We start from the raw sequence: 72089 nt of genomic DNA, 5'->3' as shown, positions 1-72089 counted from the left end.
GATGAGCACACACATACCACAGAAGTGAGAGCAATCCTTATATCCTTATTCCCAGTCTCAAGGCTCTCCTAGCAGACTTTCATTGGTAGAAGTCAGCAGAGGTCACAGACTTCCTGAAACATCCACCATGTTATTCTTGGTATGTTTCACCCTCCTTCTTCATACATAAAATGGTGTCTTAACTCTGCCCATGAGCCTATTAGACTTTGTCCTACTTCCAGCCTCTTTAATCAAACCACCAGTTTCATGCAGTTTTAGCTGGTTCTTGAAGCTCTTGACCCAGAGCTACTTTTCTCTCAATTTCCTTATATGGGAATATAATAATTTCTTACTTCTCATACTCTTGGTCCAGACATTCAAACTCCAGTCACCCCAGACTACTTGGCCACTCCTAGTCTTTCTGTGTATAAGATCCATCTTATATCAATCTGGACAGCTTGCTTTAGAGATATGAATGCTTATGTCGAGGACTGGATGTTAGGGGTGCTGTCACCCGAAAATATCAAGAGCAAGAGACATGGGTCCTGCCGAAAGAATTCACCCCAAGTATTCTTTCAGTCAGGGATGAGGTTTATTAAAGATCTGCCATATTGGCCAGACCCTTAAGGAATCTGAACATTTGTGAGCTATTGGCTAGATTGTAAAAATTTGAGCCCTTGGCTAGGTTCTTAAAGAATCTGAGCACCTTAATGGAGATGTAGTCTATATACAAAAAGACTGTGGGAGGGATCTAGGAAGGATCTTGATGGGAGTGACTGGGAAATCAGAGAATGGGGTCTAGATAGGGTCAAGGGTGGGAAGTAGCCAAAGGCCAAGGGGAAGTAATAGAAAATGGAGGTCTGGGCTAAGTTAAGGATAACAGAATTGGGAGATTGGGTTTAGGCAATAATGAAAGGCCAATTGATAGGATTATAGCCTTAGGGGAACTCCAGATACTTACTTGATTAAGTGGGAGAATCAAAGGAGAATTCTGCAGACAAATGGGACACAAATTCTTTTTGGGGTGAGAGGCAAAGGTGTAGGCTTGGGCCCATACCCCCTCACTTAGATTCATTAAGAGTCTGGCCAATATGGTAGATCTTAAATTAACCTTGTCTTTGGCTGAAAGAAGGCTTGTGTTGAGTTGATTTGAGCAGGACTCTCAGGTCCTTATTTGGGTTCTAGCACCTCCGAATCACAATAGCTATGATGATTATCATATCATTATTACAGACAAATTCTACTCTCAATATATGGGAGATGATTCCTCATGCTTTAGATTTTTCTTACTGTTGTTTTCTGAGCTCTGTGGGCCTAATCTCTACTCCTGAGTCATGACTAGGGCCCCAAACCATTTTGTCACTGCAAAGTCTCTGGCTCCCTGCTCCCTTTGGTGGCTGCAAACTTCAGCTCATAACAAAACCAGGGAGTCCACACTCCTGCGAGTGCTCACAGTAAGAAGTTTCTTTACCTCTCTGCTCCAGCTCTCACTGGGCATGTGCCCACTCTCCCTTGCCCACAGCCATTGCTCAGGACCCCATCTGGTCAGTACAATTAGGCCTGATGTGTGACAGGGAAGGATCTTTCAATTTTCCACTGGGTAGGAGTCAACCCCTACATTGCCTCTGAGGTAAAAGCTTCTGAAGACAGGCCACCTCACTCAGCTGCCACCAGGGTGTACTTTTTATTGAGTCAGCAGATTTTGGCTAAACCTTTGTCCTGGGAGGTCACTGTGAGAAATGAAAGAGTTAAGTTTCCACATAAGTAGATAAGAAATCTGCACAGACTGGCTAACTTCTCCTTAGGGGGAGGTGATAACACAATTCTAGGCATATAATGTATGCTAGGGGTAGGGCATATGGGGAAGATTATAATGCAGAAAGATTAGGGCCAATCCTGATCCAGAAGGGAGGAGTTAGGCAATCACTAACTATAAAGCTTGCTTTAGCTTCTTTTACTAGCAGTTCTCCCCTTCCAAGGAAGTGTGCCCACTTCTGGAGAGAATGGAAAGGATGAACTTCAACCTCTTTAATAAAAAGTCTTTGAGACACCAGTCTTTGGAACTGAGTCTGGAGTCATCTTTATAACAGTCACTTCTTTTTTAAGGTCCTCCTAAGTGGTCTTAGATGGACAATTGCTTTTCTAAGACTTTAAATTATTTCTGTCCTCAATGTTCATTTTGTGGCAATAGTTTATTTGTGGGAGGATTTTGGAGTCTGGTATTATCTGTCTTACTCCACCATCTTTTCTATTTTTTTTAAAATAACTCTTTAAAATAAGGGGAAAAATAGCCCAGAATTGAGCTTCACTTACCTCTTTGTTGCTCCCCTGAGTTAGCCAAAGTTCTTTCCAATTAGGTTGGGCTAGTTAATTAGCATTTCTTAAGTTCTGCTGAGTATCTTAGTACACAAAAGGGAGCCTATTAAAAACCCAGGCATTTTCTTTTGTCTTTTTAATTTAATTGGCGGTAGGTAAGCAAGCAGAGAAAACAGACACAAAGACTTGGACGTTCTCCTGAAAAAAAAATTGTCTATATTTTGGTTTCCCTATTTTTGCATAACTGAGAAAATGAGCTTCTCTATCCTTTAATGGAAAGCAACTTTCTTTATTGTAATATTGAGAGCCCCCTAGAAGAAGAAATTTTTCAAGATTTAAGCACCCTCTTGGCCTCAGGCCAAGAGCCACCTCCAGAGGAAATGAAACCTCTAAGGTTTAAAAACTCCTTCTTGGCAAAAACAAGCAAACAAACCAGGAGCCCCTCAGAGGGCGTATAGAAAGGACAAAGGATATACCTTTTGAGGATGATAACAAGTTGACTTGTAACTTTAACTGAGGGAAAAGCTGATTTAATTATCCAATTTCTACAGAATATGATCAATTTAACAGACATAGTAGAAATGAGAGGTAATATTAATTTGATATTTTTACTAAAAAGTGTGAAAAATAATTCTCAGAGATTCCCTACCTTCCCCGCCAGTGCCCTTCTGAAAAGTTCTTCAGAAGGACGTCACTGATAGTAAGATTGTATTGAGTCTTATCCTGGTCAAAATCCCTCCAACTTCAACACGAATTGATTTAACCTGCTCAGGTTTGGGTGGAGACAGATTGTTCTGCCTAGCTAGGCCAAGACTGGTAGTGGTATTTCTTCTGCTCTGATGTCAGGGTGATATCAACCTCTGTTGACCAGGATTAAGTGACCTAAATCATATTCTCAAGACTTCATTTTAATACAGCCAATCTCCCAGTGTGTTGACAAATCAGAGTTGATACAAACTAAAGGCAAGTACTGGCTAATTTTATTTGTATTAAAATTGGAAACAACTAAATTATATTAAAAAAAGACAACAACAACAAAACCTTCTTATGCATTTAAAAAAAATCACAGAGAGCTGTAGGTAAATTTATAAAGTATGGATTCATTACTGTGGAACCCAGACTTGAACTACATTAAATATGCTCTTAAGTGTGATAATTTGGATACATTTGCATTAAAATCATTACCCAGAGTCTGTGTAATATCATTTGGAATATAGATCCAGGTAATTGAATTCATACTGGCTATATTTTAAGTGAAAGTTGCCTCTCCTAATTTGGTATTTAAGATAAGTCAGAATTTTTTATACTAATTGGCAGTAAGATAAGTTGGGAAAATGCATAGATCTGAAAATGAAATGCCTCAAAGATGAAGCTTTGACTTCTCCAATATGACAGAGAGGTGACTAGGCACTGAAGAGTTCTAGAGGTTTGGGGTTCTTGACCCCCAAGATCTTGACGGGCCCTGCCTGAATGAATTCAACTCAAATCTTCTTCCAGGCAGAGAAAAATTTTATTAGAGATAAACCATATAGGCCAGACTCTTAAGGAATCTGAAGATTAGTAATGCCCATAGGGACAAGTGGGCATGAGAAAGTCTCAGCCTTTTGGCATGAGAGAATCTCAGCATTTGAATGGGGGCCAGAGTGGATCTTATATACACTAAAGCAACTTTGGATGGCCAGAGGAGGGGGCTGGGAAAAAGGTCTAGGTGCAAATTCCAATTGGAAGGTCTGAGAGATTGAATAGACAATGGGAATAGATAATGAAGGGAGCTGGAAGGAAGAAGTTTGAAAGGATCAAAAGGTGGGGCTAGGGCTTTCAAATGGAGATGAGGGGAGTCAATAAGGAACCTAAAAGTTTAAAGGTTTTCTGGGACCTGTAGACAAATGAAAGCCAGATTCTTTTTAGTGCAAGGGGTGAAGGAGCATCTGAATAAGATCAAAAGTAGGGCTAAGGCTTTCAAAGGGAGATGAGGGGCTGGGGGCCTCTAGACAAATGGGAGTCAGATTCCCTTTGGTTAAAGGGGCTAAGATCTTGGCTTGGGCCCACACCCCATCAGCACCACTGGATCTTTTCCAGGATCCTACTCATATAGATGGGCAGGCTCAAAGCTCCTACTCTCTAAGAAGTTTTTAAGGAGTGTGTAGAGAGGTGAAGTTGACTTGAGCAAAGTTTCAAAAAACCCTCCACAATGCTCTTAGGATTGTCCACCCTGTAGTCCCAGCTCTGACCAGGCTACACTACAATAAAAAGTTATCATAGAATTTTTCATGGCAGTCAAGTGCCCAAATGTTTGGACCTCATCTCTACCTTGATTTGACGGTAGTTGGCAAAAAGTAGGCACAATGAAAATGTTTCTTTTAAAATACTTTTGTAATAGAGTCAAGATAGTGAAGAAAAGGCAGCAAATTGTTTGAGTTCTTCCCCAAAACTCCTCCAAATGCCTTCAAACCATGACATAAAAACAATTCCTGGAGCAGCAAAACCCACAAACAGATTGGGTGAAATAATTTTCCAGTCAAAGACAACTTAGAAGGTCAGCAGTAAAGGTCTGTCACACCTAGGTGTGAGGGGAGAACAGTTAAGCTCAGGCTGTACCATCATAGACCCAGCCCCAGGAAAACAGGAGCAGACCTTGGGAGCCACTGAAGCAGCAGCCCTTTTTGGAGCTCTCAGCCCACAGACAGTAAGGGCTTCAAAAAGTGGCCAGAAGAAGAGTACAGAGATCCCTTTGCTAGCACTGAGGTAGCACTTTGTCACTTTGCAGATATTCAGATCCAGGTGACAGTCATGGTGGCAGGACCAAGGTAAGGAGGAGCACTAGCACACCAGAGCTTGTGGCTACACTGGAATGGAGATTTTCCTTACAGTTCTAGGCCAGCAAATAGTGTTTGTGGTCACTCACAGACCAGAGAACAGGCCAGATGTGTAGTACACACATCTGTCCTTAGATCATACTGAACTGAGAACTTATAGGTCCTTAGAAGTATCTTTGAAAAAGCTATCCAAAACCCCTGACGCTTGAGACTGGGCACCCTTTAAACATAAGAAATAGGCTGGGAAAATGAGAAAACAAAATAGAAATATTCTGAGCATAGAAAGTTATTATAGTGGCAAGAAAGGTCAAAACACACTCAGAAAAAGATAACAAAGTCAAGGCTTCTATACCCAAAGCCTCCAAGAAAAATACAAATTTGTCTCAAGGCATGAAAGAGCTCAAAAAGGATTTTGAAAACCAAGTAAGAGGAAAAAATGGGAAGAGAATGAGAGCAATGCAAGAAAATCATGAAAAATGAGTCAACAGGTTGGTAAAGGAGACACAAAAAATACTGAAGAAAATAACACCTAAAAACAACAGACTAAAAGGTAAAAGAGATACAAAAAGCCAATGAAGAGAAGAATGCCTTAGAAATGTAGAATTGGACAAGGAAAAATGAGGTAAAAAGCTCACTGAAGAAAATAATTCCTTCCAAATAAAAATGGAGTAAATGGAAGTTAGTGACTTTATGAGAAATCAGCACAATAAAACAAAAGAAAAAGAATGAAAAAAATAGAAGATAATATGAAATGTGTAATTGAAAAAAAAACTGACTTGGAAAATAGGTTCAGGAAAGATAATTTTAAAAATGTATTGTACTACCTGAAATTTGTGATCAAAAGAAGAGCCCAGGCACCATTTTTAAGAAATTATTAAGGAAAACTGTCATATTCTAGAATCAAAGGAATAAATAGAAATTGAAAAAAAGAGGTGACTGATGTTTGACATGTACAGTTTGTGTCTTCAAGACCAGCTTATTACATCTCAATTGAGAAGTCAAGATGTATATAACTGTAGCAGAAGGGCAGAAAAAAAATCTCTCTCATCAGAATTGGCTCAAAGAGGGAATAACATACATACTGAATTGGGTATAGAATCCACCAATCTGCCTTCCTTTCTATAGCCTCCCCTTCTTCTCTCATCCCCTTCTCCTCATACTTTCCTATATGGTAAGATAGGTTCCTATAAATTTCATAAATTTGACTCAGTTCTCTATATGTATAAGAAATGAGGCTTTTATCAGTGAAATTTGCTTCAAACTGCACATGTCATAGATACTGGCTTCCACATTTGCCATGTTCCATAAGATGGCCTCCACTACTCCCTTCTCCTTCCTTCCTTCCTTCCTTCCTTCCTTCCTTCCTTCCTTCCTTCCTTCCTTCCTTCCTTTCTTCCTATTAATTTAATTTAATATTTTAACTCATGTAAAGCACACATAAACAGACATATCGCAGGGCCAGAGAAAAGACTGCTCATTCTCTCTTTTTTTAAAAAAAAATAAATCTGACAAAAATAATATTTTTTTTCTGAAGAGTTCCTCAAAAGGCAGAGGCAAGAAAAAAGATTACCTATTCCTGTTGTCTTTATCTATTTTTTTCTCTGTGTTTCTGCTTTAGTTACGCACATCTTGAATTCACCATTGAGGTGTCATAGATCATGGTATTGAAGAAAGCAACTGCAGGTGTCACAGATACTGGCTTCCATAGTTTCCTTCTGCTCACTTCTCCTTTTATCCCCCCTTTTTTCTCTGGAAAGATCCTAAATATCTACTGCTTTAGTAGAATATGAAGGGTATCTGCATCTCCATCTGAGGGCTTATCTAACAACAACAAGAACAAAAATTACAATAAAAATAATTAGAAATCATGTAGCATTTACTATTTGACAAGTGCTGTGCTAAGTGGTTTGGGAATGTGATCTCATTTGATCTGGTCTTTTCTTTATTTACTCCCAAAGTAGGAAGAAATTTGACTCTTATTGTCTGTATGGCCAAATGAAGGACTTGCCTGGGTTCTTACACAACAAAATGAGGCAATTTCTGTCCTCAAGGAACTGAGAAGGGATTTATGCATTTTTATAATAATCAATATGATACGTGCAATGAATAATAGATTAGTTTTTTTCACAGAGGCATCTCTGGCTTGGGAGTCAGACTTCACAATGGAGCTTGAGCTGATCAATAAAAACTTCAACAAGGCTCACTATCATTAATAACCTTGTGCCTGTGGACCTGAAGAAGTGAAGTGAATTGGAGATTGTAGAACCTGCTCCTGTCGCAGAATTCTGTTCTGTTTCTTGGGGGGATAGTCATGACCCCCAAAAAGTTGACTCAAGATTTGTGGAATTGTGGTTTGGTCATTGGAAACCCTCTAGAAATGATTGTTTTTAAACCACCTTCACCCCGCTCTTTCCATTGTAATTTAAGTATAAAATCTTTGTCTTTACTTCAGCAAGGTGGAATTCTGATAAGGAGAATTCCCAATTGTCGAATCTGTTCCTCATAATGAATCTAATTAATTAAATGGCTACGTGATTACTGGCACTTTGTCTCTGGCCTGAGAAGTCATCATTCTCAGGTTAGAAACTCCTGTTAACAGAACTTAAATTCAAATGGAGGAAGCCAAAACAGAAAAAGGCACTGGAAGTAGGAGGGAAGAGATGATGACCACTCTGGGCCAGACAGCTAGGGAGGAGCTGAAGAAGTCCTGAGAGTTCAGTGTGACAATGAAGAAACTGAGTACCACAAAGGTTAGGTGAATCACTGATGGTCACATTGGTCAGATATGTTAAACTGAGAATTTGAAACCAATTACTCTCACTCTTGTCACTACTCTTTCTACTCTCCTACTACCTTTTACTATGAGGTCAAATAACCCTCATTGGCCAATTTTACAAAGGACGAAAATGAGGGTCGGGTTGGTTTCCTCAGTCAGGACTGAAAAGCTATCAAATTTTAAAGCTGAAATTTGAACACAGGCCTGTCAATTGAGGATTTCTCAAAAAAAAAAAAGATTGTTTCTGTTGGAGTAGATCTTCTCACCCCATCTGTACCTACAATCCAAGCTTTTGTGCTGTTTCTGGTACTTTTGTGTCAGTCTGTAAAGGAGGTTAGAAAAACTGAACGATGTGTGTGTGATAATTTGTATGGGCTGATGAGGATCTGCAACATCTTTAATGATAATGGCCATATGCAGCAAGTCATGGCCAGTGACTGAAGTGGCAGAACAGGAACTGAAATGAATGGGAGGGCAGATTCTCAGCAGTGGAAGCTCAAGAAAGGATTGGAAATCCAGGCCAACCCAAGAAAAACTCTGAAGGTGATCTCACCTGAACTTCAGTGTAGCCCCCATCTCCACCCCTCAGTGACCTTGTTCCACTCTCCCTGGGAACCTGTAAAAGTTTCTTTCTCAAGACACTCCCAGCTGTATTTTTAAAATATTTTTTTGTCCATAGGTATTATTGCTGAGTTATTGTTGATAGGAGCATCATCATTAATCAACAAAAATAGTAAATGATGATTTGCATCAGGGACAAAGTTTCAACCTTCTGTGGCACCCATGAGATCCCATGAAGTTAATGTTCCTTGTCTAGCAGCTGACAAGATAATCCCATCTCTGGAGGCAGACAGATTCCTGAGTCTTTAACTAACTTCTGTCTGCCCCCTCCCATGTCTATCATCTGAGTGGCAGGTCCCAGTCCTATATGACAGCAGTAGAGACCAGCCTGGTGAGCATCTTCATACTTTTGATTCTTTTTTCAGGCACAAAAGAGTATCGTATCACCTCTTTTTCTGGAGATGAAAAGGGAGGCAAAGTGGCATCTAAATTCTCCATTTGCTGGCAATAACGAAGGCACTCTGAAGAAGGCTCAGGAATTTTCCCTCAGAATCCTAGTAAGGCATTGTGTTTGTGGAGGTGTCCTGTCTTTGTACCAGTCCCTATTGCAGCACATATGGACTACTGCTGTGCTCCTCGATGGTTGTCTTGCTTCTAGTTCCCCTTGTAGCCCCCTTGTAATATTCTGCCAAGTATATTTTTAATCCCAAACCCCACTTCCATCATATCTTTGCCATTTTATTTCATAGATGCATAGCTCATAGGGTCCTGTAGTAATGTTTCTTTCATTCTATTTGTAATCCTTATTGATTGGTAGCTATAGAGTGGGAAGTAATCTGAGAAGTAATTTACCCCAAGTCTTAGAAGGATAAAACAACAATACAGGTTTCCTTTTTCATTACAGAAAAATGAAATGCAAAATTCCTTCAAAATCACCATTCTCAAAGAGACTGCATCTGTTAGAGTCATCAAAGTTTCTAAAAGTTCATTTTCCATTTTCTGTCCTTGAACAAAGATTGTCTTGCTTCCCAGTGATATTTATTTTGCTTTCTGAATGGAAAATGTCTGGCCAAAGCCGTTCTTTAACACTCTCACTGGTTCTCGCTATTTGGGATAATATTATTCTTGGACCACAATCTCTATAGAACACTGCCTAAAGGCTATGTCACCTTTCCAGAAAGGGCTAGATATTGAGACAAAAGTTGTACTCAAGAAAAGCAAATTCTAAAAGGGGAGACAGAACCAAGATGGCAGTGTAAAAGCAGTGACTTGCTTGAGCTCTCTACCAAACTCCTGCAAATACCTGTAAAAAACAGCTCTAAACAAATTCTAAAGGAGCAGAACCCACAAAACGATGGAGTAAAACAATTTTTCAGCCCAAACAACGGTTGATTGGAAAGGTATATCGCACCAGGCTGGGAGAGGAACACATTTCAGCATGGGCATGTAGGCAAAACAAGCATCAGTGAACCTGGAGCAGGTCTCAGAGGACTGATTTATGGTCAGTTATGGTACTTTCCAGACTTCTTAAACCACAAATGCCAAAGACAACTTAGAAGGTCAGTAGGAAAAGTCTGTGACTGTGGTGAGAGAGAAGCTCAGTCCTAGCCCCAGTTCCTGCACATGGCCCCAAGGTGGCAGCTACTTCCAGAGCTTCTGGCCACAGACTGAAGGGGAATCCAGTGGCTGATCAGAGGGGGATTGCAGAGATCTCTTTGCCGGTGCAGGATTCTCTTGCTTTGCCCATACTTGGATATGGAGAACCATTCTGGGTGGCAGTCCTGGGGTGAGTAGTAGTCCTGGTGTGATGGAGTGTGTAGTAGTGGTGTAGAGAAAATCCTCCTCACAGTTCCAACATAGAAAAGAGTGCTTGTGGTCACTCATAGACCTGAGCACAGGCCAGGAAAGGAATAAACACCTTGCCTCTTATCATACCACCTTGGAAGAACTGAAAATTTACAGGTCCCTAGAAGTATCTCTGAAAACAGCCACATGAAACCCCCAAAGCATGGGACAGTAGATTCTCCACACAGGGAAACATACTCCTACATTCAAAAAGAGTTTATTGCTCAAATAATTGGCTGGGATCATGAGCAAACTGCACAAAAAAAGGTCAGACCATAGAATCTTACTTTGGTGATAAAGAAGATCAAAACATATAACCTGAAGAAGACAAAAAAATCAAAGCTCCTACAGCCAAAGCTTCCGAGAAGAATATAAATTGATCCCAGGCCATGGAAGAGCTCAAAAAAAGATTTTGAGAAGCAAGTAAGAGAAGTAGAGGAAAAATTGGGAAGAGAAATGAGAGTGACACAAGAAAATCATGAAAAACAAGTCAACAGCTTGCTAAAGGAGACCCCAAAAAATACTGAAGAAAATAATACCTTAAAAAATAGCGTAACCACAATAGCAAAAGAAGTCCAAAAAGCCAGTGAGGAGAAGAATATCTTAAAAAGCAATATTGGACAAATATAAAAGGAAGTCCAAAAACTTACTGAACAAAATAATCCGTTAAAAATTAGAATGGAAGGGGTAGCTAGGTGGCACAGTGGATAAAGCACTGGCCCTGAAGTCAGGAGGACCTGAGTTCAAATCTGACCTCAGACAAAACACTTGACACTTACTAGCTGTGTGACCCTGGGTAAGTCACTTAACCCCAATTGCCTAAAAAAAAATTAGAATGGAGCAATTGGAAGCTAGTGACTTTATGAGTAATCAAGACACAGTAAAACACATCCAAAAGAATGAAAAATTAGAAAACGATGTGAAATATCTCATTGGAAAAACAACTGACCTAGAAAATAGATCCAGGAGAGAGAATTTAAAAATTATTGGACTATCTGAAAGTCATGATCATAAAAAGAGCCTAGACATCATCTGTCAAGAAATTATTAAAGAAAACTGCCCTTATGTTTTAGAACCAGAGAGCAAAATAGAAATTGAAAGAATCCACCGATCTCCTCCTGGAAGTGATCCCCAAAGGAAAACTCCTAGGAATATTGTAGCCAAATTCCAGAACCAAATCCCAGAGCTCCAAGGAGAAAATATTACAAGCAGCCAGAAAGAAACAATTCAAGTATTGTACAAACACAATCAGGATAACACAAGATTTGGCAGCTTCTACTTTGAGGGATCACAGAGCTTGGAATATAATATTCTGGAGGGCAAAGGAGATAGGATTGCAACCAAGAATCACCTCCCAGCAAAACTGAGTATAATCCTTCAGGGGAAAAAGTGGTCATTCAGTGAAATAGAAGACTTTCAAGCATTCTTGTTGAAAAGACCAGAGCTGAATAGAAAATTTGACTTTCAAATACAAGACTGAAGTGGAACATGAAGAGGTAAACAGGAAAGAGAAATCATAAGAGACTTATTAAGGTTGAATTGTTTACATTCCTGCATGGAAAGATGATACTTATAACTGGTGAGACCTTTGTCAGTATTAGGGTAGTTGGAGGGAAAACAATTATAGGTATGTATGTATAGAGTTAGATACAGATAGATATAGAAAGATAGATAGATAGATAGATAGATAGATAGATAGATAGATAGATAGATAGAAAAATAGATAGATAGATAGATAGATAGATAGATAGATAGATAGAAGGTACAGGGTGAGTTGAAGATGAAGGGGTTATATCTAGAGACTAAAATTAAGGCGTGAGAGAATATTGTACTGGGAGAAGGAGAAAGGGAGAGGTAGAACAGGGTAAATTATCTCACAAAAAAAACAGAAAAGAAAATGATTTTACAGTGGAGGGGTAATGGGGGAAGGTGAGAGGGAATGAGTGAATCTTATTCTTTTAGGATTTGGCTTAAGGAGGGTATATCATACACACTCAGTTGGGTATGGAAATTTATCTTACCCTACAGGAAAATAAGGGGAGAATGGAACAAGAGAGCAGGGGGATGGTAGAGGGGAGGGCAGATTGGAAGAGGGAGTCATCACAAGCAAACACTTCTAAGGAGGGACAGGTCAAAAGAGAGAATAGAATAAATTTGGGGCAGGCTAGGATTAAGGGAAATACACTTAGCTTTTCACAACATGACTACTGTGGAAGTGTTTTGCATGACTACACATGTATAAGCTGTATTGAGTTGCTTGCCTTCTCCATGAGGGTGGGTGGGGAGGGAAGAAGGGAGAAAATTTGGAAACCAAAGTTTTAAAAACAAAATTTAAAAACAAATTATTTTCACATGAAACTTGGAAATAAGATATATGGGAAATGACATATAGAAATCTATCCTTCTCTACAGGAAAATTGAAGGGGAAGGGATAAGATAAGGGGGGAGAGATAGAAGGTAGGGCAGATTAGGGAAAGGGGTATTCAGAATGCATGCCATCTTGGGGTGGGGGGAAGGATGAGATGGTGATTTAATTTGGAACTCAAAATCTTGTGGAAGTGAATGTTGAAAACTACAAATAAATTAATTAATTAAAAAAATATTTAAAGGGCTGCTATGTGAAAGTGGAGGAGTAGACTTGTGAGAGTTATAAGAATGCCAATTCTGGTAAAATCAACAGAACTGTGATTCTATGGGAGTAGAGTGTGATCCCTTCTACCAGAGTGCATCACAGACCTTCTGCCACATGTTTTCTCAGGACAGCAATACCTGCTAAATACCCAGAAGATATTTCCCTTAAAAGACTTTCAGTTGCTCAGATTTTCAGGGCCATATGAATCTGGAAAAAGGGAGCTAGAATGTTGCTCACAAAACATTTCCTTAGAGATGCTACCTTTGTGGTATTTTGAAATGTCTACAACTGCCCAGAATTATATTGAATACAACAGTCTTTATTCCGTGGCTTCGATTGTCCATGAAATAGAACTAACTTGATCTGAAATGGGATCCACAGGAGGTAGAGACAAGCTACTCACTTTTCCCTGGAAAGTAACTTTTGAGAGGATAGTAAAAATTGTATGCACCAAACTGACTCCATTATGTGACTCAATTCAGAATGTCATTCAGGTTCTCTTCTATTCAAATATGGGTTTGGTCCCATTACTGTCTTGAGAGAAAACATTTTTTTTCTTTAGTGCTGAAAATTATGGAAATTGTGGCTAACATGTGATTGTACCAATAATTTTTTTAAATCTTTGCAATTTTTCTGTGTGCTCTGTCAAATCTGTATGACTACTCATATATTTTCTTATTGTTTCTATGTATTTTTTACTTTAACTCATTTATTATTAAGGAAATATGAATTATCCAAATATAGGATTCTATCTTTTATTTACCATTTTTATTGTTACATAGTATTTAAATATATTTGGACATATCTCTTTTTATATACATTCATAATTTTATCTGCCACAGCCTAAATGAAAATAAATTTGTGCCAGAATTTTTTCTTGTACATATTTTTTTCCCTGGTGATTCCTCCTACATCTTATTACTGGTTCAGTTAATATTTCTGTAATTGCCAAAAAAAAAATGAATTATAGGTCTTCATGTTATAAAGGAGAAAAATCATGTCACACAACCTTCCAAATAAATGGTTCTAAGGGTCTTTTTCATAAGACTGTCCTCATAGGTGCAGATGGATTACTCAATGTACCATGCCTGTGTGAAGTGAGGAGTAGATGAGAAGTAAAGAGAAGAAAGATTTCATTTTTTTTGGCTTCAAACTTGAAGAGAAAATCATGTTGTTTCAGAATCTCTTCAGACACTTGAAAGGAAAAAGTGACTAAGAGGAAACCAACATGAAAAAAGAGAAAACAATTGGATCATATCTGTGTTTTTTTGGGGAAAGCTTAAAAACTCTCTATCTTTCTCAGGTGAGCTAAGTTATCTTGCTCCCAATGAAACATCTTTTACTCTATTGTGTGACACATAGTCTCCTATGTAAACTTTTTTTTTCTGATTTCTGATTTAGTTGATTTTGATGAATTGGTTTATTCACTGTTTAATTTGCATATTCATTGTTCAACTGACATCAGGTGTAAGGGAGTTGAATTTGGATAAATAACTTTAGACAGTCCATTTTTTTTAAAGGATAATAATCAGAAAGGAAAATTCCATCTTCAAACTTTTACTATATTCCCGGATGAGGACCCCACTAGATTTTTATCAATTGTGACTGAAGGCTCAAGGACTTCTCCACAGGCCACATGAAACTGAAATTCATTTTCAGTTTGCACACTATTCAGATCACTCAATGGATTATCTAATTAATTTTTTTTAAGTTGGCCACATCAGTTGAATCACTGTGATAACTTCTCCTGAGGGGTTTGAACATCTTCACTGTAAGCAGGTCATCAAGTGATGGCTATGTTAACTGGCATAAATGAAAGGATCAGAATACAGATATACAAACATTTATTTTCTAATACCAGGACACAGATATGAAGGAAATTTCTTTAGCTGACCAATGTCTTTTGGTCAACTTTTTCCATTCTAGTTCTCATTCATCAGCCTCTGTTAAGAAATGGATGATTAAACCACCATCCTAGGTTTTTTTTTTTCCTTTTAGGCATAACTCATATCTGGAAGATTTTACTGGTATTACCTAATAGCCAGAAATACATGCAACAGGCTGAGAATCATCTTTCACTGTTCTCCTCAGATAAGGTTAGTAGACTAGAAAAGGATTTCTATATCTTGTGTACACAAATTGCTATGCTACTGAATGTCTTCATTAGACATCAATGTAGGAAATGGAGGGACGCCACTGCAGTTGTGCCTATAATAAATCCTCTTACCCAGATCCATCAACTTCACACAGTTTTTTATGACCTCCATAAATTCAGTTCTTTGACTGTTGAAGGCTCCCACAGTGAGATGCTGCCTCATGGGAATGGAGAGAATTACACCAGGTAAAAGATGATAGGGAGAGAGGCAGAACAGTGAGTAACTTTAAAGAATCCTAGTTTACTGGAAACATAAAACTCTACATACCCAAGAAGAATGAAGATGTGGATTCAGAATTTAAGTAAGAAAGAAGATGAACTAAAGCTAATAACTCCTTATGGGCTCTATTAGCTAGCATTGGGTATTAGGGGATGTTTATATAGGCACTGTCTGTGACAATAGGCTCCCCATGAAGTTGGGTTAAAAATGACCTGCTGATACTGAGAAGAAAATGGAACTTTATGATCCATAGGTTTACAAAAGATGTTAACTCTTCATAACCAGAGTGTGGAATGAAGCTTGTTAAATTGTAGGTTGCAACCACATATGGGGTCATGTAACTGAATGTGGGGGTCACAAAAATTTGGTAACAGTAAAAGATTTGTGAATGTGCAAGTACCAAAAATAAATTTAAAATTAAACAATGAATACAAGGAGTTTCTGACAATGCTCGCCTGTGTTGCATCATGCAAGTTCCCTGGAGTCTTGGTTCTGAACGCACAAAGAGAGCAATCTGTACTGGCCTTGTTGTCATACCATGCAAGAACAATGAATGTTGCCACAAACACCATGGCTCAGATTTGAGATTGTCGTATGTCGTAAATTGCAGTGTTTTTTATTATGCACACAAAATTATTAAATGAAATTTGGCTTGGGATTAGGACAGAATTTCTAACAATTTCTAAAACAGCTGTAAACATTCCTCTGTGAATTTTGTACTATGTATATATGCAAACAGGTATTCTCAACATTGATGATTATAAAATCAAAACATCAATCACCTCTGAAAAATATTGAAGAGGCCCTGCATCATTCAGTACCAAATATTCCACCAAAATTGAATTATTTTAGTAAAAATAGCACATCCATCACATTAGCATGAAAATTTGGTTTCATCTTTAATAAATGGTAAAATTATATGTATGCCAAAGTACTGTTTTAAAAATGAACTTCTTGAAAGGCAGAGCCAAGATGGCAGAGTGAAAGCAGTGACTTGCTGGGGCTCTCCCCCAAACCCCTCCAAATACCTATAAAAATAGCTCTAAACAAATTCTAAAGCAGTGGAACCCACAAAAAGATAGAGTGAAACAAATTTCCAGCCAAGACAGCCTGGATGGTTGATCAGAAAGATATATTGTGCCGGACTGGGAGCGGAGCCGAGTTCGGTGTGGACATGCAGGCTGCAATGAACCTGCAGCAGGCTTCAGAGGACTCAATTGCAGGCAGCTGTGGTGGTTACAGACTTCTCAACCCATGAATGCCAAAACAACTTAGAAGGCCAGTGGGAAAAGTCTGTTTCTTCAGTGAGAGAGAAGCTAGGTTTCAGCCCCCCAGGTCCTGAGCATGACCCGGGGTGGCTGCTGCATCCTGAGGTTACAGCCCGCAGACTGAGAGGGAATCAGGTGGCTGATCAGAGGGGGATTGCAGGGATCTCTTTGCCAGTGCTGAGGCAGGAATCTCTTGCTTTGCCCATGCTTGGATCTGGGTCACAGTTCTGAGGAGGGTCCTGGGGCAAGAAGGAGTGGTGGCATGGTGGAGCTTGTAGTGGATGCAGAGAGGGAACCTTCCTCATAGTTCCAAGACAGAAAAGAGTGCTTATGGTCACTCATAGACCAGAGCATAGGCCAGGGAAGGAGTAAACATCTCGCCCTTCATCATAGCCCCTTGGAAGGACTGAAAATTTACAGGTCCCTAGAATTATCTCTGAAAACAGCTGTATAAACCTCCAAAGCTTGGGACAGCACATTCTTCACATTGGAAGCAGACCTCTATCTTAATGAAGAGTTTATAACTCAAGTAATTGGCTGGGATCATGAGTAAACCTCGAAAGAAGTGTCAGACCATAGAATCTTTTTTTGGTAACACAGAAGATCAAAACGTACAACCAGAAGAAGACAACAAAGTCAAAGCTCCTACATCCAAAGCCTCCAAGAAAAATATGAATCAGTCCCGCGCCATGGAAAAGCTCAAAAAGAATTTTGAAGAGCAAGTAAGAGAAGTAGAGGAAAAATTGGGAAAAGAAATGAGAGTGATGCAAGAAAATCATGAAAAACAAGTGAACAGCTTGCTAAAGGAGACCCCAAAAATACTGAAGAATATAACACCATAAAAAATAGCCTAACCCAAATGGCAAAAGAGGTCCAAAAAGCCAGTGAGGAGAAGAATGCTCTAAAAAGAAAAATTGTCCAAATGGAAAAGGAAGTCCAAAAACTTACTGAAGAAAATACTTCCTTAAAAATTAGAATAGAGCAATTGGAAGCTAATGACTGAGAAATCAAGACACTGTAAAACAAATCCAAAAGAATGAAAAATTAGAAAACAATGTGAAATATCTCATTGGAAAAACAACTGACCTGGAACATAAATTCAGGAGAGAGAAATTAAAAATTATTGGACTATCTGAAAGCCATGATAAAAAAAAAAAAAGAGCCCAGACACCATCTTTCAAGAAATTATCAAGGAAAACTTCCCTGATATTTTAGAACCAGAGGGCAAAATAGAAATTGAAAGAATCCACCGATCTCCTCCTGGAAGTGATCCCCAAAGGAAAACTCCTAGGTATATTGTAGCCAAATTCGAGAGTTCCTAGGTCAAGCAGAAAATATTTCAAGGTCCCAGAAAGAAACAATTCAAGTACTGTGCAAAACAATCAGGATAACACAAGATTTAGCAGCTTGTACATTAAGGGACCACAGGTCTTGGAATATAATATTCTGGAGGGCAAAGGAGATAGGATTACAATCAACAATCACCTACCCAGAAAAACTGAGTATAATCATTCAGGGGGAAAAATGGTCATTTAGTGAAACAGAAGACTTTCAAGCATTCTTGCTGAAAAGACCAAAGCTGAATAGAAAATTTGATTTTCAAATACAAGACTCAATTTGGAGGGAAAACATTCTATGTATGTATGTGTGTGTGTATATACATACATACATACATACGTACATACATACATATATATATGGAGACAGAGAGAGCGTGAGAGTGAGAGATATAGATAGAGAGATAGAGAGATAGAGAGATAGTACAGGGTGAGTTGAAGATGAAGGGGTCATATCTAGAGAATAAAATTAAGGGGTGAGAGAAGATTATACTGGGAGAAGGAGAAAGGGAGAGGTAGAACAGGGTAAATTATCTCACAATGAAACAGAAAAGAAAAGGCTCTTATGCTGCAGGGGAAACAGGGGAAGCTGAGAGGGAATGAATGAATCTTATTCTCATAGGATTTGGCTTAAGGAGGGAATAACATACACACTTAATTGGATGTGGAAATCTGTCTTACCCCACAGGAAAACAGGGGAGAAGGGGACAAGAGAGGAAGGGAATGATAGAGAGGAGGGCAGATTGGGAAAAGGGGTAATCAGAAGCAAACCCTTCTGAGGAGGAACAGGGTTAAAAGAAAGAATGGAATAAAAGGGGGAGGGCAGGATAGGATTAAGGGATATAGAGTTAGTTTTTCAGGACATGAGTACTATGGAAGTGTTTTACATAACTATGCATGTATAACCTATATTGAGTTGCTTGCCTTTTCAATGAGGGTGGGTGGGGGTGGAGGAAGAGAGAAAATTTGAAACCTAAAGTTTTAAGAATACATGTTTAAAAAAAAGTTTTCACATGCAACTGGGAAATAAGGAATACAGGAAATGGGGTACAGAAATCTATCCTGCCCTACAGGAACATAAAAGGAGATGAGGATGAAAGAAGGGGGGAGGAGAGATAGAAGAGAGGGTAGACTAAGGGAAGGGATATTCAGAATGCATGCCATCTTTGGGTGGGGGAAGAGGCAACATGGGGTGAAAATTGGGAACTCAAAATCTTGTGGAGGTGAATGTTGAAAACTAAAAATAAATAAATTTTAAAAAAAGAAAAGAAAATTCCAGTGAAATCTTGACATTATGAAAGTGACCAGAGTCTTCACTTCATAAAAATGCCTTTACATAACCAGGTCCCTAAATCCATTTAGGGGGTGTTGGTTTATGGTTCCTATACTCTTTTCTGTAGATCTTGGGAGCGGAACAAGTATGCACAGAGAACCTTAAAAGCAAAGGGCAAGGAATCACAGTCCATTAGAAGTAATTTATAAATTAAATCAATAAATTAATGTAAAAATGGGATAAGATTGACAAAAGTAAAATGATTAGTGCTTGAAAAAACAAAAAGATAAATTTATTTATGATTTGTTACTAGTAAGTGTTGGATGTGTATACCTCTTTTATATACTTAATTAATTCCATAAACATTTCTAAGTTGTTCAAGTTAGGCAGGAACTGACCTAGGTACTCAATATATCAAGGTAGAAAAAAGACAAAAAATATTCCCTAGCCTCTAGGAGCACCCTTTAATCTGTCAGAGCAAATGGAATAGTGACAGAGAATCAAGGGAAAAGAGGGAAAAGATTGTCCCTATCAGTAACCTAGTATAAGTTGATGGAAGGCAGGATGTGAAAGATTGCTGAAGAAAAAGGTAGAATGACCAGTCCTTGTAGAAATAGTAGAATGAGGTTGTGTAGAAATACATTGTTTTTTAAATGGGTGATGAATATAGAAGTGACAGTCAAAAATAATTTAAAAATTCATACAGTTGTTGGCTCTGAGGTGGTAGTAACAATCGAAGTAAAAGAAGAGTAACAAAGGGCTTGTTCAGATGAATAGATTATAGATACTCATGTGTCAGATATAATTTGGGTAACTTTTAGGTATCTCATAACATTGCTAGGAGGCATGAGGGAATGCTTTAGAATGATACCTTACCCTGGCAAGGGATTTCTTATTTATCCATTCTTGAGTGTTCCATTGTGGCCTCAGAAGGATCACATAGCACTTGGGAATAAAGATGCAGCCCAGTAAGCCAGCACTAGAGCTCAAGATGGAGAAGACTTCCACAGCTACCATCATTTTCCCCTTGGTGCTCTGGTAAGTGGGGAGGAAAGAGATCCAGACACTGCAGAATACCAGCATGCTAAAGGTGATAAACTTGGCTTCATTGAAGGTGTCAGGCAGATTTCTAGCCAAAAAAGCCACAGTGAAGCTCCCCAAAGCCAGCAATCCCATCTAGCCCAGGACAAAGTAGAAGGCAATGAGAGAGCCCGCATTGCACTTCAGGATGATGTGTTTAGGTTCAGAGTATGAGTCTGTATCTGGGAATGGGGGAGAAACCAAGAGCCAGATACCACAGAGAATCACTTGGATGAGGCAGCAGATAAGAATTAAAGAAATTGGTGCTGTAGAGCCTACCCATTTTCTGCTCCTGCTCCCTAGTCTTGTGGCTTTGAAAGCTAGAACTACCGTGATCGTTTTAGCCAGAATGGAGGAGATGGCCGTTGTGAATGTGATTCCAAAGACTGTCTGTTGAAGGAGACAAGTGGCTGAGCTAGGCTTCCCAATGAAGAGCAAAGAAGATAGGAAGCATTGGCTTAGGGAGAGGAGCAAGAGGAAGCTCAGAGTTCAATTATTAGCTTTCACTACAGGGGTGTCCTGATACTTCAAAAAGATCCCAGTGATCATAACTGTCAGGAGAAAGAAGGTCAGAGCTGTACAGGTCAGAGTCATGCCAAGAGGTTCCTCATAGGCCAGAAATGTCACCATTTTCTGGAGGCAGCGAGCTCTCTCCTTGTTTGAATATTCATCTTCAGGACATATGATGCACTGGTCCATAACTACAGAGAATAAAAAAAACATTCTCAATATTTCAAATTTAGCCAAACTTCATGAGCCCTGGCACAGGGTAGTAGAATTCCTCAAAAGGGACTTCTTGACTATGAAGGGTCCCCTCATGATTCTCTCTAATTCTAAGGAATCTTACCACACTTTCACACATTGAATACCTCTATTCTAATTTCTAATATATTATCTAATATATTATCACCAATATTGTAGAAATTTGGGTCCTTCCAATTCTGAAAGAGCTCAGGTTTTTTTGTTTATGTTCTCACAGACTAATTATTTAATGGCTGTGAACACAGTGGTGTCTCTGGAAATAAGCACAGTGTGATGGCAGGTATTTTGCACTTACTTGGCAGGTACTGTGTTCTGTCCTAGGCCCACATGTACTAGCAAATGAATGATAGTTCTTCCCTTCAAGGTAAGACATTCCGGTGGGGAAGGAGAAGACACAAAGAGGGCTGAAAAGTAGAGGTTGGTATAGGGGCAAAATGAAAGGAAGAATGTACTCTTCTTGGTGCTGTGGTGCCAAATCACATTGAGTCAGAAACAAAACTGAGAGGCTAATAAAGTATGCAAAATTTGGACAGAAATGAAAGACCTGTAAGTAATTCACATGTGGGAATAGGAGATTAGCAAGGCAGAATGATTTTCCAAGGCAAAAACAAACAAGTAAACAAATAAAAAACAGATTGTGAGGGAAATTTTAGTGTTAGAATATTTCTTAGAAGAAATACAGATAAATTGTTATAGTGAGAATTTGCTACAAGTAAGGCTATCTTTCAAAATTGTTTCTATTGCCTTTCTCGTGATAATCACCAAATTAATGACGTATGTATCTTAAACATTATATTGGGCTATGGAATGCATCTGGGTCACATAACCATCAAGAGGAAGAAGTAGACATGGTGTCTGATCCACACAATCTTTAAAACTTCTTGAAAATAATAATTATGTACAAGATGTAAACTAATTTTCTCTATCTTGTTACTGTAAGACAGAGGGCTGAATGACCTGAAAAACTCCTAAATGAAACTTGAACAAGATTAAAAGTAACTGGAAAATGTTGAACAAATAAATCAAAATATACTACATCATAGATAACATTAATTTATTATTTTCTAGTCAATATGCAGTCTGAAGGATCTGTTTCTATTTCAAGTGGAAACCACTGGTCTAAGACACAGCAAACCTTAACAAAATTACAACCTGATGACTGAACAATAAAGAATGCTTCATTCTTAAAATGTTTGCTCACCAACTCCTTCCTGACTAGGCCTCACACTGTGGTAGGGATACAAAATTGGACACAAAGAAAATTGCTTTGGGATGCACCCAGCAATTGCTCAGTCACTTCAGATCCTTCACAGTTAAGCCCACTCCTATCTCTGACCTAGCTATATACTTTTAAAAATATTATCTAATGTTTAATTTATTCAACTTAATATTATTGTTTAATTTGTTAAGATTAATGTGTTTAAAATTAAACAATAAAATAATAAGAAACTAATATTTACTATTTATATTGTTATTTGATTTAATAATATTTATTCATTTTTAATGTTCTTTACTTTCAAAAATTCAATTCCAATTTTTCCCTCCCTTCCACTAGTTCTCCTGTTCACGTGGCAATAGTAACTAGGTCTCTTGTTTTCTTGTAGTGGGTAGTGCTTTTGTCTACCTTGGAAAGGTGTCCAAGGCCCCTAGCATTGCCAGTTAGTGCTAGCTGTATCCAGAGCTAGTAATAAATACCTTTTTCCTTCTGACCAGTTTTCTGATCCTCTTATTTCTGGGCTGAGATCTTCTGAAGCCACTGTTGATGCTATTGCTGCCACTACCTGCGTTCACTCTGGGCTCACTCACAATCCCTGTGCTATAGGACTTTTTCTGCAAAAATCTCAACCTTTCATTCCTTTTTTTTTTTTTTCAAATTTCAAAATACAGCTTTTATCCAGACAGGAATCTCTCAAACAGAACACACAGAATTTACATAGTGATTATTAAAATATGCTCTGACAAATGATAAATGTTTAGCAAAAACATTAATTTAAAGAAACAAGAAGCTAAAATAATGCTCAGAAAGTACCAAGTAACACAACACCTGCTGAAGAGTTTCCTCCCACCCTACCCTCCAAAAGGCATCCTGCCAGGGCCATGCCTTTTGTTTGCCTAAGTCATGTTTCCTGGAGATGCTGAGGCTAAATCATGGGTGAAAGATTTTGCTTCTGTTAGCTTTTAAAGTCAAGGAGTTCTCTCAATTCATACAGCAGTACAAGCGTTAGACTGAGTTTTTAAAGATCTTGTACTGTCACTTATCACATATCAGGGCAGTTTTCAACGTCTAAAACTATAACCAAAGGGGAAAAAGACAAAAGCAGAATGACATGTACCCCTGACATTTAAGAGTAATTTGAGTTAGAGCTGAAAAAATAAAAAAAAACAGGCAAGTGACAAAAATGAGTACAAAGACCATTTTTTTGGCTACAGGTCTGCGGAGTTAGCAGGGTTGGGATGGGTAACCACCAAAGGCACTCTTTGAAAAGTCTGATAAATTTTAGGTTGTAAGTGACCCCATTCATCAGAACTGGCATCATCATATCTTGTGGCAGAGGGAAGAATAATATTTCTAGGCTAATTTTGTAGTAGGTACCATTGCCTATCAGCCAGCATAATTTCCAGAGAAATATTGTTGCCAATTGCAACTAGAAGGAATTGGTATCCACTAAAACACTTATAGTTGAATTTGTCCTCTAAATAACCCAAATTCTCTGGTGAGCTTTATGCTAGTTGAGATTTACGATGACACTAGTCTTGAAAAAAGACCACAGGACCAGCGAACACTTGACTCAAATATATTGCGGTTAGTATAGGCCCTCTATGGCTTTTGCCTTCACGAAGCTGAGCCAAGGGGAGCAATTTTTTTTGAAAAATCCCCAACTAATACTCAAATAAAAGATGCTCATCAGATGATGCATGATTATAGTTACCTTGGGATTCTGTGGTGACTGGATATGATTAACAAGTTTAAACTCTCCCTTTGCAGCCCAGTTCTGGCACATGAATTACTCTGCTTAGAGAAAAATACAGTACAACAACAATAAAAGAGAAGCTCACCCACACCTCCTTTACTTAGATGTGGCAACAAACATCTGTCCAGGGGCGTAGCTTGTTTAAGACCTAACACCTTAATCTGATCACCTGAGTGCTTCTTCCTGGTTGCTTGACTAACCTTGCTTTTAAGCCATCAAGGAATAACAACTAGAAGAAAATGTAGTTCAGTAGGTCAAAAGAATTTGAGTGCCAAGATCTTGCTAATGCTGAGTGAGTCAGTGTTACATTTGGGCAGCTAGGTGCTGAAGGGGCCCCAGAACTTGGCCTGCAGTCATGCAGAAAAGTTGCTTTTAAGCACAAAGACATGTCGTGGCATAGTTGGCACACTTTTTCTGGTATAAATCAGCAAATGGCAGAACAGGAGTCTCAAAGACATTCTCCTATTAAGACTCACCAAAATGGGTAAGCCCCTAAGGCAGTCACATGGCCAGAAAGATAAGGGAACAAAGATCAACTTTCAGTGAAAAAAATCATTTGGAAAAGTGACTAAAGGATGCACAATTTTGGACCAGAATTGTGATATTCAAGATATGTCAAGTCACTGCAATGCTGTGAGGGGCTGCTTAAGATGTAATGCTGGTTGTTTCCCCCTACTCCCTACTGCCTAAGGATACTTACAGCTGCTTATCCTCAAATGAACCAGCTTTAATAAAGTGCCCTACTTTCTTTCCTTTGCTTGATTTCTAGATATGGCAGGTAGGATAATCACTGCTTGCTCACATCATTAAGTATATTTCAGCCCCTCTCACAGATCTCTCCACCTCCAAGTGTTTTTTAATATATTATTTTTTTTTCTTTTTAGGCAATTGGGGTTAAGTGACTTGCCTAGGGTCACACAGCTAGTGAGTGTCAATTGTTTGGCCTGAGGTCACATTTGAACTCAGTCCTCCTAACTTCAGGGCCAGTGCTCTATCTACTGTTCCACCTTGCTGCCCCTCTCCGCCTACAAATTTTAGAGAATAAATTGCCTGGGAGGGATTTGATGGGCCCCCTGATTTCTGCAAAACCCCATAGGAAATTCAGGATCAACTCTCTTCTTGATTCTGTTTGTTTTATTTGTTCTTTTCTTTTGTTTTTTAATTTTATTTCTTACATTCGTTATAATAACACTAGAAGTGAATACTATACAGCTAAAAAAAATGGGAATTTTGCCACCATGCAAGGCGTGGTAAAGGACCTTCTTAGCAGCTGATGAAAGTGAGTTCTGATGACCCAGATACACATGGATGGGGGTGCCCTTTCCTTCCCTTCCTTAGATCAATCATGAAGGTCTTTTTATTTTTGAATAGACTCCTTAGCATTTTTGTCCTCAGGGAAAGTGGGAAGCTTCTCAAAAGAGAAAAAAAAATGGAGCAATATAAGACCTTGACAAATCAGTGGAAGAGTTTTATAGTGAGAAACAAAGGCCATATCTCAAATAACCTGAAAGTGCTCTGAATGTTAAAAAGCTTTGTTTTCAGGACAGCTAGCTGGTGCAGTGGATAGAGCACCGGCCCTGAAGTCAGGAGGACCTGAGTTCAAATCCGGCCTCAGACTGAACACTTGACACTTACTAGCTGTGTGACCCTGGGCAAGTCACTTAACCCTAATTGCCTAAAAAAAAAAAACAAACAAAAAAGCTTTGTTTTCTAACTTGTATATGTGTTGTGACTTCTTCCAGTACTGCCTTGTAATGGGGCCCATGACCTGTCCTGACAAACTTGTCCATCAAGTTCTCCAAGTTTTCTTAGGAAAGAAAACATCTCATTTTAACCTCTTGTTGGCTCTGCCACTGTAACATTTGACTAGAAATGTTATTTGGAAGTTGTTCTGAGGAAAATGTTGAGACAGTTCATCTGGGTTGCTTCCTGTAATCTACCATTTTGGTTCTACCCCTAAATTCCTCACTCCACATTTGTGAAGTGGTAAGTCACAGAAGTCAACTCTGCCTTTTCAACTCCCAGTCATCACCCATGCACATACTCTGGGTAGAGGAAGGTGGGGTAGAAGAAAGTAAAGGTTTTCTGTGTCTGGGATGGTAGTATCCTTACTTTAGTGCAGCAATGCTCATCAAGGGTGGTAAAGAAAAGAGGAAACTCTGGTAGGGAAACAACCTCGATTTTTCAGCACATGTGAGGGCCTAAGGACTTGAAAGTTCTATCCATGGGCTTGAAGGAAAGGGAACTGACATTCAGCTGGGTTAAGTTCTGTTCTCCCCTTCCTAAAAGTCCCTTAGGGAAGAGATTAAAGCTGGTGAAAAATGAATTTCCTACTCTGAGAGGAGAGAATATGCTTTGAGTTCTAACCCTTAGGTGATTTACAACAAAATGGGAAAGAGTCAGAAACTGAGTGATGGGAGAACATAAGAAAAGTCTGAATCAACCAAAAATCTCAGGAAGAAGAGAACTCCATTAAAATTCTGGAGCATAAGCATATAAACCAACAGGAAAACATGAAAACTAAGGGAAGATGGTCTCCCTGTTAACCCAATGAGTTCAACATTACCAAATAAATATTGCAAAAAAAAAAATTGTATCAATGCATGTCTCACGAGCCAGAGGACAATGAATTTTTAAGAGAGCATTTAACACAACAACATGTTTCTAAATCAAGGAAGAAACAAGAATCACGAAAGTAGATTTAATTTTCTTAATGACTGAAATAATTGGCAGCATAGAAAACATGAGTTGCCAGTGCCATATTTTACCTAACCTCAAATAGATAAACTGATCAGAAATACAAATACAGAGAATTCAGGACCTTTCCAGGGCAAATGAAACAATGTGAACAGAAAACATGATCTCTATACAATTAAAAGATAATGATTTCAAATTCAGAATGTGGAGATGCGGCTTTTGGATGTCAGGTCTACCAGAAGAATATGACAGACCAAAAACTGAATAACATAACCAAGAAATCATGCAGTGTGTCAGAACCCAGAAGAAAAAATTGGAAATCAAAGGCATCCACAAATTTTGTTGAAGGAATATAAAAGCACATGCAAAAAGAAAACACATCTAATGAGTCAAGACAAATAGTGGTTAAATTTTAAAATTCTCATGACAATCAGCAAATTTGAGAATCAACGAGGAGAAAGGCCTTGAAATGTAAAGGAAAGGGGCTATACAAATATCAGATACTGAGCTGGAGAATGATATGAAAAACCACTTAAGTATTTTCTCCAAGAAAAGCACAAATGAGGTCATGAAGACTTGGAGACAACTAATCAACTAAACCACCACCACAGCAAATCATAAAAGAAAATAATATGAGAAACAAATGGATCAAAATATAAACATGAATTGTCATAACTATAGATTAAATAGTCTAATTTGCTATGTTACTTTACACTACATTATACTGTACTGTATTCAATTATGTTGTAGTGTATTAATACTGTGTTATATCACATCACATAACTTTACATTATATCATGGTAAATTATATCTTATTGCATAATTGTATATCATGTTTTACATTACCACATAACATCTCATAACATGACATCATATCATACAATTATCATACCAGGTTATATTATATTAAATCATACTATGTTATTTGATTCCCAAATCCCTACGCAAGATGCAACAAAAGGAGAGTGAGGTTTTTAAAGAATTTTCAATTCTTTAAGAAGTCTCATAGTCCCTAATTCATTAGGTCCAAAATCTTCCTCCCAATCCTGGACCCCTCCCCTAAGGTGTTAGCTACTTTGATACACTTGGGAGGGAACTAAATAGAATGAGGCAGGATAATTTCATAATCGGTTAACATCAAAAATGGGGAAAATTTTGTGATTGGTTGAGAGGCAGGTTCATTAATCATTATCACTTTATCAGTAAGCAAGTTTTTCCTAGTAAAGGCATTCCCCTTGCCACCTGCATGGGGTTTTCAGAAGGTCAAAAACCTGATGTTTTGGTCAGCAGGATCCTAGGAGTTAAGGAGTTGGTGGGCAAGAGGAAATGCCACCAGGTAGCCATTATACTGATTCATAGGGGTGAGGGATATTGTCACTGCTATAACTAGTTCCAAGGTTAATGAAATATGAGTCTCTTTGGCAGAAAATCATGTGTTTTTATCCAATAACCTAGAATGATATAACTAACACATAATATCAATATATCTATTATAAAAAGAAGTTATTTGTTCCTAACATATATAATTCTTATCCTGACATTGTTGGTATATATGAGTGACTTAAAATTTATCCTATTCTGCTTAATGCAGTAATACAATCCCTGATATCCAACAAATCACAATGAACTGAGTAAATGTTGATTAGAGTAGGGGATATCAAAATTATCATCCTAATTATAGCACATTGATGATCTTGATTCATTTGAGGTGTGTCTACATCTTTGTGGCCTCATTTGCTGCTGTTGTTATTGTTTTCCTCAAAGATACTAGCAGTTCCCCATTTCCTTCTCCAGCTCATTTTGCAAATGAGAAAATGATCAAACACTGTTAAGTGACTTGCCCAGGGTCACATAGGTAAGAAGTGTCTGAGGCCAGATTTGAACTCAGGTTTTCCTGACTCTAAAGATGGCACTGTATCCTTTGTGCCAGTTAGCTGCTTATTATAAAACAGTATATTACATTACATCATGTCACATCAGATCATATATCATATCCTATTAGATTACTGTTGAGGGCCGATCTTAAGAGTCTGATAAGGGTTTAAGATGCAAGGCAGAGTTTGACCTCTGCTCAGGCTTTCACCCCAAAGGGCTCAAAGGATTAAGTGGTATGGCTCCCCAAATTCCTTCCTGATAAAGAGGTCACTGAGATATCCCTTCTCTCTCTTTGAACCTTAGGTTTACATATTTACTCCTCTATGCAGATGGCGCCTAGGCACCTGGGAAAACCTTGGAATCTACAGCCCAATCTAGGAACCCTGATAAGGAGGAAATTCATGATTGTTACATCCTCAGCAGATGTTCTGGGGAGTATCTCACGGGGAGGACTCTTTGAAGTTAGGCTAGATTTTCCCTGTATATTCTGTGCCCTCAGATGAATAAACTGAGTCAGTAATTCTACTCCGCCTGGCCCATGTCATAAGTTATTTCACGCCTCTCCGTTCGGTGTACAATCTGGTTGCGGGCAACAGATTATATTGTAAATAAATCAGCTTAAGAATTTAGATTATTATTTAGAAAAAAAAGGGAGAAATGTTGGATGAGGGAAAAGATTCCATCTATTTTTTAAAAGAAGCACATTAAAAAGCAAATGCACACACATAATAAATATGCAGACCTGGAACAAATTATGTATCAGGCAAATTTAAAAAAAACAGTATTTAAGACCATTTTATAAAATAAATGAAAAAAAACAACATTAAATGAGATGGACATAGAAACTCCATTGTCCTGAATAGAACCATGGACAGCAGAGTAGTATCAATATTCTGTGCCTGACTAAATGCCTTCACATATAAAATCATGAAGGAAATTTAACTGAATTCAAATAAGAAAGAAAAAGACAAAAATAGCTGTAGACTTTCATATCATTCTGTTTTGGAGAAAAAAACTAACAGGACATTGAATACAGTAGAGAAAGGATTGAATAACTTACTGGATAAACTAGAAGAAAAAGACATGATATGTTTCAAGTCATCATGTTAAAACACGCACATTTCCCCACAAAGATGTAAAATTGAAAAAACAAAAAGAAAAACAAAAACTGTGACCATGTATTAAGATACAGATGTTTTGCACATAAATGTAAAACATAAAATATGAGAAGACGTCCACAACCTCTTTTTGGAAGAGGTCAGGGGACTTCAATATCCATGACATTGCATACATTTTAAGATATTTTTGATACATTGATCTGTTTTGATGATTTTCCATTCCTCCTTATTTTTTTCTTGTCTTTTGTTTTTCCTTAAAAATTATTGTGGTTATACGGTATGACTCTCTGGGAGGACAGAAGGTGAAGAATAATAGGTGAAATTTGGGTATCATACAACAAAAGATCAGTAAACATTCCCCTAAAAAGGATTTCTGTGCTTAAAAAAAAGAGCTTTACTACACACTTAACAAAGCTTTATGAACAATTATTGCCATTTTCTACACTTTAAGCATAAAATTCTGCATATATGTATACTACTTTTATTTGGCTTGGGGTTAGTGTTTTTTTAGCTTTCCCCTAAGTCTGTAGTTGAGCATCACAACAATAAACCTATGAAGCAATGCACTCATCTTTTCATAATTTAAAATTCCCATTTACATTATTTTCTTGACAATGGCCTCTTTGTCTCCCTGGTTGGTTGTCCCCATCTCTGGCATTTTTCCACTAATGTCCACACATGTGCTCCCAGTGAGTAGCTTCCACAAAATTATGTGGAACCTTTAGGAGTCTATGCCAACTTTGTTCCCCCCACCTACATATGACTCTTGTAAGATATGGGAAGGGAACAGATCTCTCTGCACATACTTACCAGTGTAGTTAGAAATCTCACCTTCTGGGCAGGGGATACAGTTAAAGCAGCAGATGGCTTGTCCTTTGCGGGCAGATTTCCGATATCCAGGGCCACAGCTCTCACTGCAAACAGAGCGAAGTGTCTATAGAAGAAGGAAATATTTTGAAGGGACTTGTCATTCAAATAGTCGAGACTCCAAAAAGTGCACATAGCATTTTGGGAATTAGTAATATCGTGAGGCATAAATGTAGAATTTCTATTTCTTTAAAGAAAGATCATTAACAGATTTCTTTTTTTTTTAAAGACAAAAAAGGTTAAGTGACTTGCTCACCATCACAGAGCTACTAAGTGTTTCAGAATGGATTTGAACTCAGGTCCTCCAAACTCTAGGGCTGGTACTCTATTCGCTGTATCACTTAGTTTCCAATTTTTTTTTTAAATTCTTAAGGTCAGGAGGGACCAACTGGTCCATGTTTCAAAGGATCCAATCAAGCGAGCAAGCAATTAATGAATTAACAGGCATTTGTTCATGACCTAATATGAAAAAGATACAGTACTAAGTTCTGGAAAACATTAAATGAATGAAATATTATTTTGTCTTTTGAAAAAAGAAGACACAGGACGTCAATTGATAAGCAATCAATAATTTCCAAATGAATTTATATTTAAATGACATAGACAGATGATACTTATATATCATTTATGTATATATTTATATGCAAATCTAAGTATGTTAGTACATTTTTTTTTCTTTCTGGCTAAAGAATTACCCTGAGATGGTTCTTTCCAGCAACAGCAGAACTGGGGATTTCCTGAAGATATCTCCTGTGAAAGTAGCCATATAGAACTATTAACAAATAATTTGCAACTTTTGTCAAGAAACAAATAGGCCAGGTCCAAATAAATTCCTTTTTAATATTACTAATTTTTGCTAGCTTTTTATAGCATTTTATGGTTTGCATGGTGGTTTTGAAATATTAACTCCTTTGATATTCACAACAAGCTTTAGAGGTAGATGCTATTATTATTCTCATTCTACAGATGATGGAGCTGACGAAGTGGAAGGGGCAGAGACTGTTAAAGTGATTTCTTTATGGCCATACAACTAATAAGTGTTTGAGGCAAAAACAAAATGAACTCAGGTCATACTGACTCCATGCCCAACACTCTGTCTATCTACAACACCTACTGACTTGCTGTATTTTTAGGATTCAGGTAAAACATTCCTCACAGCAGAACTTATAATCTTAAGAATAGTATATCCCCAAAATGGAGGCAACAAATAGAATTCACCAATGTTAGAAGTGGACTGGTGACAAAGAGATGTTCCAGTTTGTGAAGGGTGCATGGGAAATGGTTCTTCTAGGCTATTTTGTTCAGTAATTTTTGACTCTTCATAATCCTATGGACCATAGCATGCCAGGCATTTCTGTTCTCTCCTACCTATAGAAGCCTGTCCAAGCTCCTGTTTGTTGCTTCCATAATACTCTTTATTCACCTCATCTCTTGACATGCCCTTCTCTTTTCACCTTCCTTTCCCCAAATCATGATCATTTGCAATGAGGCTCTTTATGTGGCCAAAATATTTAAGCTTCACCTTCAGCAGTCGTCCTTCCAATCAATGGTCTGAATTTTGTTAGGTAGTGGTTGATTTACTGTGTTGCTGCCCAAGGGAAACTCAAAAGTTTTTTTTTTACATTAAAAGGTTTTTTTTTCAATAGCACCAAAATATGAAAGTGTCAATTCTGTGGAGTTCAGCTTTCCTTGGAGTTTAATTTTCACAGCAATGCCTTAGTAATGAAAGAAACATAACTTTAACCATATTGACCTTTTTTGGGGGGCTAGGCAATGGGGTTTTAAGTGACTTGTCCATGGTCACATAGCTAGTAAAAGTCAAGTGTTTGAGGCTGGATTTGAACTCAGGTCCTCCTGACGCTAGGACTGGTACTTTCTTCACTGCACCAACTAGCTGCCCCAGTATAGACCTTTTATCAGCAAGGTGATGCATCTGCTTTTTAGTAAGCTGTCCAGATTTTCCATTGCTTATTTTGCCATAGAGAAAATATCTTTTAGTTTCATGGCTGCAATTGCCATCTGCATTGATTTTTGAGCCCAATAATATTAATTCTGGCACTGCTTCCATTTCTTCTCCCTTATTTGCAAGGAAGGTATGGGACCACTTACCATGATCTTAGATTCTTTTTTTAAATGTCAAATTTCAAGCCAGCTTTTACACTCTCCTCTTTCAACCTCATCCAGTGGGTTCTTAATTCTTCTTCACTTTCTGCCATCAGAGTGGAATCATCTGCCTATCTGAGATTACTGACATCCTATAAAACTTAATTCTGGCTTTTGATTCATCTAGCCTGGCATTTTGCAAGATGTCAACTGCATTTGAGCTAAATAAATGAGGTGACAATGTAAAGCCCTGTACTTTTCTCCCAATCTTAAGCCAATTAGTTGTTCCATGTTCAGTCCTACTGTTCCTTCTTGACCCTCTAAAGGTTCTTCAGAAAACAAATAGATGATCTGTTAATCCCATCTTCTTGAGGACTTGCCAGGTTTCTTTTTGGTGATCCACACAGTCAAAGGCTTTAGTGTAGTCAATAAAGTAAAAATAGATTTTTTTTTCCCCTTGGAACTCCCTAAGTTTCCCTATAATCTGGTGAATGCTGACAATTTGGCATTGCAATCCCCTACTAAGAATGTGACATTTTTTGTTACTTCCAGAAGATGTTGTAGATAATCATGGAATTGATCAGTTTTGGCCTCTTGTATGTCAGTGGTTGGTACATAGACTGTGATGTTGAACAGTTTGGTTTAGATTTGAATGTCTGTCTGTCTCTCTCTCTCTCTCTCTCTCTCTCTCTCTCTCTCTCTCTCTCTCTCTCTCTCTCTGTGTCTCTCTCTCTCTGTCTATATCTATATCTATATCTATCTAATTCATTTTTGAGATTATTCTAGTACTGATTTTCTGACGTTTTATTGACTACTCCATTTATTCTAAGACATTCTTGCCCACACTAGTTGTATTATGATTGCCTGAATTAAAGTCACCCATTCCCCTCTGTTTACATTCAGTGACACCTAAGATGTTGATATTTACTCTTTCCACCTCTGGTTTGATCACATCCAGCTTACACTGGCTCATAGTAACTTCACATTATCAGACTTTACTTTGTCACCCAAATCATCTACAGCTGAACTTCCTTTTCATTTTGGCTTTGCTGCTTCATTCTTTTTGAAGCCACTCATAATTGTCCTCCACTTATCAGTATTGTGTTGGACACCTTCTCATCTGAAGTGTTCATCATCTGGTTTTATAACTGTTATCTTTTTAATACTGTCCATGGCAGTATTAGTATTCAGTACTGTCCATGGCATGTCCAAAGGTACAGAATTGCTTTTCCCATTTCTTTCTCCTGTGGATCACCTCTTATCAGAATTCTCCACTATACCTGTCAGTCTGGAGACACTACACAGCACAGCTCATAGTTTCATTGAGCTGCACAATCTTCTCCACCATGTAAAGGAAGTAATTGAAAGAAATTTTTAGAAATTTTACATTTTGGGGGAGGCTTGAGATGGCCAAACTGTATTTCCTTCCAATGGTGGTTGTGATTTCAGATATCAATAACTTGCTAAAGCTGAAATCTAGCTCAGGAACTTGAACTTATCACAAGGTCATTTCAATATATTTTAAAAGGCAAGAAATGTTGGCTTGTTAGGAAATTATCTAAAATCGTAGAGACTACCATTTTACTAAATAGGAGATTATAATCAATTCCAAAGAAGAAAGATTTTTAAAAAGTAGAAATGAAGAATGAAATGAGACAAATTAAATCTGAGCAATTTTGGGAAGTAATTCATGCTAAACAAAAGCTTTATAAAATGAAAGATACTGATCCAAGCTGTCACCATTATCTAGGGAAATAAAACTTCTAAAAGTTGATTAATACAATGAAATGATCAAAACAATCATGAGAACATTTCATTGAAATAACAGAGGAGCACATCAAGTCAAGAATTGTGACCATGAAGAGTAATGATATTTTTAAAGTTATAAATGTACGTATAACATGAATGCGAATGATAGTGGGAAATTATGTTACATTGCTTTATGAAATAATGACTAATGGAAAAATTAAAATGTCCTTCACATGACAAGATCCAAATAGGATAATACATTTTGATGGATTTTAAGGATCAAATCTATTTGAAAAGAGTAAAAGAAGGTCATCATGAAAACACTTTTCCCATCAGCTATGTTGCAAAAGGAAACAGACAAAATAGCAAATAATGAAGAAATTTTGTTAAAAAATAGAGTGTGCTTCACTATAAATAAAGAGTTCATCACTTCTCTCTCTGAAGGTGGGTAGCATTTTTTTAAATATTGGGTCATTTGGAATTGTCATTGATCATTTTTTTTATAACAGTAGCTAAGTCTTTCACATTTGATCATCCTTACAAATTTCTGTTATTGTGTAAAAAGTTCTCCTGGTTATGTTCACTTCACTTGGCATGAGTACATATATGTCTTCAAGAGGATTGGTCTTGAAGATTTCTGAAGGGAACTGGTAGAGATCCTAATGCTAATGTTCTCAGAATCTCTGGCCCACCTCTGACACAGGTCTAAGCATTTATCTTCACTAGTAAGTTCATATTAATGAGCTTTGGGACAAGGATTGCATTTGAATTTCTTTTGAATCAAAATTCAACAAATGCAGTCCTATATAAAATCAACCAATTGTGTGGCATGCAATTCTTAAAATTTAAAAAAAAAAAAGCAACATAGAAACAATTTTGTATACCAGAATGAACTCCAAATCTAAGTGAATTTTAAATGACAGCATATAAACTGTGAAGTTGAAAAATGCTGAATATATGCCTCCCCCCAAAAAAAACCCCTCAAATTGTTATTTTCTTTTTATGATCATATTTCTTGTAGAAGGGAAAGAAGATGTATAGTGGTAAGAATTACAAGTCTCATAAATATATCCTCTAGAGAAGATGAAAAAAGATGCTGAGGAACAGGCAGGGATTCAACTTAGTTCTCTCCAAAACCCTTCTGAAGAACTTTAGATAATGTATTGATACAAAATCTAGAGAAGTAGAATTCACAAAAGAATGGAGTGAGGAAACTTTTCTAAGTTAAAAAAATTTACAAGGTCATCAGGAAAAGTCTATTGCACTGGTATATGAGTGGAGTGTCATCCAGGGCAAGCCATGTCTCAGCAAAACAGCAGTATTCTTTGGAGGCCACTGAAGCAGTGGCTACAATGATGTTTTCTGTATCTCTCAGCCAACAGATGATAAGGGGGTCAGATAATTGAACAGAAGGGGATTGCAGGGGCCCATTTACTGGGAATGGGGGTAGGACTTTGTTATACTGCCCATACTTGGATCTGGTTTGCAGTCTTGGGTCTTAGTCTCAAGGTAAGGAGAAGTGGTAGACCCAGATCTTGCTTGCCACAGGGGATCTGGGACACTGGTCACAGTTCTAGGGCAGAAGGAAGCACTTGTGGGAGTGGAGCCAAGATGGCTGAGTAAAAGCAGTGAGTTGCTTGAGCTCTCCCCTAAACCCCTCCAAATGCTGTAAAACATGGCTCTAGGGGTAGCTAGGTGGCACAGTGGATAGAGCACCGGCCCTGAAGTCAGGAGGACCCTGAGTTCAAATCCTGCCTCAGACCAAACACTTGACACTTAACTAGCTGTTTGACCCTGGGCAAGTCACTTAACCCCAATTGCCTTAAAAAAAATGGCTCTAAACAAATGCTAGAGTAGCAGAACCCACAAAAACCAGAGTGAAACAAATTTCCAGCCCATGACAACTTGGATGGTTGATCAGAAAGGTATATCGTGCTGGGCTGGGAGAGGAATGCAGTTTGGCATGTGCACTCAGGCCTCAGTGAACCTGGAGCAAGCTCCAGAGGACTGAATCAGTGGAAGCTGTGGGGATTTCCTGACTTCTCAACCTGTGAACACCAAAGACAACATAGAAAATCAGTAGGAAAAGTCTGTATCTGCAGGGAGAGGTCTCAGCCCCAGTCCCTGAGAATGGCCATGGTGGGTGCTTCCAAAGATTCCAGCCCACAGACTGAGAGGAAATTGAGTTGCTGATCAGAGGGGGATTGCAGAGATCTCTTTTCTGGTCCATGATTCTCTTGCTTTGCTCATGCTTGGATCTGGGTCACAGTTCTGAGTGGCAGCCCTGTGACCAGAAGGAGCACTGGAGTGGTGGAACTTGTGGTGGTGGTGAAGAAGAAATTCTCCTCACATCTCCACGACAGAAAAGAGTGCTTATGGTCACTCATAGACCATAGCACAGGTCAGGAAAGGAGTAAATACCTCACCCTTATTCATAGCACCTTGGAAGGAATGTAAATTTACAGGTCCCTAGAAGTATCTCTGAAAACAGCTGTACAGAACTCCCAAAGCTCAGGACAATGCATTCTCCACACTGGAAGCAGACCGCCACCTTAAGAAAGAGTTTACAACTGAAGTAATTGGCTGAGAGCATTAGCAAGCAGCACAAAAAGAGTCAGACCGTAGAATCTTACTTTGATGACACAGAAGATCAAAACATACAACCAGAAGAAGGCAACAAATTCAAAGCTCCTTCATCCAAAGCCTCCAAGAAAAAAAATATAAATTGGTCTTAGGCCATGGAAGAGTTCATAAAGGATTTTGAGAAGCAAGTAAGAGGAAAAATTGAGAATGATGCAAGAAAGTCATGAAAAACAAGTCAACAGCTTGCTAAAGGAGATCACAAAAAATACTGAAGAAAATAACACCTTAAAAAATAGCCTAACCCAAATGACAAAAGAGGTCCAAAAACCAAATGAGGGGAAAATGCCTTAAAAAGCAAAATCAGTCAAATGTAAAAGGAAGTCCAAAAGCTCACTGATGAAAATATTTCTTTAAAAATTAGAAGGAGGGAGGCAGAGAGGTGGCATAGTGGATAGAGCCCTGAGGTCCGGAGGACCTGAGTTCAAATCTGGCCTCAGACTAAACACTTGACACTTACTAGCTGTGTGACCCTGGGCAAGTCACTTAACCCCAATTGCCTAAAAAAAAAGCAAAAGAAAATTAGAAGGAGGAATTGGAAGCTAATGACTTTATGAGAAATCAAGATACTGTAAAATAAATTCAAAACAAGGAAAAAATAGAAAACAATGTGAAATTTCTCACTGGAAAAATAACTGAACTGGAAGATAGATCCAGGAGAGAGAATTTAAAAATTATTGGATTATCTGGAAGCTGTGATCAAAAAAAGAGCTTAGCCATCATCTTTCAAAAAAATTATCAAGGAAAACTGCCCTGATATTTTAGAACCAGAGGGCAAAATAGAAATTGAAAAAATCCACAGATCACCTCCTGAAAAAGATCCCCAAAGGAAAACTCCTAGGAATATTGTAGCCAAATTCCAGAGCTCCCAGGTCAAGGAGAAAATATTGCAAGCAGCCAGATAGAAACAATTCAAGTATTGTGGAAACACAATCAGGATAACACAAGAATTAGCAGCTTCTACATTAAGGGACCACAGGGCTTGGAATATAATATTCAGGAGGGCAAAGGAGATAGGATTACAACCAAGAATCACCTACCCAGCAAAACTGAGCATAATCCTTCAGGGGAAAAAATGGACATTGAGGGAAATAGAGGATTTTCAAGCATTCTTGCTGAAAAGACTAGAGTTGAATAGGAAATTTGACTTTCGAATACAAGACTCAAGAGAAACATGAAGAGTTAACAGGAAAGAGAAATCCTAGGAAATTTATTAAGGTTGAACTGTTTACATTCTGCATGGAACAATATTTGTAACTCATGAGTCTTTCGTCAGTATTAGAGTAGTTGGAGGGAAAAATATATGTATGCATATATATATATTTGGATAGATAGATAGATAGATAGATAGATAGATAGATGAGATAGACAGATAAAGGGTACAGGGTGAGTTGAAGATGAAGGGGTGATACCTGGAGAATAAAATAAAGGAATGAGAGAGGATTATATAGGTAGAATGAGAAGGGGAGAGGTGGAATGGGATAAGTTATCTCACATAAAGCAGATAAGAAAAGAATTTTACAGTGGAGGGGAAATGGGGGAAAGTGAGAAGGAATGAATGAATCTTATTCGCATCAGATTTAGCTTAAGGAGAGATTACCATACACACTCATTTGGGTATGGAAATCTATCTTACCCTGCAGGAAAATGGGGAGGGAAGGGGACAAGAGAGCAGTAGGATGATAGAGAGGAGGGCAGGTTAGGTGAGGGGGTAATCAGAAGCAAACACTTGTAAGGAGGGACAGAGTCAAAAAAGAGAACAGAATAAATGGGGACTAGGATAAGATTAAGGGAAGTATACTTAGTTTTTCACAACATGACTACTATGGAAGTGTTTTACATGACTACACATGTATAATCTGTGTGGAGTTGCTTGCTTCTCAATGAGGGTAGGTGGGGAGGGACTAAGGGAGATTTGGAAATCTGGAAATTTGGAATACAAAGTTTTAAAAACAAAAGTTTAAAGAAAGTTTTCACATGCAACTGGGAAATGAGATATACAGGAAATGGGGTATAGAAATCTATCCTGCCCTACAGGCAAATTGAAGGGCAAGGGGATAAGACAAGAGGGGGAGAAATAGAAGGGAAGACAGATTAGGAGAAAGAGTATTCAGAAATGCATGCCATCTTGGGGTTGAGGGAGGGAAGAGATGAGAAGAAAATGTGGAACTCAAAATCTTGTGGAAGTGAATGTTGAAAACTAAAAATAAATAAAGAAATTTTAAAAAAAGAAATAAAAAAAGGAAAAGAAAAGAGTGCTTTTGGTCACTCGTAGAAGAGAGCACAGGCCAAGAGAATTGTAAATACACCTCCCCTAGGTCATACCAACTTGGAAGAACTGAAAATGTATAGGTCCCAAGAATTATCTCTGAAAACATTTGTACTAAAAACTTCAATCATGGGACAGTCCCTCTTCCACTCCTGAAGCAGATCTCCACCTTCATATTGAGTTAAAAGTGAAGAAATAGACTCAAAGAAGGAGGACATATCAATAAAAGATCCTGAGCATAGAAAGTTACTATGGTGACAGTGAAGATCAAAACACAAACTCAGAAGAAGAGAACACAATCAAAACTGTTACTTCCAAACCTTAAAGAAAAAAATACAAATAGGTCTTAGACCATGGAAGAGCTCATAAAAGATTTTCAAAACCAAGCAAGAGAGGTATTGGAAAAATTGGGAGTAGAAATGAGTGTGTTGCAAGAAAATCATGAATGAAGACTCAACAACTTGGTAAAAGACACACTAGAAATACTAAAGAAAATAACACCATTAGTAAAAGAATAAATCAAATGGCAAGAGGAACTGAAATCCAAATAAGAAAAGAATGCCTGGGAAAGGAGAAATTTCCAGGCTCTTCAGATTTCCTTCACAAATAGAAAATGACCCAAAAATAAAGAAGCAAAGCAATTGTTCTCCTAGGACAACTTGAGAGGACCTCAGAGAAGAGTCAAAGGGCTGAGGTTTGGTCTGAGTGAAGTGCAAACACCTCTCAGGGAATCCATTGAGTAAACAAACAGGAGGTCCTGAGGGAAGCAAACTAGATCTCAAGAAATTTCACCCAAATTTCATATCATTCAAGAGCACAAGTAATTTCATCTCAGGAACCTGTACCTCATAGTCTCAGGAACTTTCATCTTACTGACTTTTACCTCACGAACTATTATGTAAAGAACAATAGATGGCTGAGTGGAGGAAGTGTGAAGTACTCTCTGGTGTTTCCAGAAGTCAAGCCTATCAGTACTGACTTGCTATGACTTTGGACTAGGAGAAGAGAGCACTGCTTGATAAGTGAGGAACCACAGATTGCCAGGACACTTTCAGGTCAGAGTGGCTGTACCTTAGGGGAGGAAGAGACTCCTTGAGGTTCAGGCCTTAGCCAGAATTCAGAAAACAACGGTTAGAAAGACCTGAGAACTAGGACATTAACCAAAACCAGGATTGGAACATGATAACAATAATAATATAAAGCTGCTAAAAATAAAATAAGGCAAATTGAAAATAAAGATGAGTAAGCAAAGGAAAAAGAACCAGACCTTTGATAACTACTTTGATGTATGAGAAGATCTGATTTCATATTCAGGAAAATGACCCAAAAATAAATTTAGACTAGCAAACATCTCTCAGGGAATCCACTGAATAAACAAACAGGAGGTCTTCAAATTTCATATCATTCAAGACCACAAGTAATTTCATCTCAGGAACCTGTACCTCATAGTCTCAGGAATTTTCATCTTACTAACTTTTACTTCACAAACTACTATGTAAAGAACAATAGATGACTGAGTGGAGGAAGAAAGAAGTACTCCCTGGTGTTTCCATAAGTCAGGCCTAGCAGTGCTGACTTCCTATGGCTTTGGACTAGGAGAAGACAGTACCTGCTTGATAAGTGAGGAACCACAGGTTGCAAGGACACTTTAAGGTCAGAGTGGCCAGGCTTATCAGAGGAAGATAGTCCTTGAGGTTCAGGCATTGGCCAGAATTCAGAAAACACCAGTTAGAAGGACCTGAGAATTAGGACATTAAACACAACCAGGATTGAAACTTGATAATAATAATACAAACCTGATAAAAATAAAATAAGGCAAATTGAAAATAAAGATGAATAAACAAAGGAAAAAGAACCCGACCACTGATAACTACTTTGGTATAAGAGAAGATCTGATTTCATATTCAAAAAAAGCTAGTAAGGTTAGAAAAAGCCACTCCTATACTAAAGGGAAACATGAAATGGTCACAAGCCCAAAAGGAAATCTTGGAAGAAGTTGAAAAGGAATTCAAAAAATGAAATAAAAGAGAAAATGGAAAAATTAGAAAAACAAACAATTCCAAAAATTATGAAAAGATAATCAAACTATTAGAAAAAGAGATGTAAAATATTAAGGAAGAAAATTTAAAAAATCAAATAAGGGAAAATGAGAACAAATAGAAAAAAAATAAATGCAACTGAAGAAAATTGTGAAAAGAAAGTTAATCAATTAGAAAAAGAATGACAAAATCCTAAGGAAGAAAATAGCTCCTTGAGAACAAGAATTGTGCAAGTCAAATAAATGATGTTATATGACAAGAAGACATAACAAAACAAAAGGCAGCCAAGATGTTAGAGTAAGAAGTAAGTCACTCTCACCCTCCCTTATTGACCTCTGAAACACCGGAAAATATCACCCCAAGAAAAACTCAGAAGTAGCTGAGCCAGTAGAAAGATGTGTACAGCAGTCTTGTAGCTCAAGAAGTTTGGAAGTTTGATGGGAAAGGTTCTTCTCATTCTTGGGGAGGGGAAGCAGTACAGGATGGGAAGGGTACCATCAAGCCAGCGGCAAGCCTAATCTCAGAAAACCACAAAGGGGATACTGAGTCTCAGGGTATTGGAAGAGACAAGCACAAACAAGAAGACCCCATGAGGGCCTCAGCACAGGCAGGGGAAGCAGTAAACACAAGCCAGGAAAACCTCCACCTGCATTGGCATTCTCCAGCAGTCAAATTTCCTGGTGCTTCAGCATGCCTACAGGCTGGCAGACATTCTCCAGCAGCCAAACATTTCAGTGCTTTAAAGAAGCATAGATGAGTAGGTGTCATCCACTCCCACACTGGGAGTTCCAGTGGTAATGATCCCAGCTCAGCACCTGGTAAGCTGCCAGACCCCTACAGCTTCCAGCTGACAGTACCTGTGAGGTCAGTGCTCACTGTGCTCCAGCAGGATAGGACAACTTGAAGAGCCAGGAAACAGGCAAACATCAAGAACAGAAATCAGAAATGGGCAATGACCATAGATTCTTTCTTTGAGGACAAGAAAGATCAAAACACAAATTTAGAAGAGGACAACATTGTCAATATACCCACATCCAAAACCTCAAAGGGGAATATGAACTGGTCTCAAGCCCAAAAAAGCCTTCTTGATGAAACTCAAGAAGGATTTTAAAAGTCAAATAAGATAGATAGAAGAAAAATTGGTAAAGGAAATGAGAGGTATGCGAGAGAGATTCAATAGCTTGGAAAAGGAAAGAAAATTTTGCTGTAGAAAATAAGTTCTTAAAAATACAATTAGCCAAATTGAATAAATAAACTGAAGAAATCAAGTCCTTAAAAAGTAAAATCTGCCAAATGGAAAAGGAGGCACAAGTATGAAAGAAAGAGAAGAACTCCTTAAAAAGTAAAATGGGCCAAATGGTAAAGGAAGTACAAAAATCTAATAGAAGGAAACAATTCATTAAAAATTAGAATTGGAGAAGTGGAACCTAATGATTCTATGAGATATCAAGAATCAATCAATCAGAAACAGAAGAATGAAAAAAATGGAACAAACCATAAAATGCCTCATTGGTAAAACAACTGACCTGGAAAATCGATGCAGGACAGATAGTTTAAAAAGTATTGGTGTGCCTGAAAACCATGATGATACAAAAATCCTTGACAGCATTTTTCAGTGAAATCATAAAGAAAAAGTGTCCTGAGGTCCTAGAACCAGAAGGTAAAATAGTCATCAAAAGAATCCACCAGTTACCTTCTGAAATAGATATCAAATTGAAAACATCAAGGAATATATGTCCAAATTCCAAAATTAGCAGGTTAAACAGAAAGTACTGCAATCAACCAGAAATAAATAATTCAAATATCATGACACCACAGTCAGGATTATGCATGACATTGCATCTTCCTCATTAAAAGATCAGAGAGCATGGAATATGATATTCCATATGGCAAAGGAGCAGCTACCCAGCCTAATTGAGCATAATCTTTCAGGGGATATGATGGATATTCAATGAAATAGTGGACTTGGAAACCTTCCTGAGGAAAAGACAAGAGCTCAACAGAAAATTTGACCTTTAAATATAACACTCAATGAAGTGAGCAGAACCAAGAGGACTTTGTACACAATAACAGCCACATTATACAACGGCTAATATTGTTAAACTGAACCCTTCTCAGCATTACATGGATCTAAGATATCACTAGAGGCCTCAGGATGGAAAATGCTGTCCACATCCAAAGAAAGAACTACGGAAGTTGAATCACTATCACTTATTTTTACCTTCTATTGAGTTTTGTTTCAGCTTTCTGATGGTTCTTCCCATTGGTTTTCATTTTTACTTATGACTTCACTAATGTGAAAATATGTTTAATGAGTATGTAAATTTAAAGTCTATATCAGATTGTGTGCTGTCTTGGGGAGGGTGGGGGGTAGGAACGGGGAGAAAAATTTTCAACTCAAAAGCATATGGAAGTGATTGTTGATAAATCAAAATAAATTAATAAAATTTTTAAAAATAATCATAATACTAAAGAGAGGCATAAAATGGTAACCAGGAAAGAAAAAAAAAAGACAAGTTAATAAGGGCAAATTGTTTACATCCAAGAAGGGAAGATGACAGTTGTTACTCTTGAGAACTGTTTTGTTATTCTGACTTTTAAAAAGGGGTATACATCGACAGAGGGTATGGTTATAAGTTGACTTTGATGTGATGATAAAAATCTAATTAAGTGTTGAGAAGAGATTATGCTGGGAAAAGTGTAAAGGAGGAGACAGAAAAGGGTAAATTGCTTCACATGAAAAGGCACAAAGATTTATTACAGTAGAGAGGAAAAAGGGAGGGAGATGAGCATGGTTTGAACTTTACTCTCATTAGATTTGGTTCAAAGAGGGAATAATATAATCAGTTAGGTATAGAAATCTAAATTACCCTGTAGGAAGTGGAAAAGGGAAAGGAAAAAAAAGGGGAGAAGGTGAATAGAAGGAATGGAAGAAGTAGTAAGTGTAAAGTGGACAAAAAGGGAGGAAGATGGTAAAATGAAGGGCAGGCTGAGGGAGGCCATGGTCATAAGCAAAACTCTGATGAGGAGAAAAAGGGAGAAAAGAGAGAGAAAGGCAGAAATGTGTGTAAATAGGATGGAGAGAAAGACACAAATAGTACTCATAACTGTGAATGTGAATGAGATGAACTCTCCCAAAATGGAAGCAGATAGCAGAGCAAATTAAGAATCATAATCATGAAAATAATACATATAATAACATGTAATTTATTATATGTAATACAATAAAACAAATAATCTATATAATATAATAAAATCATAATTCTCCAAATGTTGCTTAAAAACCTTGAAAGACATACGAACTAATACTGAGTGAAATGAGCAGAAGATCGTTGTACACAGTAACAGCCATTTTGTCTAGATTACTGGCCTTGACAGATTTAGCTCTTCTCAGCATTGCGAGGATCTTAGACAACTCCAAAAGACTCTTGATAGAAAATGCTATTCACATCCAGTGAAAGATGGAAACATACTATTTGCTTGCCTTTTCTTTTGTTGTTTTATTTTATTTCTTCTTTCTCATGGTTCTTCCAATTATTTCTAATTCTTCTTTACATTATGATGAATGTGAAAATATGCTTTATATGAATGTATAAGTAGAGCTTATATCAAACTGCATGCCATGTTGGGGAAGGTGGGAGATGGAGGGTAAAAAAATTTAAAATTCAAAATCTTAAGGAAGGGAATGTTGAAAACTAAAAATGAATGAATTAACTATAAATAAAAATATAGTAAAACTAGAAAAACAAAAGACAATCTGAAACACCTCTTTAGATAAAACAAAAGATATGGAAAATAGCTAGAGGAGAGATAATATAAGAATTGTCGGACTACCTGAAAGTTATGATCAAAAAAAAATCTAGATAAAATAGTACAAGAAGTTAATAAGGAAAATAACCTTGAACTTCTAGAACCATAAGGTAAAATAGAAATTGAAAGAATCCACCAATCACCACCTGAAAGAGATACTAGGAAGAAAACTTACAGCAATGCCATAGACAAGTTTCAAAATTCCCAGGTTAAAGCCAACATATTGGCAGCAGAAAAAACAATCATGATTTCACAACACCCAGCAGCTTCTACACTTAAAGAAAATTATTGGGGTAGCTAGGTGGTGCAGTGCGTAGAGCACTGGCCCTGTATTCAGGAGGACCTGAGTTCAAATCTGACCTCAGACGTATAATACTGACTAGGTGTGTGAACCTGGGCAAGTTCCTTAACTCCATGGCCTAGCCCCCCAACAAATATTCTTAGAGCACTGTATTTTAAAGAGCAAAAGAGCTGGGTTGCATCCAAGAATAACATATCCAGCAAAGTTGAGTATAATCCTGCATAAAAAAAAAAAAAGAGATGGACATTTGATAAACTGAAAGACTTTCAGATATTTGTAATAAGAAGACTAGAACTCAATGGAAAATTTGATATAAAAGATCTAGAAGAAATATCAAGAAATCATTAAAAGCTATTTGGAAAGCACTGATAAGCTGTTTGCTTATGATATATGATTGTTTACTTATAATATATGAAAATGTTATCATTCTTCAAAACTGTTGTAATTACTTATGTAATTTGGGAGAAAGGTTGTGGCTGAGTTGTGTATGATGAGGTATTCATAAAAATAAAATTGGATCAGAAAATGTAAAAATGAGCAATTACTTCATGAAAATGGGTTGTGAAAGAGAGAACTAATATAGAAGAAACTGGATGTGGAGGACTGGTGATGCTGGAACCTTAATTCTTGTCTGGGTTGAAGAGGAAAGGAAATGTACATCTGAAGGGATTTAGAAGTCTTCTGAACTTCTAGAGAGGTGACAAAACTGCTGGAAAGGCTGATGGAAGAACTGTAGTAGAGTATCCTGAATAAGATTAGGAGGGTAGGGGAGAAGATAAAGGAGAGAGTTTTAGAGAGGAGGATAAAATAAGGAACAAGAAGGTAAAGGAAAAATGTAAGGTAACAGGGATATGGTAAAAAGAGAGACTGAAGGAAAATAGTGAGTAAAAATAAAATGAAAAGAAATTCACTAATAGTCATTAGAACTTTGTCAAATGTATGAGAATGAGTCATTCCCCACTTGATTAATGGTCAAAGGACATGAGCTAGGAGTTTTCTAATGAACAATTTATATTCATATAAAAGCCCTAAATAATTATTGATTAGAGAAATAAAGATTAAAGCAATCTTGAGATATCATTTCACACCTAACAAAATGTCTAAAATGATAGAAAGGTAAGAAAATAAATCTTGTAGAAGATATTAAAAATTTGGGAAACTATCTTTTTTTAGACTTGTAAAATGATCCAACCATTTTGGAAAGAAATCTGAAATTATACCCAAAGAGACTATATCCTTTCACCCAGCAGTGCAGCTACTTGGGTAATTTCCAAAGATGATTAGGGAAAAAGGAAAAGAACCTATAGGTTCTAAAATGTTTGTAGCAGCTCTCTTTGTGGCGGTAAAGAACTTGAAAATGTAGATACGCTCATTAATTCGGTAATGACTGAACAAGTCATATTAAATGTGATGGAATACTACAGTGTGATAAGAAATGATAAGCTCAATAATTTTAGAAAAAAACATGAAAAGACTTGTAAGTAATGATGAAGAGTGAAGTGAGCAGAATCACGAGAACATTGTAAAGAGCAACTGCAATGTTGTTTAAGAATGACTTTGACTATGTTATTTTTTATTAAAAACACCAAAATTAATATAAAGGATGTATAAATAAAGATGCAATATGCATCCAGAGAAAGAATGAATAAATTGAGGTATATATAGAATAATTGTACATATATTTGTGTGTGTATGTTTGTGTGAGTTTGTGTGTGTTTGTGTGTGTGAATATATATGTATATTATATATATATATATATTTATATGCACATACATATTTACCTATTTGTTTCTAATGGTAACCCTCTCTAATGCAAGGGGTAGGAGAAGGAAGAAAAAATGAAAATAATTTGCAAGATAATTTTGTTGTATATTTCAATGGAATAGTTTTGCATAGTAGATTTTGAGTTTCATATACAGCCATCTTTTTATTGTATTATGTTACGGAAATGCTTATTTAATTCCATGAATTAAAAAAATAACAAAATTAACAAAAAAGATTTATTGGCCAATGGAAAAAAAAAAAGATATGAAAAAAATGGAATGAAGTGAAGAACTTCTTTAAGAGAAGAATTGCCAAAATGGAAAAAGAAGTACAAATGCTTACTGAAGAAAGTAATTACTCAAAAATGAAATTAGGCAAATGGAAGCTAAGAACTTCAAGAAAAAAAATGCCAAAAGAATGAGAAAAAAACACAAGAAAATGAAAAATAGCATGGGAAAGACTAACCTGAAAAATAGATCCAGGGGAGATAATTTGAGAAGTATTGGACTTCTTGAAAGGCAATAATTAAAAAAATATATCTTGACATCATTTTTTAAGTAATTATCAAAGAAAACTGCCTTGATATCCTATAATCTGACAGCAAACTATAAATTGACATAATTAACCAATCACCTCTTGAAAAAAATCTTGAAATGTAAATTCCTAGGAATATTATAGCCAAATTCCAGAGCTTTCAAGTCAAGGAGAAAATATTGCAAGCAGTTAGGATTAAACAACTGAAATACCATGGAACAACACCCAGGACAACAGAAGATCTAGCAGTTTCTACATTAAAGGATGGGATTTGATATTCCAGAGAGCAAAAGAGCTAGGATTACAACCCAGAATGACCTACCCAGAACAAGTACATAATCATTAAATGAAAAATGGGCATTCAGTGAAATAGACTGTGAAACATTTCTGAGAAAAAGTCCAGAGCTGCAGAGAAAATTTGACTTTCAAATACAAGATTGAAGAGAAGCAGAAAAGAGGGAAACAGGAAAGAGAAATCACAAGGAATTCAACAAGGTTGAACTCTTTACTTTCCTACATGGAAGAAGATACTCATAACTCCCAAGAAGTTTTGCATTCTTAGTGTAGTTGGAAGGAGTGTATAAGTATACATAGACAGAGGGCAGAGTGTGAGTTGAATATGATGGAATGATTGCCTTAAAATAAAATAAAATAAAATAAAGGGATGAGAAAGAAGAGTGCATTGGGAAAATGGTAAAATAAGAAGAATGAGTAAGCTATCTGACATAAAAAAGGACAAAAAAGCATTTACAATGAAGCGGAAGTTGGGGAAGGTGGTGGGAGGAACCGAGCAAACTTTCATCTCATTAGGATTAGCTCAAAGAGAGAATAATATCTACACTCAGTTTTGTATAGAAATCTATTTTCCAGAAAGGAAAGTAGGAGGGGAAAGAGATAAGAGAAAGAAGAGCTAATAGAAGGCAAGGCATATTGGGGGCAGAGGTAAAAGGCAGAAGCAAAACACTTTTAAGAAAACACAGGATAAAAGGAGAGAAAGATAGGAAAAATGAGGGAGATTAAGATGGAGAAAAACACTTAGAAATCATTACTGTGGATAAAATGTAAACTAAGGCATTTTTGGTCTTAAAGACCTCATTCTTAAATGTATGGAAGATTGAGTCCAATTTATAGCAATAAGAGACATTCCTCAAATGCTACACGGTCAAAAGATTTGAACAGGCTGTTTTCAGGTGAGGTAATCAGAGCTGTCCACAGTCATATAAAAATGCTTTAAAATATTAGATGATTAGAGAAATGCAAATTTAAAAAAATCCAAGGCATCATCTTAAATTAATGAGATTAACTAATATGACAGAAGAGGAAAGTACCAATTATTGGAAAGTATGTGGGAAAACTGAGTGAAGTTGTACACTAATTCCACTGTTCTGGAGAGCAATCTGGAATTATTCCCAGATGGCTATAAAATCACGCATGTGCTTTGACCAAGCAATACCACTAGTAGGTCTGTATCCCAAGGAGACTAAAAACATAAAGGAAAATGACCTCTATGGACCAAAATATCTATGGTAGCTCTTTTTATAATGTCAAAGAATTGTAAATTGAGGGAATTTCCATTAATTGGGGAATGATTGAAGAAATTGTTGCATAGGATTACAATTGAATCCTATTATGATACCAGAAATGATGAGCAGGATGCTCTCAGAAAAGCCTGGAAAGACTTATATAAACTAATGCAAAAAGAAATGAGAAGGACCAAGAAAACATTGTATACAGCCATCAGAAGTATTTTATGATTCTCCACGGTGAATGATTTAGTCATGCTCAGCTACACTATGATTCAAGACAATTCTAATGGACTCATGATGAAAAATGCTATTCATCTCCAGTGAAAGAACTGATGGAGTCTAAGTGCAGATCAAATACTGTTTTTACATTACTTTATTTTTATTTTCTTGTTTTTTATTGCTTCTATTTTCTTTTACACCATGACTAACATGGAAACATGTTTTGCATAAGTGTGCAGTATAACTAACAACAAATTGTTCGACTTCTTAATGAAGGGAGGAGGATAAAAAATGTGGGAGAGACTATAGAGCTAATTTTTTAAAATGAATGTTATAAATGGTATCTAATTGGGGAGAAAAATATGTACATACACGCATGCATGCATATATGGATGCATATACATTCATTTAGACATTTATCTGTATATATGTACACATATGTGACTTTGTGCATGTGTGAGTTTGTGTGTGGATCTTTAGGAAACAAAATGATAAAACCAAATTCCCATTAATTGACTGTCCTATCTGCACTCTCTAAAAAACCACCTTGTGAGTGTCTACTAACCTCTATATAAAATTCGTTCCACATTGCGACATTCTCATGATTGGAAAAATCTTCACCAAAGGGAATCTGAGATATAAACTCTCCCACGTTCATCAGCACTTCGGTACCATTATGAAAGCTGGCAAAATTTATGATATCGTAGCTTGCCATGGGAATCCTTTTCTGATCCATGACCACCTGGTCACCAGCACTGTTGTTAAACTGCATGTTTCTAAGTAAGGAGTGCAGCTGAGTGGGAAGAGAAGTGGAAATGATTCTTTAATGCAGGGACACCCAAAAACTTTTGAATTGTCAAGATTTTTTTCCTTTCTCTCAGCCAAAGATAGAGATAATAATAATTTGCATCTCATCCTTATGAAATGCTCAAAGACATCACTTTCTTATTTAAGCACTTTCATTTCATTTATTTGAGCAAGACTCTCTATTGGTTGATTTCTCACCATACCTCACCTTCTTAAACCTTTTTTCATCAGCTTTTGGAGTACTTCTAATTGCTTCATCACTCAGTACCTTTTCAAGATATTAGAGCTGTGATGATGATTTTCCTTTCTTGACTTTCCAATCTTACCTTCATTTTCAGTCTTTTCATCCTTTCCTCATTTTATACCCTCAAATGCTTTGGTCAGTTCTATGATTGCTACTCATCTCCTGCAAGCCTCATCTATGGGATATTCACTCCATATACTTTCTTCATCCAATTCACCTTCTGGTGATCAGAGCTGCAGACAGTCACCCAAACCTCTGAACTAGGTACATTATAGATTGGTATTAATGAGCTACATATGAACACTCAATGCATCTAGGAAATCCTTTAATTCATCTACAATTAATTTGATGTGTCATTGCCACGTTAGTTTCCTGTTCTCCTTAAGAGTTTTATGTCTCCTTATGCAATTTTCCTAAGCTCAAAACCTGAAGTCTTTACTGAGAATGTTGAGAACATAAAATGTGAAATGTTTCTTCTCATAGAATCAGAATATCATATGAATATATGTAGAAAAGGCTTGCAGACCACTCATTTCAACAACAACATTTTACTGATTTCAGGAATGAAGATCAAAAACTGAAGTGATTTGCATGTGTTTACATAACTAACAAGTTTCTGAGGAAGGATTTAAATGTGGATCTTCCTGACTTCAAGTCTGGTGCTCTATTTCCTATAACATCTAGCTTTGCTTTAAAACCCTTGACATCACACCCTGCTCTCCTCATTTTCTCCAGTCTAGGAGACCAAAGTGACCCTTTTCCTTGCCAAAATATCACTTAGTGTACCCCTTATTCCATATCTTTCCCTGACTTTCCCCAACCAGCTATCTACCTGGTGCAGTGGATAAAATGCCAGACCTAAAGTCAGGAAGATTAATCTCCCTGAGTTCAAATCTGGCCTCAGATGCTTATTAACTGTGTGACTCACAGGAAGTCACTTTTATCAGGAACCAAAATAAGTTGGATGGGGTCAAACAGGTGGTGGAAAGTTTAGATGTTAGTGAACTTAAATGGATAGGAAGGATGAGTTGAATTCAATTGATCAATACAATTATTATTGTGGGCATGAATCCAATAGAAGTAGTGTAGTAGCCCTCAAAATCAATAAAAAGGAGAGAAAAGGATTACTGGGGTATAATCTCAAAAATGACAAAATGATATTGGCTCAAATTCAAAGACAACTATTCAATCTCATAGTACTACAAGTCAATGTTCCAACCACTGATGTCAAAGAGGCCAAAGTTACTCACTTCTATGAAAGCCTGCAACATCTTACGGAAATAATAACAAAAAGGATGTCACATTCATCATAAGAGATTGGAATGTTAATGTAAGAGATCTATATAACTTCTTGTTGATTTCCCTATCTTAGTTTCTTACAACTCCAGTCTCTCCTACACACTGCTAACCAAATGGATTTTCCTTAAGCGCACATTTGACTGTCACACCTCTAAAAAGCCAACTGCAGTAGGTCTCTCTCACTTCTAGGATAAAATAGTAACTAGGATATTGATGTTTCACAATTCAGCCCCAAAATACAATTTCCATCTAGCTGTACATTTTTCCCACTTTCACACTCTATATTCCTAACAGTTCTTTCACTTCTTTGCATGACATTCTACCTCTCATCTCTATTTCTTTGCCATGGTCACTCTATCACACCTAGAATATACTTCCTCCTCTCCTCTGCACCCTAGAGTCCCTCCCTCATTTCAAGTTATAATTTAAACTATTTTCTACATGAAGTCTTTCTTGATACTCTGAGCTGCTAGTGAGATCCATGCAAAATGATGTGGTATTTAGCTTTTTTGTATTTTTTTGTACTTGCTTACATTTCTCATGCATCTACATATGTTAGCTTAATTTTATATGGTGCTTTAAAGTTTGTAAAATTTTAACTTTAATATATAAGTTAAATAAGTTATCTGATTTGATTGTGGCCTGTGAGGTTAGTGTTGTTATTTTCTCCATTGTACAGATGTGGAAAGTGAGGACAAAAGAAGTTAATTTGTCCAAGAGTCTCTGGAAGTCAGGAAGAACTAACTTCGAATGTTTCCAGAGACACTGAGCAACTTCGTAGCTGCATGACCCTCCCTCCAGCCCCCTCTGTTTCTTTCTCTCATTCTTTTCTTCCTCCTTTTCCCATTCTATTTCTTTAAGTATTTGTAATTTTCTCTATATAGATAATAGAAACACATATTGACAAATATGAAAAAAAAACCTGACACACATATTTGCTAGTGCACGTTACGTTTTTCAGTACTGTCATTCTTTTTTGTAAGCTTTATATACTTGCTTTTAGGAATAATGTATTCTAAGATCTCCTCTTCTTTTTTATGGATTTTTTTTGATGTTGCCTAATCCTAACTCTTTCCTTCTTACTTGGTAATGCTTCCTAGGTACCCGGTATTGCTTTTTCAAAGTTATTAATAAACTTTTATACCTCCACTTTTATCTTTGGATCTAATAGGCACGGACAATTTTTTGGTCATGATTTCATAAAGTGTAATTCAAGATTCACTGCAATTTATATAAACATACATACTGATGCATATATATCTATATCTATATCTATATATATATAATATATACCCATGTTACATATTTATGTATATAAAGTCTAGGTACATATATATGTATATATATGGGTATATATATGGGTATATATATGTATATATATAGGCATGTATATGTGTATTCTTTGATTTACTCATCTCTTTAACTTTAATCATTAAATTTAATCTTTTTCTAAGACCCAGAATCTGACCCCTGCTTAGGTTTTGAGTGGGATATGTACCCTTCCATGGTCTCACTCTAGGTACTTTATTTTTCTAAGATGATATTGGCCTCCAAGAATGAGGCTCCCCTGGATCTGAGAAGGCAAGATCTTGGGTCTTCAATGCCTTCCCTGTTATCTAGGGCAGCTTGTTGTAGAACATCAAAGCCACTAGACCTGTGCTGTCCATATGTGTGTCTTGGAGCCTTGTCACTACAGCTACAGAGAATTTTAGGACTTTCTGACCATGCTGGTCTTTTCAAACTACTGAGACTTGCTCATGGACATTCTCCACTCTTGTTGCTTCTGGACAAAAAGCTGTATTTTCTAAACTTGCTTTGGACTGTGCCTGGTTGTAGTGGGATTCTATACTTCACTGAGACTCCTTTTGTTGGGAGTCCATTTTCCTATGTCCTGTATCTTTTTTTTGTCCCTAAAGTCCTAGCACAGAAGAAATAATTGTAGATTTTAGTTTGATTTCTTGGATATTTCTTCACTCTGCTCTGAACCTTGGAATTTTGCTGAAGTCAGTATTTAGGAAATGTATTGTTTGCTTCTTCTCCAGCAATCCGTCTTGGCTGGAGATCTTTTCAGTTTAAACATGGTTTCGACTCTTCACCCTAACAGTACAATTTAAAATTCCCATTTGGGTAATTAAGTCAAGTTCAGTGGTCCATCATTTTCATAATCTACTCTTCTATTTTATTTGAATAAAAACAATATTTGCCCTTCTTCAATGCTGATTCTGCTCTCTTATTCCCAGTTATTTCAGAGATCACAGAGAGTGGTACAGACCTTAAATCCATTACCTCTTGCAGATTCGGTTTCCCAATGCATTGTTCTCATAACCAAATTGTGAGGTCTATGTCACAAGCCTCTATTAAATGTTTTGCAAATGAAATAATTGAGGTTCAAAATGGTTCTGTAGCAATGACAATGATGATAATAATGATTATAACTATTACCTTTCAATCATGAGAATCCATTTACCCCACAGAATTACAAATCTTAGAACTAAGAAGGGACCACATAGGTTATCAAGTAATACCACATATTAGAGTAATTCTCACTACAGCGCTCAACAAATCATTGCCCAGCTTCTGCTTGGAGACCTTCAAGGAAAGAAACCCAAGGAGAGAAATCTGAAAAAGCAGCTCGTTATATCTTTGTCCAAATCTAATTTTCATGAATTTGCTGCTGCTCTTATTCAATTATTTATTCATTCATCTATTTATCATTGTATTACTCTTGATATCAAACCTAATGTTTTTTTTTTCTCTTTTCAACTTCTAGCCATGGCTCCTAGTTCTGCTTGCTGTCATCAAAAGGAATACTTTTAACCCTTCATAACATGGTAGATATCTAGATACTTGAATATCATGCATCTTTCCCTGAGTCCTCCCCATCCCCAAAGCTAAAAATGCCTGTTCTATTCATCTGATCCTTATATGTCATGATTTCAAGACTCTACTTTCTCTGGGTACACGCCTCTTGACAATATCCAACATTTCAATGTTCATCTTTACTTATGATAACTGGAACTTAACACTATGTACCCTTTTTTAGCCTCCTTACTGCACAAAAAGCAGGTTTAAGGACAAATTAGCCCCTGGAGCTTCAGTAGGCTAACCCTGCCTAACATTGATATTCCCAAACCATTTATTTATCCTTAATCCCATCACCTGAATCCTGCATTTATCACTGTCAGGAAATTATTGTGTCAAAGATCATTTTGTGCCAAATATCCCTTTGAGAGTCTGGTGAAGCCTAGTGGTCCCTACTCAGGGTGGATATACTACATATGATAGATAGGAAATAGCTAGGTTGTGAATTCTCTGACCTTTGTTATTCCCTTGATTTTGGATAAGATAGAAGAGAAGGCATATGTACAGGCTTAGTACGACTTTTCAGACACTCATAGCTCACTTTGCAGTCTGTCTGATCAGTCTAAAACTACAAACCAAAGATATATTTACTGCTGAAGTCACTCCTAAGTCCCTGTTGATTTGGAGAGAAAGTTCTAAACATGACTGAGAGAGATCCCTGAATGAACCACTTCTTTCATCATTCAATCAGAAAAATGTAGGCCTGGTTCTTGGGACAAACTTGATGACCAGACACTTAGCTAAGTAACTAACTTACTGTTTTCTACAGATAGCTGCTTTTTCCAATCCTATGAATGAGATAGAAATTTGGACTTGTGGACTCCCTGTTGCTTTAGATGGAAACTTACCTTCCAGGGATATAAAACTAGGCTGGCTTCATCTGTTGTGTATTCCATTTCTGATCTAGTTAAGAGCATTTGATGGAGAGCCCAGGCCACAGCATACACAGCATTGTAGATGTTGTAACTGCAGCTAGACATAGACATGTCAAAATTCTGCATTGGCAGCATCTCTAAAGATGTGTTTAGTAAACAATCTTCTTCCTTCCATTGTTTTTCTTTAAATGGACATTGAAAAAGTATGCTCCAAAATGTTTTAAGAAAAATATCTTCTGGGTATTTGGCAGGTTTAATTGCCTTCATGAAAGGTTTGAAAGTTGGAATCTCTTTTCTCTTACTTGAAAAGATCAGACTTTTACTGAAACTTTCAACAAGCAGGGTATTAGGTCTCATGCTAAAATTCCATTGAGAGGTGGTAATGCACACTTTATTATAATCCAAGTAATCTTCTTTTTCAAATTCCCAATCAAAAATTACATTATTACTCCCATAAAAAACAATTACATTGGCAGAAGTTGCATGAAGTATTCCCAACACTTCAGTATGGGGGAAAAGACTGTATTTCTCATTGGGAGGAATCTTATGGATAAAGGTGAGACAGACACCCTTCCTGGCCATCTCTTCTCTTATATCCCAGAGGAATGCTTCACCCCTGGTATTATCTGTTATTAACAGTCCAACCCATGTCCAGTTGAAATGTACCATTAATTGGACCATTCCCAAGGCAAGTTTGGAATCCTTAGGTGCCAGTTGATAAATACTTGGAAAATGGACCTTGTCATTCAGAATGGGGTCGTATGGGCCACAGGTCATCTGAACAAGGAAGAAACATAATCCCTGTTTAGATTAAAGTATGCTGTAGCCAAAACTATATAACATTCTGTGAATTTGTCCATTTTGATAATATTCCATCATGTTTTGGCCTTCTGTTTGCAAAGACCAAGCAGCTTTCCTGGAATCTGACCCTCCATCTTTTCACCTCTTATTGTCTCCCTCTCCATTTTTAAAGGCTGATCTCATCTCTAAATAACTTACTGGCTTCTGTGACCATGTGCTCATCTTCTAAGAAACTGGCCTTAATACAACTGCCAGAGTATTTTCTTTCCTTTATCCACAGATTTTTGCAGATATATTTTTGTCTGTAGCTCATATTTGCCTCAGTTTCTCATGACATTCCATGATACCTTAAAGTATCTTGCATGATAGGTTAGTCAAGGTTAGAGATAATTAAAATACACACACACACACACACACACACACACACACACACACACACATTTCCCATCTACCTCTGCCTGCCAGCTGAATTATTGAGCACAACTGAGAATACAACATTCCATCTGTGTGGAATTTTATAAGCGCTCATTGATTTTGTCTCAATTACATTGGTATATACACTCAAGTACATATACAGAGACACATATGTATACACACATATATGTATATACATTTCAGGTACGCTATATTATAAGGAATTATATTGGTATATACATTTATTTTCTTATTTTTCACTTGTTTCAGTCATGTCCAAATCTTCATGACCTCATTTGGGATATTCTTAGCAGAGATATTAGAGTGGTTTGACATTTCTGTCTCCAGCTCATTTTACTTATGAGGAACTGAGGAAAACAGAATCAAGTCACTTGTCTAAAGTGACACAGCTAATAAGTGTCTGAGGCCAGACGCAAACTTATGAAGACAAGTCTTCCTGATTGCTAGCCCAGTCCTTTACCCATTGTGCCATCAAGATTCCATTTACATATATGTATGCACAATGCATAAATGGATATATATAGTTACAAATGTATATTTACATATACATGTTTACATATAATAAATGAATGTTAACAAGAATGTAATCATTGCAATGTAATTGTAATGTAATTTTTGTATTAATGGAATAGAATAAGAGATAGATAGATAGATAGATAGATAGATAGATAGATATTTATACGTATCAGTACATGCTGGTGGTGATAAATCTTATTAGAATGGGCAATATTGAACACTCATTTCAATATCTTACCTCTGTATCTTCCTGCTCTGAGCACCAGCTGAAGAATAATACTAGAAAACAGGATTTCCCAGTTTTTGACATGTCACATATCCAACATCAAATCCCTGGTGTTACCTCCTTCCATACATGAATGTTCTCCTGACAATCTAGGCTGATTTCCTCATGATTCTTACCTGTGGAAACTTGTAGAGCTCAAGCACAGAAGCAATTTTGACTGACAATTCAGAATAGGGTCCTCCAATGACAGCCAGGGATTTGCCTTGCTTCTCACATTGGTAATTTGGAACAGCCAGTCTTGGTCCTGACAGCAATATTAAGGAGCTCTCCAAGGTTTTGACATCACTGTTGTGGGTGTCAAAGATGTTGAATCCAAGAGTAATATTGGGTAACAGATTGGGGTCCTTGTTGATTTCCTCTACAGCAAACACCAAGGCCAGGACTTGATAGTAGTTTTTTTCCTGAAATCTCATTTGAGACCAATAGTGTCAGGAGTCAGGAAATTCTTCTATCACTGAAGTGGTTACTTCTTTCAGAAAGAGAATATCTAGTAGTTATTCTAATTTTAGAATGTATAGTTCAAGCAACTTCGTGTGATTCTCCTTGCTAACTCTCAAGTTTTTATTTAAACACGATTTTAGTAAACACTCTTGTAGTAATCTCATCATCATACTAATTTATATTTTGATGCTTGTGCGTATGTTTGTAAATAAATATATATATATGTATACACGCGCACACACACATACACACACACACATATATATCCATGCACATGCATATATATGTATGATATTTTATTTGTGTGATAACCTACATATAAATCTATCTATATCTATCTGTCAATCTCTATCACCTGTCTTTTAATATTACCAAATCTGCTAGTCTCTGCCAAGAGAAATACATCACAAGGATGAATTCTGTGAATAATTTCATGCTATTTTTTCTTCCATGAACTATAAAATGGTTATCTCTTAAAGGGACAATTTCAGGTTACATTTCTTTCTCAACAAGAAAGAGAGACATTTCATTTTTAAAAAAGTTATTTATTTTATTTTTCCCCAGTGACATGTAAAAACAATTTTAAACATTCATTTTTAAAATTGAGTTCCAAATTCTCTCCCTTCCTTCCTCCCCACCCCATCCACCATTGAGAAGGTATACATTTGTTATATGTGTTTAGTTATAAAAAAAATACAACACCACTTCCATAATAGTCATGTTGTGAAAGAAAACAGACAAATAAGCTCTGGAAACATAAAGAAAGTTTAAAAAAAGTATGCTTCAATCTGCATTCAGACAGCATTAGTTCTTGGTGTAGGAATGGATACTATTTTTTCTAATAAGTGTGTTTTTTTTCCTCACAATTACTATTGCTAATTGTATCTCCCTGCATTCTATCTGCCTCTTCCTTTTATTCTATTCTCTCTCTTTTCACACTGTCCCTCCTCAAAAGTGTTTTGCTTCTGACTACCTCTCCCCCAATCTGTGTTCCCTTAAGTTATTCCCTTTTTCTCTTATCCCCTCCCCACCCCATTTTCCTATAAGGTAAGGTAGATTTCTATACCCAGTTGAGTGTGTATGTTATTCCCTCTTTGAGTCAATTCTGTTTAGAGTAAGGTTGAATCACTGCCCCTCACCTCCCATCTCATTCCTTCCACTGTAAAAGCTTTTTCTTGCCTCTTTTATGTCAGATATTTTACCTATTCTACCTCTCCCTTTCTCATTCTCTTAGTACATTATTTCTCTCACCCCTTAATTTGATTTTTTAAATACAACCCTTTCATATTCATCTCTTGTCTGTGCTTCTCTCTCTCTCTCTCTCTCTCTCTCTCTCTCTCTCTCTCTCTCTCTCTGTGTGTGTGTGTGTGTGTGTGTGTGTGTGTGTGTGCATGTGCATGTATAATTCTTCTAAAAACCCTACCAATGAGAAAGGTCTTGTGAGTTACAAATATCATCTTCTTATATAACAATGGAAACAATATAACTTGAATAAGCCCCTTGTGATTTTTGCTTCTTCTTTACCTTTTTATGCTTCTCTTGAATCTTTATTTCAAAGTCAAATTTTCTTTTCAGCTCTGGTTTTTCCTCAAGAATGCTTGGAACCCCTCTATCTCACTGAATTTCCATTTCCCCCTCATGGATTATATTAAGTTTTGTTGGCTAAATGATTCTTGCTTTTAGTGCTAGCTCTTTTGCCTTTCAGAATATCATATTCCAAGCCCTCTGGTCCTTTAATGTTATAGTCACTGTGGTTCCACCATACTGGACTTGTTTCTTTCTTGCTGCTTTCTTGCTTGTTTTCTCCCTGACCTGGAAACACTGTAATTTGCCTATAATATGCCTGTCAGTTTTTATTTTGGCATGCCTTTCAGGAGGTGATTGGTGGATTCTTTCCATTTCTATTTTACGCTCTAGGTCTTGAATAGCTGGACAGTTTTCCTTGATAATTTCTTTTTTTTCTTTTTGGTTAGGCAATTGGGGTTAAGTGACTTGCCTAGAGTCACACAGTTAGATCAAGTGTTTGGTCTGAATCTGGATTTGAACTCAGGTCCTCCTGACTTCAGGGCCGTTGCTCTATCCACTGTGTGACATAGCTGCCCCGATAATTTCTTGAAAGATGATATCTAGGCTTTCTTCTCCTTCCAAATTTTGGCTCTTTTTTATTATGGCTTTCAGGTAGTCTCATAATTTTTAAATTATCTCTCCTGGATTTATATTCCAGGTCAATTATTTTTCAAAAGAGTTATTTCACATTTTCTTTGATTTTTCATTCTTTCGGTTTTGTTTTATTGTTCCTTCATTTCTGATAAAGTCATTCTCTTCCATTTGTTCCATTCTAATTTTTAAAGAATAATTGTCTTCAGTGAGCTTTTTAATCTCCTTTTTTGTTGGCCCAATTCTGCTTTCTAAGTCATTCTCCTCATTGGCTTCTTTGACTTTTTTACTTTTGGCCTAGTCTGTTTTTAACATGTTATTTTCTTGAGGATTTGTGTGTGTGTGTGTGTGTGTGTGTGTGTGTGTGTCTCTTTTACCAAGCTGTTGACTCTGCTACCCAGAACTGTGACCTGGATCTGTGTATGAGCATAGCAACAAGGTCTTACCCCAGTGCTAGCAAAAACACTCTAGTAATGTCCTTCTCACCAGCTGTTAAACCCCTTATCTTCTGTTGGCTGGGAGTCCCAGAAGAAGCCACTGCCACTATCTCTGCTGATTCAGTCACTCACAAGGCCTCCTCTTGTTGTACTGGTCCAGGGCTATGCTGGTAAAGCCTGTGCTAAACTGCACTCCATTCTCACTCGGGTAAAACAGACCTTTCCTGCTGACCTTCTTTATGGTCTTTGACATCTGAGGTTGAGAGGTCTGGAAACCACCACTGCTGCCAGTGATTCAGTGGTCACAGGCTTGACACAGGTTTGCTGGGGTACGGTTTGCACTGGTGCAGCCTGTGCTGAACTGTGCTCCTCTCTCATCCTGTTGCAACAGACCTTCCCGGCCTACCTTCCAAGTTGTCTTGGGCAAGAATTTTTTTTCAGTTCATCATTTTGTGAGTTTTGCTGTTCCAGAATTTGCTCAGAGTCACGTGTAAAGGTATTTGGAGGGGTTTAAGGGAGAGCTCAGGTGAGTGCCTGCCTTTACTTCATACTTGGCTCCATAATCCTGAAGTTGAGGATAAAAATCTGGTACAGTTTCAACTCCCACTACTTGCTCTCATTCACTGTCTTTGAAAATGCACTCTTCCATGTTTGTTCTGTGCTTGGCCTGCTGGCCTTCTGGTCAGGGATGGTCTCACACCAACTCTTTTGTAGAAAGTGAATCATGGGCAAGGAACTCCCTGGTCTGGATAAGTGAGGCTTTGGTATGTGGAGGCAATAGAGATGGCTGTGTAAGCAGCCACCCACAGCCTCATAAGAGACCAACAAGAAGGCCAACTGAGGTAAATTCACAAGCTCCTTTCCTGCAAACCACATGAAATACACCCAAGAAGGTGACCTCTTCTGTTTTGGTGACCTTCCTTAAAGCTTTGCCAATGTCCACATCGTCATGTTTCTCATCAGATCAAGAGTTGTCCAGTGAGACTGCTAAGACTATAGATGTAACCTCCATAGTAAACAACCAGTGTTTTTCTTTATGTCTCACACTTGACCCTGATGAGTAACCCAAACCTTACTCATGCAGTTTGTACTGACTGTTCTACCCCAACTTGTCACATCTATAGAATCCCTAACTCCTTACAGGTCCCCTTTAAGCCCTACCCACATAATCCCTTAGCAAACCCCTCCTGCTTTTTTTTTAATAACAATCATGGTCTTATATTCTGTGTAAATTTTGATTGTGTAATTAGCATCATACACTCTATAAAACTGTCTTACCTTTCTGAACTTGTAAGTTCTTCTCAGGGACTTAGCCACTCACCAGAACTTGAAACCTCAAAACCACAATAAATCTCTCTATTTGGCTTTGAGCATTTGAAGTAATTTAAGACATCCCTCCATGTAACAACCTGGCCCTCATCAGTTTTGGGCTAGTTTGGACTTTAAGGATTGGTGGGACATGTCACTGTGAGGAGTCTATTTCTACATTAGCATAGGGCTTGCATTGTGAAGAAAAGCTACTAGAAATCATGACCTTGGAGAAAGACTAATTCCTTTGTCTGGTGCACTTGACTCCAAGGACTTACTTTCCTTGCATAAACCAACAATCCTGCTGTTGGGTAGTTGGATTGGAATGACAGGTGTGATAGTGGTAGTCTCTTGAATGTCAATCCAAAAGGGTAAACATTATTTTTCTTGCTTATCATAAGATGACTATTCTTATATGATATTTTTCTTCCTTTAAACCATATCAATTGACTGATTTTTTAATATTGAAAAAGTATTATTGATCATAACTATTCTGGCATGCACTTGGTTGAGTGAGTGGTATGGAGTTCAGTACACCAAGAAGCGTTTATTAATTATTGTCTACCAGGTACTGTGCCAAGCCAGAATTTCTAAGGAGGGTGTTGGTGCCTAGATTGATATGCACAGCACAAAAAATAGATCAGGGGATTATATTTCTGTCTAGAGTATAGCAGTTCCTAGATAAGAGTGGAGCTGACTATAAGAGGATTGTAGTGTTTTCTGTTTTTGTCAGTTAACTCTATAAACTCCTAAATGATAGAGATAAATAAACTATATGAATATGAAAATATTGTACCTTTGGTCTTAAGAAGTCATTATTAAATCCAATGCACCCATCTTAATATACAGGCACTTAAGAGATATAACAAGGTAATGTTAAGTGTTCTGGGCTTTGCCTTGAACCGTAGAGAAAAATGTAGTTCAGTAAATGAGGCCATAGCTAGGCCAAATTAAAAAAAAAATTACAATCAAGTTCAGTTATTCCTATACCTTGAAATCTCAAAACTCATAAGACATTAGTGCATATTTTCAGATCTGTAATTTCTTTGGGACTGGTAATTCTCACTCATTTTGGAAATATTTCAACTTATTCAGATATATGACTTACAGACCTAGATAGTGTCCAGAGCACTGAGAAGATGAGTGATTTCACCTTTCCTTTAAAGCAAGTAGATATCAGTGATAGAACTAGCACTAAGTCCTAACTCTTCTCTCCCTCTCTCTCTCTCTCTGTCTCTCTGTCTCTCTCTCTCTCTCCCTCTCTCTCTCTCTCTCTGTCTCTCTCTCTGTCTCTCTCTCTCTGTCTCTCTCTCTGTCTTTCTCTCTCTCTCTCTCTCTCTCTCTCTCTCTCTCTCTCTCTCTCTCTCTCCTCCTTCCTTTCTCACTCTTAACTTTTTTTCTTTCTTTCATCCCTTATCTCTGCTTCTCACTCTCTCCCTGTATATCCACATATATATTCTGGTGTTTGATCATTTTAGTTGTGTCCAACTCCTTGTGACCCCATATGAGCTTTTCTTGGCATGGGTACTGTGGTGGTTTGATATTGCTTTCTCAAGCTCATTTTATAGATGAGGAACTGAGTCAAATAGAGTTGAGTGACTTGGCCAGACTCATATAGGCAGTAAGTATCTTGGAATAGATACGAAGTCAGAAAGATGAGTCACTCTTATTTTAGGCTCAGCGATCTATCCACTGTATCAACGCTAGTTGATACAGATAAGATAAGACTGATATCAATATTGGCATTTTCCATATAGATAATCAATATATGAAATACAATAATATGTTGCTATTCTATATAAAATTAACAAAATATAGTATATTTGGTATATTTAATTATATGACTATGAATATTCAAAATGAATGTAGCCAAAAGTTCATTTACACCAATCTACATAATTTACATAAAGGGAAACTGATATCTGTTAAAGTGAATTGACTTGTGAAGGTCAACTTTATAAAGATTTTGAAAAAAGTAAGCAAAAAAGAGTAACTCTTTTAAATAATAGAGAAAATATAGAAATTGGAAAATATTGTGAAGAAATTAAAATCCACAAAAATCCAACATTTCAAAAAGAGATTAATAGTCAATCTTTTAATCAAACAAAAGCTTTTAAGTACTTCCTGTTGTCCAAGGAATGAATGCAAAAATATATTGCATACAAAAAAAAATAGGCACAACATCACTTGGTAATAATCCTGTAGGAATACCATAGTTGTAAGCTGGTTAAGGGAAGACTTTTTACAGAAAGTTAGATTTTAGCCGAGGCATGACAAAAATGAATATAGTGAATCCCGAATATGAGGGAAAAGGAGAGCTTTCCTCATATGAGAAGCAGCCAGTGAAAATAGAGCTGTAGGGAAAAGGAATGTCTTGTGTGAGGACTAGTAAATGTGATGGTGAAGCTGGGATCCTAGCATATGGAGAAGGGAGTAAGGCATAAGAAGACTGCAAAGGTGGAAGTAATGAAGAGCTTTGAAATCCAGATGAAGTGTTTTTTCTTTGATCCTAGAGTAAGGAAGGAAGTTTAGGAATTCATAGAATAGGTGTGTGATATAGACACGATTTAGGAGATCACCTCAGCAACTGAGAGGAGGATTTACTAGAGCAGGAACAGAGATCACCTTTATAAACTTTCATTTAACTGAATTAAAGAGAAGATAAAAATTAAATAAAATACTTAAAAGGACTGTGCACAGTTAGAACAAAATGAGAATAAATAAAAAAGAATGACCAGAGCCAAATATTCAGGGCAGCTAAGTGATCAGAGAGGATAAAGTTCTGAACTCATACTCAGGAGAACTGGAATTAAAATATCATTTAGACACTAGTTGCAGAAAACTAGGTCATTTTCTCAAGTGTTTTCTGCATCAGTTTCCTCATCTGTATTATTTGGATCATACTAGCAGCTATGTAATGAGAAGTTATGAGAATTAATTGAAATATACATCTATATGTGTGTGCATGTGTGTGTGTAAAATACATCAGAAACATGATCCTAGTAGATTATGAAAGGATTTTGTCTTAGCATTTTAAATGTGAAAAGCAAAAATATTAAAAGCATAAAATATTGAGAACGAATGCGCTCTACCAAACTGCTTATATACAAAACAGTTATAGGTCTGAACCTTAATAATGGAAGAGAAAGAGAGAAAGACAGAGACAGAGAAACACAGAGAGACAGAGACAGAGACAGACAGAGGTAGCAGGCTGGACTGAGAATCAGGAAAATCTTAGCTAAAAGTCTTGTCTGAAAAACTCTGGCTGTGTAATTACCAGCAATTCACTTAACCTCTCAGTGCACTAGGTGGTGCTCTAAGACAGTAAGTTGTTGCGATGATACCAGTCAGACTCACATTTATTCAGAGACATGTAAATATTGAGTTACATAAAATTATATATTCATTAATATCTATGTTCATATGGCATTAAATATAAATATTGGCATAGCTATCATATATTTGCAATTATGTGATAATCATGTATAAGATATCACAATCATATAATTTGTATATGTCTATACACATAAAATCATGCACATACACATATACACATGTATGAGGCTCTCTGTGTGTATTATAAAACCCATGGCATAATGAAGCTGCTATAGTAAATGACATTTGTAATGTCTTCCTCACAGGGTCCTTACGGGGGCTGAAATGAAAATAAATGATATATTCAGAACATTTATCCGGCCTTTAGATATTCAAAGAATGGCAACTATTAATAGTGTAAGGACAGTAAAGGAAGATGGAGCTTGGACTTCCTGAGGGAAGGAGCTGCCTAGTCTTCATCTGCCAGAACCTTTCCAGAAACAGAACAAAAATAAGAAAGATCCTAGTTTATTACTCTGTGGGTCAGACTGTGAGTATATGTCTGGGAGTGGGGAAGAGAGAGGTGTTATTTCTACTATGTAATTTTAAAAAAGAAACATAGTGAAACATCAAAGGCATGGAGGTAAGAAAATGGGACAGGAAATGATACTCTGTCCGTGCACATGTTTTAAAAGTTACTTTTTACTCACTCTCCCCCTAATGAGTGTTTCTTAAAATGAATATAAAAACAAAACCTTACTAATAAAGTTTGAAATAATTGTTAGGATGAGTGTCAAAATATTTCCAATCTTCTTCCAAGACCACTTCATATAAAAATAAAGGGAAAAATCCCCCCACAATACGATCCCCATCTTTGAAGTAGCTGTGAGGTGAATCTCTTTTCAGGGAGCACAAACCAGCTTCTTTACGACCCACAGACTGGGGAAGCTCCAGCACCAGAAACAGGAAAAGAAGGGAGAGCATTAGGAACACCTCTCTTCAGCTCTAGCACAGGGACAAATAGCAGTCAGACCAGGGTGGGGCTGTGCTGTAGATCAGATCAGGTCACAGCAGAACAAGCACTGTGAGATACTTTCTAAAGGTGAACCTCTTCTGCAGGCAAATGTTTGTTTCCTTTGCAAAATCTGAATTCCACTTTTCTTCCTAGCACCTGTGAAGACAAATGGAAAATGATTCAGACCCTTGCCCAAAACAAGGGTAATGAGGGAAGAAGCAGGGAGTATTTATAAGGATTTTATATTGATTAATTATTACTCTAGGCGTATTTATTCTAAGAGATGCATAGGATCATTACCACCCTCCTCCTCCTACCACAGATGCAATCAGAATGAGCCAAAACAATTGGTGCTGTGGAACCAATCCTCTTTGGGGCTCTGCACCTGAGTTCCCCTGTCTTAGTGATAAACATATTTTTTTTTCTTTTCTCTTTCCCTGTCCAGGTATTCCCAGCAGAGTACACTGGGAAGAAGGGAAAGATATCCGGGGATTTCCATTGAGCTGTTGTCGTGTCCTAGCCTGTGTGACCCTATGTCAACACTCAGGATTCCTACAACGACTCTAGAATTGCCAGATGTTGCATCAGGCAGAAGTCTGGGTGAGATGACAAAGTCAGTGTCAGGAACTGGGGAAAAGTGGAGGATTTCCTCCCACATTATTCCAGCAGGAAGCATGGAGGCTCTCATGCTCCTGGGGGCCACGTTGTTCACACCCCAAGTTCTGACTTTTAATCTAGCTGTTATACAAGGGTCATTTTCCTAGTTTCCCCAGTATAACATAGAGACACTGTTCCAAAAGTCTTAGAAAAAGTATAAATTTTCAGACACTTTGCATGGGCCTTTTTCATAATATCTGGTTGATCAGAAGCAATCTCTCAGAGATTCATCTCTGAAAGAATTTAGTCAGAGTTTTATCTCCTTCTATTTAACAAGTTCTAAGCTAGGTGCCCTGAGCTAGCCACATTCATCACATCCTTCAGTTCTTTTGCTGAAATAAAGTAGCCTGGAATGAATGAGAATATCAGAATAATAACAATCTTGCTGACGTTTCGGGATTAAGGATGAAAGAACATTACCCTTTTAGGAGTCTAATAACAGAAAAAAAAAGCCATAGAGAGATACTTTTTGGATGAAGGCATCTTATTTCATAGATTTTATTTGAGATGTTCCCAGGCTTTTTGCTGAGGAAGGGGAAATCTTGCTGAATCTTTGCTTTTAAATATGATACCTTAGAACAGTGTTTCACTGAGTTCAGAGGTACATAACTCTCCACCTAGTACTTCTAAATGTCTCAATCTGATCACTTCTTATATGTGAAAATGTTATCGTCACTCTTATGATGGTCATATTCATTTGGGTAGTTTGAAAGAAAGGTTTAGACTAAGCTGTGCATGATGGAGTCATGTAAAAAAAATAAGCTGAGGAGGGAGAGATAAAAAGGAGTAATTATCTCATCCAAATGAGGCAGGAAAGGAAGAAGTGATGGGAGGAGAAGCAAGGGCAGGGGAGGGCCAGTAAATTGATCAGGTCCTGAAGAGTTTTTTGTTAGGAAACTCATTTATAACCTGCTCAATTTCTATTTCTCAAATAGGTTTATTTATTTAAATATTTAATTTTTTCTTCTTTTAATGTGGGTAGTTTATATATTTTTAACGTTATTTCATTTCACTTAAATTGTTAAATTTATTGACTTATACTTGGGCAAAATAAGTCCTTTTAATTGCTTTGATTTCATCTTCCTTAGTAGTATATTTACCCTTACATTTCTTTAAAAATTGTCCTTATGATTCTTTAAATATTTTTTCTTATATTATGACCTTGTCTTAAATATAAAAATTTAAGACAATTTAAAAAATAAGATGGTATACAAAACTGTAAAGTTCTGTTTCATATAGGATTTTTCAAACTCTATATTAAATTTAAAACAATTTTTCTCCTCCACTATCTGCTTCTCCTGATCTGATTATCTTTGCATTTTGCTCCTTAATGTGAGATGCATATATAAACATAGACACATACATATTTACACATATATGTGTATATAACGTAAGTTTTTTTATACATTCTTAGAAAATTGTATTTTGATACAATCAATTTCCTTTGAAACTCTATGCATTTTATTTTATACATTTGAAAATATTTTTCTGAGAATGAGTCCATTGCCTTTACCAGTCTTACTTGGGTATGCAACACACAAAAAATTGTGGTTGCCGTCTATAATGTTTCAGTTGTTCATTCATTTCAGTCACGTCCAACTTTTCATGACCCCCTTTAGGATTTTCTTGGCAAAGAGACTGGAGTGGTTTTGATGCAGTTTATGGGTGCTGGGAATCCCAAAATGTGAGGGTAAAAGGCATAGTGGCCTGCAATGAATTCAGAGACTCAAATCTTCCTCCAGTTAAGTTGCAAAGTTTGTTGTAATGCCAAGAAGGCAGACAAGGTGCTTGGGGAACCTGCAAAACAATGAGGTTGATGCTGTTGCAAAAGGGACGGTAAGAGGATCTGAGTGGGATTAAGGAGTTAAATATGCTGGAATGGGCCAGGTGAGACTGTGAAAGGGATGTCAAATAGGTGAATTAGGTGACCTGGGTGGAATTCAAATGTGGTCAGTATATGCCTTGGGCAAGACACCCTGTACCCGCACTGATAGCTTTTATCAGAGGAATAACAGGGTCAGGCCTGTATGTGACTAGGTTGCTTTCAGAGACATGGTCCTTTCCTTTAGGGATCCAGGTCCGTTACCATATCAGTTTGACATTTCCTTCTCTTGTGGTTGACAGAACCATCTCCAAGAATTCACAGTAAGAACACCTCTAATCCAACATATTTTATTGAGTTTGACCCTTCCCATGAAGCAGGCTAAGTTCCAAGAGGAACCAGAAAATTTAGTGAAAGCAAGACAGATTTTTATAGGGTAAAGATGCTATTACATAACAGAAATGATGAATATTAAAAAGGCAGGAGTGGTTTGGTGAGGGATTAGGTATTAGAGGAGCAGTTCCAGCCTCAGTGAACTTCACATTACCCAATATGCCTATAGAAAAACCCATTGTAAGAGTATGTAGTTATGATACTGATATTATAATAATCCTCTCTGTATCATCTAAAAGGCAACTTTTGCTATTATTGTGCAGGTACCTACTTAGAGAAAGTCCCTTCTATTGTGTTGGGGTCCACATCTTGCTCAGAAATCCAGAGATAGAGGCAGCAGCTGAGATTCCTTTACATGGACATGCCTACTGTTTCTGTGAGAAATAGGAGTTTATGGACACATCTATTATTCTAGGGAGCCATGAGGCATATGTGAGGAAATTACGATATTGATTGGGGGGCTAGTGGCTAGGTAGGGAAAATGGCTATATTGATTGTGAGGGCCTGTGATAAAATTAAAGTCAGATTGTGTGGCTAAATCATGACATGCTTCAGCGGTGCTCTTAAAAAAGTTAGAATATTGGCAGCTTTATTAGGATTACATCCCTTCTCCAGCTTATTTAACACATAAGGAAACTGAGGCAAACAGGGATAAGTGACTTCCCCAGGGTCACAAAGCTAGTAAGTTATCTGAGGCCAGATTTCAACTCAGAAAGACAGATCTTCCTGAGTCCAGGCACAGCCAAGTCAGTGTATCCTTTAATTGCTAAAAAGAATTTACTTAGACCTTCTAGAAAAAGCACTTTTAAAAAATTCCTTTTGAAAACTACATACTCAGAGGGAGACATTTTCTCAGTCTTCTAATATTTTATAGTATAGTCCTATGGCTTTATTGCAGATAAGGCCATCATTACCCAGTAAGTTTTCTTTTTCAGGGTTTTTAATGTATATTATGTTGACATAACTGAAAGGAAGGGTGCAGAATGAAGTGAGAAGCTGTGTGTTGATTTAGCTTGGTTATTTATCCAATGATTTCTGCTGCCTTATGACTATTCTCCAGAAGCCTAAAAGCATAACAAAGAGTGAAAATATGGTGTACTTCTGCCTAGAACACAACTGTACACCTTCGTATTTTTCAACACTTTAGAAATAAACTCATCAGTTCATTTTTAAGAATCTGGCATATAACTTCATATTGACAGATTTTTATTATCTGATTCTCAATGAATTTGTTTTGTTTTCTTTGTTTTGTTTTAATTTGTGGGAAAAAAAACCCAATCACTTCAATAACATAGTACAACAACCAATAAAACATTTTTGATATTAATGATTTGCTTTTCTTCCCACTTTCAGAAAAGTCTTATTAACCAATGGTTTATCTATTTTATTGGTTTTTGTTTTCATAAAACCAACTCCAACTTCTGGTGGGATGATCTGACCTGTACTCCTAAAAGGATAAGACTATGTCTTTGAAAGCAACCCAGTCTCCAAATTTTCCCGTGCATTTCAGCAGCCCAGATCACTGGTGACCCCAAGGCATCTGGCCTACCCCAGCCCACCTAGATCACTCAATACCTTTAATATAACTAGGTATTAACTAAATAACAGAATAATATCCTAGTTTCACAAGTTCCTGGCCTAATTATCACCATAGCATTATGAGAAATTAAAGGACCCTGACTTATACAGGAAGATACTAATATACAGGAACATACTAATGTCAAGACTAAATACTTAATCCTGAAAGTCTAGACCAAATAAGTCAATCTTATATTTGCATCTTACTATAACAAACTCAGATGTTCCTGCATCAATCTATCATTTAATACATTTGATATTAGGCTTACAAAACTTATGATTATAGAAATTCGCCATGAAAGAATAGGGACATAACTAAAGTAAGGAAACAATGATTCCCTAGCTTCATGTCAATTCCAGGCAGAATTTAGGAAATGGCCAACTGCATAGAGCCAGGCTTAAAGTTGGCCAGGGGTCATACTGGGGAAATTGAGTCAGGAGAATCTTACCTCAGCCATTCAGAAAAGACATTCTCCTGACCTTCCTGTGAGAACCTCCTCTTTCAGTTTACAGATGCAGCTCACAAACCCCTCATAGTGTTGCTGGCATCATGAGTAAGTAGATCAATCAGTTCCTTGATAACCATAGCTGGAGTTAGACTCAGAATAACAGTTCATTAACAGACCTTAAGATCTTAGATAGCAAATTCCTATCATCGTGGTTTCAGGTGTGAGTATAATCTCACATTAGCTAGGGAACATCTCTAAAATGAACCCCAAGTAGTTTACACGCCTTTCTACACTTGTTCTAGTTCCTGATTAAATAACATCTTGAGTAAAATCAAATTTCACAAATTACTACTCTAACAGATCTGTCTGTTTCTCAAGCTTATTTATCACTCTTTAACCATACTTAATCTGAAAGAATGAAACACTTTCAGGAATTGAATCTTAAACATATGATAAATTCAAACAGTCATTTTAACTCTTGCTAGGCCATGCAACAAATTCAGATTAAAACAGGAAGATGTTTCCTACTTAACAGCTTATTACCAAAATTTAGATGCTTTACTGTAAATCACTAGCCTTAGATCTCTGATGCTACTTCCATTGAGACTCTTTCTCTGAAAGCATACATTTAAGTCCAGTCCAAGGACACAATAAACCTAGGAATGAAACTCTGAATTCATACAAGTTTGGACATAAGTGACATCAATAACAAATTATTACTGCAACAAATTAGCTTGCAAATGAAAATTTAGTAGGCCTTCTTAAAAAAATCGCACCAAAGACTTCACCAAAACATTTCTTCATAAAAGTATTTCCCTTTCTTAAAAATACCTTATAATTTCCTAATGACCATAAAATTCCTAGTTACCGAAATTGTTTGTAATGAGAC

At 37.1% G+C, this 72089-nt stretch overlaps 1 protein-coding gene across 1 annotated transcript; it reads right to left on the bottom strand.

Annotated features, from left to right (window-relative positions):
• Positions 1–20015: 20015 nt before the first annotated feature.
• LOC110220030 (vomeronasal type-2 receptor 26-like) lies at positions 20016–66456 on the bottom strand. The gene is given in 6 exon segments (XM_021003881.2): positions 20016–20959; positions 30493–30616; positions 50069–50296; positions 55564–56367; positions 57745–58029; positions 66109–66456. Coding segments are annotated over 6 exon segments (2547 nt in total). The 5' UTR covers positions 66271–66456.
• Positions 66457–72089: the final 5633 nt, after the last annotated feature.

Source organism: Phascolarctos cinereus, unplaced genomic scaffold, assembly GCF_003287225.1.
Source record: "Phascolarctos cinereus isolate Bilbo 61053 unplaced genomic scaffold, phaCin_HiC Scaffold_726;HRSCAF=1367, whole genome shotgun sequence".
NCBI lineage: Eukaryota > Metazoa > Chordata > Mammalia > Diprotodontia > Phascolarctidae > Phascolarctos > Phascolarctos cinereus.
Note: the sequence above shows the minus strand (reverse complement) of the source record. Positions and strands in the feature narration are given on the sequence as shown.